At 45.2% G+C, this 72,089-nt stretch overlaps 1 long non-coding RNA gene across 1 annotated transcript; it reads left to right on the top strand.

Moving 5' to 3' along the window:
- Window positions 1–29,122: 29,122 nt before the first annotated feature.
- LOC119089194 lies at window positions 29,123–45,255 on the top strand. The gene is made up of 3 exons (XR_005093057.1): window positions 29,123–29,346; window positions 41,748–41,871; window positions 45,046–45,255. It is a non-coding gene; the product is annotated as an uncharacterized LOC119089194 (long non-coding RNA).
- Window positions 45,256–72,089: the final 26,834 nt, after the last annotated feature.

Below are 72,089 nucleotides of genomic sequence, written 5' to 3'. Positions count from 1 at the left end.
TTAATTTCCAGCCGTGTAGGCCACCTGTTCCACATCTGCCACATGGCCTTCATTTCAGAGGCCTCTGAAGCCCACTGGCTCAGGAAAGGGATTTTGTGTCACAGTGGCTAGATACACAAAGGCAGAGCCAATGCAAATAGGAAATTCCCGGTCCACAGATAAACATTTCTTCAACAACCCAGACAATGAAATGGGTGATAGCCTTTTCCAACAGGACTTCTTCTCTCTTTGTAATTATGTTTTTATTGACTTCTCAAAGGAAATGAAAAAGACTAACGTATAATTGACTAAAAGAAATCGAGGTAATAAAGCCAGCTAGAAAATGTCTGGAGAAAATGCATATCTAAGGTACAACGCCTGTAATAGGAAAATCTATTATAGTGTGTTGAGATTATGTAATTACCTGCACATGCTGCTTTGGCTGTGGGTGAGAGCTCACTGCTGTGACGCCCAGTGTTCTGAGGAGGGCCAGGCACTTTTCCAAATGTGTATATCTTCCTGTATTGTGAAGTCTAAATTTCAAAAACCCTTAGAAATGCTGAATTTTGACTTTTGCATGAAAGACCTCAGGAGCAGGTTAGTGGTGTGTGTGTGTGTGTGTGTGTGTGTGTGTGTGTGTGTGTGTGTGTGTGTCAGGGGCGCACAGGGTGGGGTGGGGGGTTGTCTTAAGGGGTTCCTTGCAAGAATTTAACTTAAGGTCTTAATAGTGTTGTAGCACATATCAGTTACCAGATGAACACTCTCTCTCTCTCTCTCTCTCTCTCTCTCTCTCTCTCTCTCTCTCTCTCTCTCTCTCTCTCTCCAAATGATCAGTAGATAGAAGCCAGACTACAATGAAGTAGCGATACAGCCTTATGTTCAACACAATTATCAATGTGGTTTTATTAGCCCTACTGGGCGGCTAAGTAGAACGATGAGCTGCATTTGGAAAGGAGGTGGTGGGCTTCAATGTGCATATTCTCTGCCACCCGCTCACTGAAGAATCTTTCTGCTCCTCAGGCCCCTCACAACATGGCCTCAGCAATCAGGCATCAGTGTGGGTGGGGGAGAATCATTCCCCTCAGACAGTAGGGTAGGAGAAGGTTCAGAACTCTGACACTGATGAAAATGGACAAGACAAGCTCATCCAATCGGTGAGCGAATTATAGCTACTCTTCTCAAGACAGAATCACACTCTAAACTGATCTTGATAGATGGGAATGAAGAGCTGAATGTAACAAGACGTTTAGTTTAAATACAGGTTTGGCCCAGCCCTTGGGCCTGAAGATCAGTTTCACAATGCAGAGGAAGATGGCCAGCCAAGAGTGGCTTTGTGAAAAGTGTTGGGGAGTGGGGTGGGGGAGCCCAGAACATCTTGGGTACCACAAGATGTGAGTCCTCAGCCGCATACACAGAGCAGCAGACCAGGAAGAGACTGTCTGCTTCCGTTTTCTTGGATTAGAACAAAGCCAAAAGAGAGCCTGGGGGTGGGGATGGGGTGGGGGGGAGGAAATTAGCACATAGATCTATTTCCAGTGTATTATACACACGAACTCAGGCTATAGGACTGACATGCTTCCTGGAGGACTCTAGAGATGCCTGTCTGGACACTGTTATGACAGCACAAGGGAGGGAACCCTCCTCAGCACTGATGTGCCCTTGTAAGCTCCGCAGACAGTCCAAGCCCTCCTCCTTCCTCCCAAGGCATTTCTTCTTTAGAAGCAATGTTACTTTTCCCACACGGCAGATCCAGTAGCTGTTCACAGCCCAGAGCTCTTCGCAGGGATGGCCCTGTAGCTGGAGTGGCCATTACGTAAGTCTTGTTTAGGCAACCATTTGCAATTCCGAGTGGTCAGCCCTGAATACACATACATACAAGCAACACTAAATGGACACAGTAGGTTGTGTGTGTGTGCGCGCGTGCGCGTGTGTCTGTGTGTAACAATAATAATTATCAAGGAAGAGGTCATGAATCCAAGGGAGAATGGACAGGAAGGGAGGGGTTGGAGGGCAGAGAAAGGGGGCCTATGAAATGATGTCAACACACTGTACTCATGTACGAAATGTAAATAAATAAAAAGAAGCATCTCCTTATTCTCTTTAGAGCTCCCTTCTGTTCGCTTGGGTGCCCTTTAATGATGGTGTGGCCTTACACAAGGCACTGGTTGTTACTGATCTCCCAGCACAGGCAGCAACCCAAGGAGGGAACCCCTAAATATGGATAGCCAGAGGGCCATAGGTATCCTTCCAGGGACGTGTTTGTATTTCCTCTGTGGACAGATGGTTTTACGGGCTTCACTGCTCAAGAAGAAAGAGAAGAGCGATCAGGAACTGGAGGGATTATAAAAAGCCACCTCATGGGTGCAGAGCCCAGAAAACCCAGAAACCCTAGCTGTCCCCTGAGAACTCTCTCCCTAGTCCTTAGATTTCAGAGTTACGTAGAAATGTCAGAAGAATGCCATCCATTACTGGGGTACAGGCTGTTGAGATCCTCACAATCCAAGGATGAACAAAGGTTCCCTTTCAGTGACTTTTAAAGATTTTTCATAGTAAACTTCCTTTAAAATTTTTAAATATTTGTTTATTCTATTTTGTGTGTATGAGTGTTTTGCCTGCTTGTATGTACGTGTGTGCACTATGTGCATGCCTGGTGCCCAAGGAGGTCAGAAGAGGGCCTGTGCTATCGTGCTCGTCATTTCAAAAGGCCATTGCCTATATTATTAGTCCTGTGGCGTTTCCCTCCTTGTTTTCTTCTAGTAGTTTTGTAGTCTCCAATTTTGTGCTTAAGTCTTTAATCCTTGGGGGTTGGTTTTTGTACATGGTGAGACATGAGTCCAACTTCATTCTGCATAGGAATATCCTCTTGGCCCAGCTCCATTTATTGAAAAACTCTCCTTTTTCTCATAGTGTGTTGCTCATACCTCGGTCACAATCAAAATGCGTAGTCTTAACTTCGGGCTTTCATGGATTAGTGCAGTGGTTCTCAACCTTTATGATGTTGTGACCCTTTAATACTGCTCCTCGTGTTGTAGTGACCCCCTAACCATAAAATTAGTTCATTTCTACTTCATAACTATAATTTTGCTACTGTTATAAATCATGATGTAAATATCGGATATGCAGGCTATCTGAGATGTGACCCACCCCAAGGGTCGTAGCCCACAGGTTGAGATTAATGTGTCCGTGTTTATGCCAGTGTGATACTGTTTTGATTCCTACAGCTTTGCAACACACCTTGAGATCTAGGTATCTAGATCACTGCAGCTCTGTTCTTTTTGCTCAAGATCACTTTGGCCATTCAGGGTTGGATTTTGCTTTTCTTGGTCTGTTAAAAAAAAAAAAAAAGCCATTGGAATCTTGATGGAAACTGCATTGGACTTATAGATTGCCATGGGACAGTACATGAGCTACTTTTCTCATTTCTATGGGAAAATATCTGATACATGGAACCTAAGGAGGAAAGGGTTTATCTTGGCTCACAGTTTGGAGATAGTCTGTCGTGGAAGCAGAAGCCCGAGGCAGTGAGTCACATGGCAGCCACAGTCAGGAAGCAGAGAGATGAGCTAGCCTTCTACTTTTTATTCAGACCGGGACCCCAGTCCACGGCACAGTGTTGTTCACACCCAGTGTAGGGCTTCTTTCCAACTCCCTCAAAAGACACCCCTAAATGACTCTAGAGCCTGTCAAGGTGAAAATCAACAACACTAGTTCTTCCCATTCATAAACAGGAAGTACCTTTGCATTTGTTTATGTCTTCTTCAGGTTTTTCATGAGTTTTCAGTCTACAGATCTTTTACCTTTTCTTGGTTAAATCTATTTTTTATGGTATTATAAAAGCATTTGTTTATTTATTTTTAGGCGAGCACATAGATCACGCATAGAAATGTTACTAATTTTTCTCTGGGACCTTTAGATTTCCTCCTCTAGTCTCTGCCAGGCGGCCCTTGGCATTTTGAGGGTCACTGACGCCCTATACATGCAGTAATGGGTTAGTGCCAGCCGAAGGAAAAGTTCTGTATTAGCAGAGGAGAGCTTCCAGCCGGGCATCCAGGAGGGAAGAGATCAATTGTTCGGCTCTCACAACCGGAACGTCAACAGCTAAGTTCTAAAGACATCTATTCTCTCTGCACAGACCTACTTAAAAATCCCATTACATGCTTCCTGAATGGCCCAGATGCTTCTTGGGACGCTCACAGGCCTATAGCCCTGTCCCTCCTTAGAGCAGGGGAAAGAGGCTGGTGAGTGAGCCGCCGCTGCTGCTTGGGGTGAGCTGCAGAGATAAACCCAGGGCCCTTTAAATGTTTAAGTAGGAAACAGATTCTCTCTTCTCTCTCTCTCTCTCTCTCTCTCTCTCTCTCTCTCTCTCTCTCTCTCTCTCATCTCTCCTCTCTCACTTCTCTCTCCTCTCCCCCTCCCCCCTCTCTCTCACACACACACATTCTGTCTCTTCATTAGGTAGCAGAGACTAATTGGAGGGAGACTCGCCAGTGTCATTACTCTAAGTCACTAAAGAAAGGAGGCTGACCTCCTCATTCATTGAGGGATGTTGATAAGACAAGAAGCCGCCACTTTCCCCTGACTTCAGCACACACTTGTGGACTCACGTGTATCCTAGAAAGGAGTCACCTGAAGGGAACTTACAATGGAAACATTGGTGAGCCAGTGAGATGGCTCCAAAGGTAGGAATACTCGAAGCCAAGGCTGATGAGCTGAGGTCAACATCCTGGACCCACACGGTAGAAGCAAAGAGCTGGCTCCTCTGGCCTCCACACATGTACCTTGGTATGTGTGCAGTGCACACTCAAATGCACACACACACACACACACACACACACACACACACACACACACTAAATGAATGATGCAAAAAACTAAAGATGAAAAGACTCACTAATGTTTGTTTTTGTTTGCTTATATTTTGAAACAGGGTCTCATCACATAGCCCAGGCTGGCCCAAACTCTCTATGCTTCTACTTCGGCCCCCTGAATTCTGGGATTTCAGGTGCATTCCACCACAGCCAGCATACAGCTGCTGCAAACACAAGATGATGTTTAGAGTATCTAGCACACAGTAGTCACTACAACATTCCTTGACTTCCAGGATGGGAGAGCAGGGGTATAAGATCCTATAGCCAGCATGTCGTCCTATAGGCCTGTAAGAGATCCTATAAGCCTACAGTTATTTTACAGGCTCACAGTTCATCTTATAGTCTCTATCTGAGAAATCATTCTTTTTTGAACCTGGCAAAGGTTTTTCTTCTTCCCTCCCAAGCCCTTCCCAATTTAACCAGAGCACCTTTTGATTCTGCTGAGAAGTGATTCGACCTCTCGATTGTAATACTTACACTCAGCATGTAATAATATAAAGCAGATGGAATAAGAGATGGCCACAGATTTGAGGTCCTGGGATTTTTTTAAATGCAGTTTTAGGTTGATTTTTTCTTGTTTGATTAATAGGAAGTTGAAAGTTGAAAACCCTGAAGTAAGTCTATACCGAAGCCAGAAATGGCTTCAAATTTTCAGCACGTGGTTGGGCATGACTAGTGGTGACATGACCTTGAGGACTTTGCAGATGGATGGTGGATGGCATGTCATCAGAACTTCATGTACCTTCTAGAAGAGGAGGGGATGAGCTAGGGCATTCCAAAGTAGGAATAAGATGGGACATGAAACCATACAGCAACTGGCCCCTATCACAGGAGACAAAACAAAGATCTAGACAGGTAAGAACACCTACTCAGTCCTGCCTGACCCAAGTCCAAGGGCAACCATTTCCTGTCAAATGACCTTGGAAGAGGAGCTAAGAAACACCATGGCAGACAAGGTGCTATCTCTCTATCTCTGCAAGACTACTCTCTTGTCTTTATTCTGTTGTTTTGTTTTGTCGAGGCAGGGTCTTGGACTGCAACCCAAGTTAACATTGAACTCACAGTCACCCTCCTGCCTCTCCCTCCCAAGTTCTCGCCATCCTTACCCATGTGCTTGATTCCTATTATCCTTATCCATTTGGACTTCTGGACAGTGGCCTGATTTCTGTCTCTTCCGGATGTTTACTTCCTGGGGACGCTCTCCTCCAATCTTCCCCTCCCCCACACTTCACGCTGCACTGAGCACACGCATGTCAGGCACTCACCTGTAAGCTCCTAGAGGGAAAGGCCTACTCCTTTGTCATCCGCACCTCTCTTCCTAGAGCAGGCTCCCCAAAGAGTACATCGCAGCAATAATAGCATGCTCCAAACCTGGGGTTAAAGGCAGCCCAGCTTCTTCTAACCTTACCCTCCTTCTAAAAATGCCCATGAAGCAGAACAGGTAAAGTGTGCCATGTGATCACAGAATATCATGCAAATTAATACTGTGCAGCCCCACAAAGCAATAACCACTTACAGTATGTCGGGCTCTTCCATATTACAAAGTCCAAGCCATGGGCCAGCGCCTTGCATGGCTTTGCTGTTGGAAGCAGGCACCTATCTGTTCACCTTTGTGCCGTCTTTGAAATGGGGGGTTTTCTGCTTCTGCAAGCTGATGCTGGAACAGCTTCGAGTAAAACATCCACTGTGCTTCTGCATAGAGGTGCCAAGGTGAGTCAACCAGAGTTCAGTTTGCAAAACAACAACAACAACAACAAAACATTAGGATGGGATTTTTGTAGGGGGAAATGCAGAGGGAAATGTGCTACTTCAATAATTAGACCCAGAGATCAAATTTGGGTTGACAAATCCAAACAACACATTTCTCATGAACAGGAAACCATCTCCTCGAATGCTGACCACAGGGCAAACCAGCTGCACCAGAAGAACATGACAGTTCATTCAAATGGCAAGTAGAAATCAAGAGAACCAACTTTACAATGTCTGCCTGTGGGCTGGGCAGATGACACAGTGGGGTTACCCAGGTAATATTATATCTTCTGGGGCCTTTGATGTAGTTAAAGACTAGATAGTTATAATTATAGATATATATATAAAATATAGTTATAGTTTTTTTAATGATGACAAAAGTAAATTAGATATGAAACTTTAGACTCACAAAAATAGGATAGATGATAGAATACTTTCTTTGATTTTGCTAAATACAAATAGACTAGATATTGCAACTATAATTCTTGCTTGATAACTGTTTTGTTATATATAATTTTACTGTGTTAAAATTAAAACCTTCCTTTTTGATTAGACAGAAAAGGGGAAGTGCTAGGGGATGCCTTTCTATACGTTGTGAGTAAGTGTTGCTCTGATTGGTTGATAAATGAAGCTGTTTGGCCAATGGTGAGGCAGAATAAGGTTTGGTGGTACATTTGAACTGGAGAGAGAGGAGAAGAAAGGAGAGTAGGGGAGATGCCAGCCTGCCGCCAAGGAGCAACAAGATGCCTGCAGACCGATAATGCCACAGCCACGTGGCAACATACAGACTAATAGAAATGGATTGAGTTATGTTATAAGAGCTAGGTAACAAGAAGCCTGACCCATAGGCCATACAGTTTGTGAGTAATATAAGCCTCTGCATGTTTACTTGGGACCAAGCTGCCGTGGGACCAGGTGGGATGCAGGAAAACTTCCAGCTACAGCAGCCCTCTCCCGGTGACTGTCAACCTGTGGCTCCTGCTCTAGCCCTCGGTTGTAGCAGCCACAACCCACTACCCACCAGCTCCCACCAGCTGTAGGATCCTTCACCTCTACATATCGGTCCCCGTCTCTGGCCACCTCTTTGAAAGCACTCCTTTTGTCAAGCTTTCTTCTATTACCTGGCTTGAGTGGGCTATCTCAGAGAAAACTTCTGCTTTTATCTTAAAGATCACATATGGAGTTATTGTTTCTGTCTGTACAGCTGAGATCATCCTTGGTTTCTAAACTAAAACTGAACTCATGTGAAAAGCAGTTACCCATGTGGCAAACTCATCAGACTTGAGGGGATCCCACTTTCTGCATGGTAAAACAATACAAAGCCACCTGGGTAGTGATATATTGTATACCTAGTAAACTTGCCTGGGGATCTGAGGACAGAGCCAGCCACTAGATTAGACATAGAGCCAGGCATTGGAGGCACACAGCTTTAACCCCAGCACTTGGAATCTCATGCCTTTGCTTGAGAAGCACACACACCTTTAATCCCAGGAAGTAATATGGCAAGGCAGAGATATAAGGCGTGAGGAGACAGAAACTCACTCTCTTTGGGCTGAGGATTTCATAGAGGTAAGAACTAGTGGCTGACTGTTTTGATTCTCTGATCCTTCAGCTTTTACTCCAATATCAGGCTCTGGGTTTTTTATTAAAAGACCATCAAAAATTTGAACAACACACCCACCCTTGGGACTTCTGACCTGTGTAGTCTTTGGGACAGTGGCTCTTTTCTTCTCATTCTCTGCTCTACACCATGCTGTGCCACTCTGCTGTATAGACCAGTTTACCTACACTGATCGTGTCTCGGAACCCTGACAGTATCTTCCTCCTCCCCTTCTTCCTCTTCTTTCCACCTCTCCCCCTTCCTTCTTTGCCTTCCCCATTCCTCTTCCTTCTCCTCTTTTTGCTCCAAGTGGTTTGTCAAGGAATTTTCCTCCACAAAAACATTGCACTGCTAAGAGAAAACCTAGTGCTACTTTTTCATACTCTCAGATGTGTGGACGAGTCAACAAGGATGCTTAGTATGTTGATTCACAGGTGACTTGGCCTAGCCCCATAGGCAGGGCTTTGGGTTTCTAGGAGACATAACTCCCAAGCCATAGCAGAAACCTAACCACAGGCTTTGGTTTGAAAACAAAGACCAGGAATAGGTTTGATTCTGGAAAGCATCACTATTGGGAAGAAGGTAGCATGAAACAGTGTGGGAAGTCTGCTGTCAGCCCTAGAGCTTCACCTGACCAGTTGTGTTGAGGTGCCATGGCACTGAGGCCACTTCTCAAGCAACAAGAAGGTTCAGGAATTTGAACCTGTCCACAGATCAACCACTCAATATGGAAACTGCAAAGGGGTCTGATACACAGTACTCCTCTACAAAGTCATGAAACTGAGAGATGAGGGTAGCTCAGTCAGGAAGTGCTTGTTTCCGGAACTTAAGAACCCGAGTCCCCAGAAAACACACAAAAATGCTTTACCCTCTGTTGTTGGATGTTTTTCTATTTTCTGGGCCTGCCACCCAGCTCCCAAATAAATCACACATGGAGGCTTATTCTTAATTATAAATACTTGGCCTTAGCTTGGTTTATTGCTAGTCAGCTTTTCTTAACTTTAAATTATCCCATCCATCTTTGGCCTTGGGGCTTTTATCTTTCTCTATTCCTGTACACCTTTCTTTGGTTCTTACTCCATGGCTTGCTGTGTAGCTGAGTGGCTGGCCCCTGGAGTCGTCCTCCTTCTCTGACTACTTCTTTCTTCTCCTTCTAGATTTCTACTTCTATATCTTCTCTCTGCCTTCCAGCCCTACCTGTCCTTTCTCCTGCCTTGACATTGGTCATTCAGCTCTTTATTAGACCATCAGGCATTTTAGACAGGCAAAGTAACACAGCCTCACAGAGTTCAGCAAATGCAACATAAACAAAAGTAACACACCTTAACATAATATTCCCCAACACTGGGAAGGCAGAGGCAGACAAATCTCTAGGGTTCTCAGTCCAATTGCCCTAGTCGAATCATAAGCCAAGACCCCAAAGCTTGTCCTCTGGCACACACACACACACAACACACACACACACACACACACACAAACAAAACTAGACATGAGATAGGTTGCATTCATATCATCATATTATGTAATCCAAGAATGAAATAAAAATCAACTATCGCCTTGTATTAAATGCAAATCAGTAGGGAGTGTGCAAAAACGAAAAGCTTTGATATTAGTAAACTACTACCTATACCCAGACTTTCCCATTTTAACATTACCATTAAATATAAGAGAGGCAAAAATGATGTGTCATTTAAACAGGTAATTGAAGGGAAACTGTAGATGTTAACAACATTGAAAAATGATAGAAAAAATAAATGCATGTATAGTACTTTTCTTTTCTAAAATACTTCCATAGACAAGCCAGGCTAAACTGAATACTAGCAAGGTTGAATATCTCACTTAAAACACAGATAGAAGAATTGGTGTCGTGAAGACAAACATCTCAGGCTCTGATATCAGGGCTAAGATTTTGCCACCCTGTAATTCATTGACCTGACTAAGGACAGGGGGAAGCCCTGTTGAAACGTGGTGTGGAAGTTAGGAAAGCAACATGTGCAACTGTCCCCATGCCCAGCACCCTCCTCAGTAGAAACACACACTGTTGGAAGGGCCAGTCATTCCAAATTATGAGGAAGTGGGATTAGTAATGACTCATACAAGATCAACTTACTGCTTGATGATGTTCCAATTTACTTATCAACTTTTTCCCAAGTGGCAGAAGAAGATTTGTACAAATGGCATAATCATTACTAGCGAACATCAGCCTTCAGAATTAGCCGAACAAAGTGAATTCATGTAGTCATGCATCTAAATAGTGTCCTACCCCGCTCAATCTCTCTGCTTTTACATTAAACCAATGATAGACTCTTGACAAGCCCGGGATGCAAATGTACTAATTAACTTCTAACTCAATCACAGTTAAATAACAATGTTATGCAATTTATATTCTTTTATATTGGGCATCAGACATCACAGCTGACAAATGTTCCGATGATTAACACATTTAAGTCACCGTGACTTTTATTCCTCTATAATTAATCCGCTCAGTATTAACTAAGAGACATACAAACACACTGTGACACTTTGGGCAACTGAACAGCAAAAAATAAGCATGGATATTTTGATTGTGTTCTAATCAGGAGAAGTGGAGAGCTCAGATTTATCATGGTCACACCTCTTCTGAGCTATATTCCTTTATCACACTATTTCTTGCCTGCACGAGACCTGAATTTTACCTCAGGAGGCAGTTGCAGCTGGTGATTCATAGCTTGGAACCCACAGGGCACTAGTGTAAGACCTCAGGATTTGCAGAGGAGTTTTCAGATGACTCTTGTTAGGAGGAGAGAGGATCACTCACAAGAAATAGCCCATGATTCCAAACACTGTCTATTACTATCGCTAAAACCATCAGACTGTGGGATATCCTTCACCAAGGCAGATATTAAGAAGAGATGGTGTACAGTCATCTAGATGATCTGCTGCTTTTGGGCTTTGCTACTTGCTTCCTGCCACTGGACGAGCAATAGATACCTCCCCTGTTGCTATTGTTGCTAAGCTCAGCCCTGTGAATTGCAATACCAATGCAACATTAGCAGAAGCTGGAATGTGCTTGCCCACATCGATTCCTGCAAGAGAAGACTGTAGCCGAGGTAATTTACTAACTTCAGGAGACAGACAGGTGGTGAATCAGGCCTGAAGTCAACTTGTAGCCAAGCCTAGAACAGCCAATCCACAGTGAGTCCATAGATGTATGAGAGGTAAATAAATGTGTCTGTTTTATGTCGCCAAGATTTTCTGGTCACTGGTTACCCATGAGCAATTTTCTAAAAAGATAAACTTTCACCATGAGGAATTGTCTGAGTAATTGACAGACAGACAAAAGCCATGGTAACCCTGGGAGACTCACTCTTGCAAGCTGCCCCCACCCCACACTTGGCTGAACACTGAGTGGGATGTTACTCATTTGCAGACAGCTCTGAGACTGGCCACTATGGCTATCTTTAGAAAGCAGCAGAATAAACCACACGGCTGGCTGCTAGGTTCAGAGCAGTAGCATCTCCACCAGAAAGTGAGAATAACTAAAATGAATCTTTGGACACAGCCTAACACTTCTAGACTATGGCATTGGAGGACATTCCATGGGTCGGGTAAGGTGAGATGTGAGATTCCTGCTCTTTGCTCTGGGATGCTTTGATGGTGTAATGCTATTTATGGTCCCAGTTGGTGACATGGGGCGTGAGAGTAGTCCTGACCTTATGGATGTGAATGAGTTGAGTGCTGGCGGAAGCCCCACACCATACCACAAACACTAATATCCTCTTCCTCTCCTTCTAGGAGCCCTGCCCTAGAACCCACTCACCGTACCTGCCCCATCACTTACTGCCTGTCTCTCTTAACTGGGAAGGACCACTGGAAATTTCCTGTGTTCAGTGGGTTTCCTTCTGAAAGCCCCTAAACACAAGTACACAGCCCACCAGTAGGTAAGACAGTTTCCTTCAGAATCCGGTGCCTATGCTAGACCTTTGTGTTTCAACTGTTCATCAAAAGCTTTGTTTTGATAAAGGCATTCTAATCAGAATGTCTCTCATCACCATGAGACAAGGGTTCCCTAGAAATCTATCTACCCTGGAATATGATGGCCAGATACTAAGGGGACACATTTGTTGAGAAATAGTAATATTATCTTCACAAAGAAATTGCTGCTTCTAATTTCACTAAAATTCATTTTTTTCCATTTACTTTGGCAAATACCAGTTTGAGAATAATTTGTAATATTACAGACAGTGTGTGAACAGTGCGACCCAACAGAAAGTGAGTTGATGTTCCTTATGTATATCTTCTTCTTGATTGATAGCTGTTATAGGAGTTAGGGTTCTCTACAGGAACAGACTGATAGAATGAATATATATATGTATATATATTAATTTAATTTAATATATATATTAATTTAATTTAATATATATATATATATTAAAGGGGGATATTGGATATTATATTGGCTTACATGATATGGCCTGGGCAGTCAACAATGACTGTCTCCAATAGAGAGATGGAGAATCCAATAGTTGTTCAGCTCATGAGGCTGGATTTCTCAGCAGTTCCAGTCTGATGCCCAAGGCCTGAGGATTTCCTGGAGAGCTGTTGCCCTTGAGTCTATATGGGAAGCCCGAAGAACCTGGTTCAAATATTCATGAAGGAATGCCACAGCAACAAGCCAAAAAAGAAGGAAGTTCCCTTCTTCCATGTCTGAGCTGCCAACAGAAGGTGCCCCCTAGTTTAGGATTTGGGGTGGGTCTTCCTGTTTCTGTAATCTGATCTAGGAAATCCCTCCCAGGAGTGAATGCCCAGCAGCCTGGGTTTAACTGGTTCCAGATCCAGTCAAAGTGATGGTCAAGATTAGCCTTCACATCTGTTTTGGTCATCATTCAGAGAAGTAAAACTATGAGTGTGAAATAGAGTCAGAGAAGGAAAAGACAAAGAGGGAGAAAGAGATTTACTCCAGGGAACTGGTGTAGGGGGCTGGCAAGTTTGGAACCAGCTTGCCTGGCAACCGGGCCGGCTGAAGACCAAGGAAGAGTTGATGTTGTCAGCCAGTTCTTTCCCTCCTCATGAGCTTCAGGTTACTGGATGAGACCCACACAGGCTACAGAAACTGATCAATTATTCTCCAAAGTCTCCTGAGGTTAAAGACAGGTATTTGACCAAAGCCTTGGTGCAAAGTCTAGACAAGATGATGCAAAATTAGCCATCAGCACAACAAATGTTACATTTTTTGGAGATGATAAAGTTGATGGAAGCATCATAACTGATGTCATATGATCGTGTGTGTGTGTGTGTGTGTGTGTGTGTGTGTGTGTGTGTGTGTTTATAGCCAACATATTTCTCAAATCATGCAAACCTTTTTCTGGTCCCTATATTTTTAATTAAGAATTCCATGTGTGTTTAATGTGTTTCAATCAAATTCATCCCCCATTTCCTCCCCTTTAGCTCCACCCCTATTCTCCTTTCCTAACCTCTGTTTTTAAATCTGGCAGATCCACTTAGTGCTGACTGTATGTATGTGCGTATAAATCCATCTACTGGAGCATGGGTATTTCTCAGGAGTGGTATCTCTGAAGATGCCTAAACTGACTAGCCTTTCCCCGCAGCTGTCAATTGCCAAGAGCTCTTGAGCTAGAGGTAGGACTTCGTGAACTCCTCTCCAAGCCAGGCTAGGATTCTAACTGGCTTGCTCATCTGTAGGCCTCATGTATGCAGTCACAGGCACTGTGAGTTCATATGTTCAACAGCCCTGTTATACCCAGGGAACACTGGTTCACTGTAGTTGTTGTGGGAGCCCACAGAGCTTTCCTAGTGAGATCTGAGCTTGCTTTACCAGCAGAGCTGTATAAGAGGATGACTGGACCATGGGCCTGGGTACCAGGTGTTTGGAAGGGTCTGCACTTGGCTGTATCTTGAAGGGGAGGGGTCTTTTGCCTCACCCCATGGCATTGTTATAAAAAGCCTTTTTGAATAAAGTTCTGGGACATTGGGTATTGACCCAGGTCCTCCCAAAGCTATCCTGTGTTTCTGTCTCTCCTCTCAACAACTAGGTCTATCCTTCTACCTAATACTTTTAACCCTCTCTCCTCCTCATAGGAACCCTTTAAAAGGTGGGGGCAGGCTCCCCCCGCAAGTTGTATCACTACCTCTGGTCTTACAATCATTCTGCCCCTCTTCTGAGATCATCCTTGAGCCTTGGAGAGAGGAGTACAATACAGATGTTCCATTTATGGCTGAACACTGCACAGTCTCTTATTCTCTGTATGTTGACCCATTGTAGATCTCTGTATTAATTGCCATCTGCTGCCAAATAGAAGGGCCCCTGATGAAGGGACAAAGTGCACTAATCTATGGGTATAAGGCCTAGGGTTTGGGGTCAGTTTAATATTACATCTGTTTTAACATAAACCTATGAAAAAATTTTCATCAAAATTATTCAGCTTTCTAATACCTCACCCAATCATATGATGCTAAGCTTAGACCACCCTGCTTGTGGTTTTTCCCTTTAAAAGACCCTCACCCTGAGAGCTCAGGGCCGTCCTCCTCCACCTGCTGTGTCAGATGTTGGATGCGGACCAAGCCTGAGCTTGCTTGTTATCAATAAACCCCTTTGTGTTTTGCATCAGATAGCAGCTCTGTGGTGGTCTTGCTAGGGGATCTCTTGATACGGCCACAACACTCCTACAGATCACAGTCCATCTTTGAAGGAAGTCAAGACAAGAACTCAAGTAGGAACTGCTATAGAATAATTCTTCTGCACACTGTGAATATGTATAACTCTCACTGGTTAATAAAACACTGACAGACTAGTAACCAGGCAGGAAGTATAGGCAGAACAGTCAGAAATAGAGGACTCTGGGAAGAAGAAGAAGGAGGAGGAGGAGAAGAAAAAGAAGAAGGAGAAGAAGAAGAAGAAGAAGAAGAAGAAGAAGAAGAAGAAGAAGGTGGAGTCAGAGGATGCCAGCCAGCTGCCAAGGAAGCAGGATGTGTAGAAAATGAGATAACAATCCATGATACCTTGTTAAGGAAAAGGATAGATAGAAATATGGGTTAATTTAAAAGTAAAAGTTAGCTAGTAATAAGCCTGAGCTATCAGCTGAGCATTTGTAAGTAATCATAAGTCTCTGTGTTGGCTATTTGAGATCAGGCGATGGGACAGAAAAATTCTGCCTACAAGGAACTGAAGCAGTAATCATGGAGTGCTGCTCATTGGCAGCTTGCTCTCTCTTTCTCTCTCTCTCTGGTTCACCTCATGCTCAGATAGCTTCTTTATACAGTCTAGGCCCACTTGCCTAGGGATGGGGCTGCCCACAGGGGGCTGAGCCCTCCCACATCAATCACCAATCAAGACACTCTCTTTCAGATACAGCCACAGGTCAATCTAATCAAGGCAATTCTTCAGTTGAGGCTCTCTCTTCTTGGGTGACTCTAGATTATCTCACATTGACCATAAAAACAACCAACCAGCACAATCCATGAAAACATTTCTTATCAGAACACGTGGGGAAGCAGCCTAAATGTTGAATCTCTCAGATGTTCTTGGTTAAGAGATGGATCCAACTGATTCAGTGTATTTTTAAGTTTGGATGAAAAATGATCCCCCTGGCCAATGGTGGGGGATGGCACAGAGTTTATAAAAGACAGATGTCAGATTAAACCTGTCAGGCAAGAGATGCCTTGTGGTACAACCTGAAGGCTTCTTCCTTGCTGGAGTTACACTGCCCATCATCTCTAGCACCCTCCTTACCTGCTCTGTGACCTTGAATGATGGCTTCAAGTCTTCTAAGCTCTGCTTTCCTCTTCTGCAAAATGGAGATGCTAACCCCCATTTCTCAGGGCTGGTAAGGAATTCAGTGACTCACACAGTTCCTGATCTGGATGAGTATTTGATAAATGCTTGCTATCGTTGACTTTATTTTGTTTTCATAAGCTATTAGTTACTTGGACATATAGACAAATGAGGGAAGAAAATAGCTTTCAGTTCACAAACCACGCTGACAGAGCAGATAAAACCACAGTGGTACTGGTCACTGAGATGAGTCACAAAGATCGTACCTGTGAGCAACTGACAGTGTCTTCTCAGGCCCTTTCTCAGCACCTGGGACATGACAATATGTCAGCAACGGTACCTTGCTTTGGTATAGTTAGGAGTAGAAATAGTCACATTCTTCTCATTATCCTTTCCCCAAACAAAACTCAAGACATTTAGACCCAAGATCTCAACAAATGGAAAACTAATAATTCTACTGAGGAATACGCAATAAACACAGTTAGAATTATATTTCATTCAGGTCTTCCCCAGCCATTTACTCAGAGGGTACCAAGAAGGGAGGAGCAGGGGGAAGGTGGAAACGGTAGACAGGAAGAGTACTCTGTGGAAAAAGTACTTCATCAAGTGATTAGAGTGCATTGTGCACATATTTGGAACTATATGTGTGCAAAATTAATATATGCTAATAACTTGTTTTAAGAAAGAGCCTTTTGTAGCATGAATCTTAAAAGATCTTATTAATAAAAGCAAAACTGGGAACCAGGTATTGGGGTAAATTCTGAAAGATCAGAGAGACAGAACCAACCACAGTTAAACTCACCTCGACAGTTTCTCAGCTGATGCTGTTTCTTCAGACTGGAAGGAAGCCTCTGAGTCCTCATCCAAATGGATCTCAGCTGAACTGCTGCTAAAAGCCTAAAAGCTTTAACCATCCAAGTTCCTGGTTTTCATGCCTTGTATACCTTTCTTCTTTCTGCCATCACTTCCTGGGATTAAAGGTGTGTGTCACCATGCCTGGCTGTTTACAGTGTGGCTTTGAACTCACAGAGACCCAGACAGATCTCTGCCTTCTGTCTGAATGCTAGGATTAAAAGTGTGTATGCCACCATTTTCTGGCCTCTATATCTAGTGGCTGTTCTCTTCTCTGACCCCAGATAAAGTTTATTAGTGTTCACAATATATTGGGGAACACAATATCACCACAGCCGTTTCCACTTCTTCTGGCTTAGCTGGCCAGGACTGGAGTGTGATTCAGGGGAGAACACTTCTCCTCTCCTGACACAACATCTACTCAGGAAGTCACAAGCACACCCTGAGAGCTCACCAGTGACAGACAGCAGGAAGTACCACCCATGTCCAGGAGGGTCACAGGTTCCCATGGCTGGAAGGAGGGAGGATGTCACAATGGTCCACAGATTGAGAATGCAGAATCTCCGAGAAAACCACCACTGAATCCAGCAGGTGCCAAAGAATCCACAGGGGCCTCTCTAGGCACAAATGGGGACCTGGGGCCAAGGCTGGAATGCCAGAGGTTTTTCTCTCAGCAGCAACACTCACACTGGTTTCCCACTTGTTTCACTCAAAGCCCTTGATCCTACTTCAGGAGCCCTTGTAGACCAAGAAGACAATGACCAGCAATAATCCAAGGAGGCGAGAGCCACACACTCAGGTGTTTGGGGGAACCATCTCTGGGATATCTGCTTCTCGCTGGCAATGAGAACCTAAGTTGGTTTTAGAATTAAAGCATCATTCTAATGCAGTCCTAGGATTACTCAATTTGAAAGAGGAGCTTGTCAGAAGATCATATTCTTGCAGATGTTGTATACTGTGAAATGTCCTCTGCAAAATCTTCAATGATATTTAAAGGACTTGGTCCCAAAATCTCACACGGATACGAAAATTGCCAGTTGATCATAGGAGCTTTGTGACAACCCATCCAAGGAGAAGGAGCCCATTTGTGGATTCATAAATCATAATGCAAGGTTGGAGAAAGGCAGGGCTTTGTGTGACAAAACATTTGTTTTTCTCTCATTTTCTCACAAGATATATGAGTTCCCATGGAACCCATGTACACAATGGTGGCTCACAACCATATATAAACCCAGTCCCTACGGGACTGATGCCCTCTTCTGGCTCCTCAGGCACTGCATGGACAGGATGTACAGACATACATATAAGGCAAACACCCATATACATTAAAAAATATTCTTTAAAAATTCTCTTTCTGTGCTCCCTCCTGTGGGTCCCCTCATCCCCCACAGTCCATTAGCCACAGGGCCACAGGGGCAAAGGGGGCAGAACAGCAAGCAGGGCCTTATCCAGCCTGTGAGTAAGATGGAGATAGCCCTCTGGGATATGACTTCAGTGAATCAGCTCAGCTTTACTCCAGAGTGTAAGGGATACATAGGACTGGGGACAGTAGATGGGGAATCACCTAATTTGCATTAAACGGCATGCTCCTATCATAAGGCTCCTAGTACACGTCTCAGTTATCATCTGTGGAAGCACAGTGTCTAGTTACCATGGGCAGCAGGGGGAAAAGCTTATGCAGGGACCTGCTTCCAGGGTCACACTAGAGATAAGTCAGGCATCCAGGCTTAGAGACCTACCGGCTCCAAATCGGCTCCAAATAAGGTCAGGTAGAGTACAGAATGCCTTCCACCAAGGGGAGGGAGTCATCCATGTTGCCAAGCTCAGAGAAAACTGCCAGGCCATGGTAGACTGCAACCTCTGACCATCAGGGCCTCCCAGCATCCTCCCTCCTTCGAGGCCATCATGAGGCCAGCGGCTCTCCTATCACCACCATGATATTCTGCCTCTCCACAAGGCCCCAAAACAGTGGAGCCAGTAACCCATGGGCTGAAACCATGAAGAGACAGAAGTCAATCTTCCTTTAAGTCTTTTTGATCAGATATTTCACTGTCATAAAAAGCTGACAAACACAAAGAGCAAAAGAATGCACATAAAGAAGAACGTCCTAGGACACCACCTGGAAGAAAACTTCTGCCTCCTACCAGCCTCTAATGGACCACTGTAGAAAGGGGGTAGGACAGTGAAGGGGTCACCCACTGATGCTGGCCAGGGCAGTCAGAAGGCCATCTTAGGAACCAGAGTCTCTCCCATTGACCTGACAACACATTCAGACATTGGAAAGAACTCAAAGCGCTGTTGGACCTTCTGCATGTTTGACTCCCTGTGTCCCCAGTCACTGAAGGGAGAATCCATATGATACAGCTGCCTATGAATGTGCCATCTCATCTGTAGCCAGCGAAGGATTCTCTGAAGCAAGTCAGAATTGAAGCTTCGTCCTGCCCCATGTTCCTGTCCTTTAGCCCATGGGTGTGTGACATCCATTCCCTCTAAAAAACCTCTGGAACAGTAATGTATTGCCTTCCAGTGTGAGTCAAATTAATTTGCTGCAAAATTAATTTACTAAATGGAAATAACTCACAAAGCATAAAGAGAGGGGGTCCCATAAATTGCAATTCATAAAACCAGGTGACAAAAGGCACAGATAATGGGACGAGCTCAACGTTGGAAGCTAAGAGACACTATGGAGCCCTCTGGGATCCAATCCCTGAGTACTTAAGGCAGAGGGATGAGTAGAGAGAAGAATCAGTTATATTTCTTCTTAAGATAGAATTTCTCTGTGTTTTTTATGAGTCCCATATTAAGGAACTGACTCATAAAACGAAAAACAGAAACAGATTCATGAGGTATACTAAATCACTTCATGCCAACATTATTTCATACAAGTATTTGTAGTAGGATATGATGCCAAATATCATTGGAGAGAGAGAGACAGAGACAGAGAGAGACAGAGAGAGAGAGAGACCTTCTGTACTCCTGGCCATTAAGCTGGCTTTGAAATTCAAAGCAGTGGACCCTGCTACCAAGAGCAACAGGAAAAAAAGTCAAACAAGTGTGAGCTGAGGTCTATGGAGATGCACACAAATTAGCTTCATTTCCCAGGCCGCATTCCATGGGCAACCCTGTGCCCCAAACTCTTTCCTTCTAACTATTCCCAAGGGTCTTTCTTGAAGAAACCTTCTGGTTTGTTTGGAACACCTGGCCCCATATACAGTGTGTCTGAGATATTTATTCCCTCGCATCAGGTGTCACTACCCCAAGTGTAATCAAATGTCACGGTTAGGATTATGGTACCTGCTATAGAAAAGTCCTTTAGCGTACGTGGCTCTCCTAGTTGGTAGACATTGTTCTTCCTTGCAATGATCAAGGACTCCTCCCTTCCAGCATCCAGTTATCAAGTAGGGTAGTGGAACGGAGAAGGTGCACCTGCCTCTTGGATGCTGTGATGGTTAATACTCACTGCAGCTCGAGGGATCCAGACTCATCTGGGGGGTGGCATGGTATGGGGCCAGGGGGAGGGAAGAGCCATTGGGCATGTCTGTGAGGGGCTTTCTAGATCCAGTTAATGGAGGTACAAAGACTTACCCTAAATGTAAATAACACAGATTCAAGGGCTGGAGTCTCAGACTAAGGGAAAAGGTGCTATGGGATGATCTGTATGGCAAATGTGTTGCTCTGATTGGTTAATAAATAAAACACTGATTGGCCAGTGGCCAGGCAGGAAGTATAGGCGGGACTAACAGAAAGGAGAATTGAGAGAACAGGAAGGCGGAGGGAGACACTGCCAGCCGCCGCCATGATAAGCAGCATGTGAAGATGCTGGTAAGCCATGAGCCACGTGGCAAGGTATAGATTTATAGAAATTGGTTAATTTAAGATGTAAGAACTAGATAGCTAGCAGCCTGAGCCATTAGGCCAAACAGTTTAAATAATATAAGCATCTGTGTGTTTATTTTATAAGTGGGCTGTTGGACGGCCGGGGCTTGGTGGGACCCGGAGAGAAAACTCTCCAGCTACAAAAAGGAGAGCATGAGATGAGCAGTCGCGTTCATTACTCTCTGCTTCTTGACTGTGGACACAACGTGATCATCTGCTTCCAGCCCTCACCACCATGGCTCCCCTGTCTTGATGGACTATGTTTCCCTGAACTGTGAGCCAAAGGAACCATTCCTTCCTTCCTTAAGTTGCTATTACCTTGTCACAGTCACAAGAAACTGAATCCAACTTCCAGTTGAATTAAGCTTGCTAATTCCCAGCAATCCTTTGCCGACAGACCCAATGGGGCTCTCTGAGCATCTCCCAAGCAAGGTTTGCAAATCTCTTTTCTCACTGCTCACTGGCACTCAAAGTCTTGCTGATTTCTTAAAAAGCCATGGATCACAGCCAGGACCATGCACATACAGACCGCAGTTGGGCCAGTTGACATTCAACTTCACTGGATCCTGCCTGCTTGCCTGTCTTTTTCCTCCTATTCTGCATTCACAAAGCAGATTCCCTTTCCAAAGAAATGCAGTGAGAGAAATCATTTTGAGTGAAGAATTCCTAACTGTTTGGAAGTTAAGCAATAGCATGCTTATTTTTATTAATGATTCAAAAATGAACCCAGGGCTAAGAGCGGGACATTTCTCTTGCATCATATTAAGGAGGGGGGGGGCAAGGAGTCAGCAATGACAGGATCTCTCTCTCTTGAGCTTCCTCTTCTCTAGGACTATCCTAATAGTTTTGGTGCTTTTTTTCCCCCGTACGGTTCCAAAAATCCTGTAAGCTAGGGTTCTGGGGTTCCCTCCCCTCTTCTGCCATCCGGCATCTGTTGCCGCTGACACTGTGAGGTACTTGTCCTGTCCTGCTCTGCTTGGTATTCTCAATGTCTTCACGCAGTCACTCTTAAACGTGTTCTCTGGAGATTTTCGCAGCTTTCCATAGAAGAGATGGGGCAGCATACGCTTGATCCATCTTTCCCATATGCAAACTAACTGAAGATTTGTAAGTAGAAAAATGTGGCATGCTGCTTCCTAGCCCAGAAAGTGCTCTTGCCCTAGAGCAAGAACAGGTTGAAGGCCATGGTGACAGATGATGTGGTCATAAAGTGGGAAGGAAGGGGTAGAGTGAAGACCTACTGGGAGGCAGGCTCTCCGAGATCTGATGGTGATGAAATGTGGACCTCAAGGCATGTGGAAGCATTCAGAACGGCTTGCTAGGAAGAGAAACAATGTGCCCCATGAACCTTGGGGGTTTGCTGTTGTTGTTCTCATTTTTATTTCTTTAGGCTGCTTGTTTGCTTATTTGGTGTTTTGGTTATTTTTTTTTTTTTCAAGCAAATTTGTACACAGATTCTCCTCTCAGAAACCAGAACGGGAAGATGTGAAATCTTCCACGTTCCTTCTTGCCTCCTTTGCCTCTGTGTCGGCATCCAGACCAAGCTAAAGGAATGCCTCTGAGCCAACTTAAAAGTACGAGAAAGTTTGTTAAAATTGGCCTGTCTGCCCTTGGTGAGGGGAGACACTCTAGGCAGGTTTTCTTGCAAAGCTAGCTGTCCCCTTAAATTGGAAGAAGTCATTGCAGGGAAACAATAGTCCACATGAGCTGCATCATGATGCTTTTATTTTCATATAGTTCCAAAAATCACAAAATTATTTACTATGGCTTGGCAGTCCCCCTTCAAGGTGTTGCAGATATATTTAGCTCATATGTAGTGATGTTATTGGGCTATTAATTAAAATAACAGAAGACCAAAAACGATATGCATCAACTAAGGGGTGTTAAATAAGCTTTGTTTGCCTCCATGTCATTGATAACTTCAGGGAGTCGTGAAGTTGGTCTGGCCTAGCTGCCTTGAGAGGCATGCATCATAGGTTTTTTAGGTTCAAGTCCATGTTTCCTGCGGCACTATGTACCTTCCAGTTTCTGAGAGACTGATACACTCCCTCGGGCAGTGGAGCGTTCGGGCCACTTTGTGCTTCTCTGTATGTTCCCTTAGTAGTCAAGGAAGCATGAACGCCTGAAAGGACAATTGGTCTTAGATATTAATCTTCTGTGCCCTGTAAAGTCATTATATCCTGGCAACTAAAACTATATCGATGCTGGCAATTGCCATTATAATCTATTTCTGAAAAAGATACAAAAAGTCTGATTGCTCTTAATAAAATTTCCACAGCCTCAGTTTTGCTGTGGACCCTCCACCTAGCCTGATTTCATTCCTCACACCGTATCAGGTGACCCCGGCCCAGTAAGTAAGCTCAGGTTCTTACAGATAATCCATTCACAGACTTATTGGCTACTTGGAAAATAGCTGTTCATAGCTTTTGATTGTTTTTTCATTTATTCATCTGTTTATAATTGGTGTTTGGAGTTATTTATATAGTAAGAGCACATATATATTTAATATGACCTTTTCCTCTCACTGTTATATACTTTTTTATCTTTTAAAAAAGTTTTAATTGTAATTTTTGAGAATTTCATACATGAGTGCTATATCTACACAATTCCCATCCTTCCCTCTTCCTCTTCCACTTCCTTCTCTGTCCCGACCACCATCCCTCTTGAATTCATGACCTCTCTTCTATAATTACACACACACACACACACACACACACACACACACACACACACACACATACACACACACACACCCTACTGAGTTCAGTTTGTGGTGCCCACGTGTACATGTGTTTATGGGTGACCATTTAGGACTGAACAACCCACCCGGGGCTCATTTCTAGAGGAAACCAAGTCTCCCTCTCTCAGCAGCCATTGATGCCTGTAGTGCTGCATCTCTGGAGGGAACTTGTAAACCCCCATCCCATGGGCACGTCAACTGCTCTGGTCCTCTGCAGGCAGCCATACTGTTGAGACTTCATGGGAAGAGCACCCCTGTCATCACCAAGGGACGCTGGTTCACGGAGGCTGTGTCATCCGTGTCCCATCTGGGGCTGGCGCCCCACGGTCACTTGTTCTCTGCATTCTGGCCGGCTGCAGATCTCTGTAATAGCCTCATCTACTGAAAAAAAAAAAAAAGATGCTTCTTTGATGAAGGACAAGAGTATGGCTTCCGGAAGGGCCTGAACATGGAAGGGCAGCCTGGTACTTCTTTTTCCAACCCTTTTGGATTAGATTTCAAATGTATAAATGCTTTAAAGGAAATGAGGAAGCGCTAATTTTGCTGGGTTGTCTGTGAAAGAAGATAGTAATTATGATGCTCCTTAGTATAGTAACAGTCGCTGCAATATTTTCTTGGCTTAATTTTGTAGTAGATATCCACTACACACAGGTATGCCACAGACCTACAAATACACATCTAACCAGCCGTCACATCACTGGCTAATACCTCACTTGGTCTTTCAGCAACTTACAACTTCAGTTCTCCTCTATAATTATCTTTTACAAATAAACTAAGGAATGGTTAATCACCCTAATTATGCCTGTTAACTTAGTGCACGTATATTTTCCCCTGCCAAGAGTGACAATAGAGAACTGGGCCCAGAACCCATTTGGCTTGGACAGGAAACCAAGACGGTGGCCTCCTTTACCTCAATGGTAGAGTTTTCCTCATATTTCAAGCCACATGTTTAACTTCGTGTAGAAAAGTAAATAAAAGTAAAATTGAACAGAAAATCTCGAAGTAAATAGTACAAAAGACTGAGAATAAAAGTCCTTTCACCAGAGACAAAATTGGACTGTTCTGGAGGAAGGAATCTGTGGGCAGGAGAAGCAGTTTCCTTTTGTATCTCTTGCTGCAGGTTGACAAGGGGAAATAAAGGACTTGGCGATCTGCTGCTTCCAGAGTCTTTAATTTGAACTGAATTTTTTGATACAGTGGGGGCTTCGGGTGACATTCTTGCACAACAGGAAGTGTCCTTGCCAGGCAGAGCCCTCCTGGTTCCCAAGCATGCTCTTGCTTTTTCCCTCCTAGGTCTGAAACAATGCTGTATCAGGACACTTCAATCTATTACAAATGAAGGGGGAGAGGCTGGAGAGATGGCTCAGTGGTTAAGAGCACACTGGATGCTCTCCCAGAGGACCTGGGTTCAATTCCCAGTTCCCACATGGTGGCTCACAACCCTCTGTAACTCCAGTTCCAGGGAGATCCAGCACCCTCTTCTAGCTTCATCCTCAGGCAATGCATATGGTACACTGACATTTGTGTGGGCAAAACACCCATACACATAAAAATAAATACATCTCTTTTTTTTTTTAAATTAAGAAGTGGAGGATGAGTGGAAGTCTGAGATTTGGGTTATTGTTCATGCTTAGCGTTATAGTCTTTTGTGTCCTAAACATCCCCAAAGAACTGTCATTGAAAGAATAGCTCTGATCTCAAAGGAATCAAATAGTTTATTCTGGAGCAAATATGAGTGACCACAGCCTGGGAACATACATTAGGTTTCCTCAAATATAATGTTCCCAAATGGAAGCAGTTTTGTGGCATTTTATAGTCACAGAACAAAGAAAGTCATAAATCAAGGCAATTTTAAAATATATTAGTGGGCACATCAGAGGGGCAGTTACAAGAAGATGGAGAAATCTCTCCTATGGGCCTCAGACGCTGTCTGGTAACATTCTCAGCTTTGGGGCTGGAGGAAGTTGGGGATTTGCTAACTTAATAGATTCCAAAAGGTTTTTTTATCTATTAGTCATAGGATGTTAGTTCTGGCAAAGACGTGGGTAAGGAATGGCTGTTCAGAGAGCTAAAGCCAGCCAGGGGCAGGAGTTAGGCTCTGGACCGGTAACATCTCAACCTCTGCACATCACTGAAGTTCTAATCAGTCCTTCTGTTTCTGACTCAGCTTCTTTCCAGGAATTCTCGTCCACACCACCATGTATTAAGGCCTTGGTGCCCAGCTTACTGCTCTTTGGAAAGGATGTAAGCTATAATAGGAAAGAGCCGGTGGGTGGGGGGACAACAGGGTTGTGTTCTTGAAGATGACACTGGACCCCTGACCTCTTCTTTCTTTTTCTCTCTTAGCATCTCAACCACAAGGTGAAGAGGCTTCCTCCACACAATTCCTGCCACAACATGATACCTCACCTAAAGTCCAAAAGCAACAAGACCCACCAGCCATGGACTGAACCTCCAAAACTATAAACCTTTCTTCTTTTTAAGTTGATTATCTCCAGTATTTTGATACTGTAATGGGAAGCTGAAGAAGGTGCTTAGGCATTTGGAAGCCAGATGGGCTTTGATAGAAAATTCAAAATATTTAACTAAACATGATATAACACAAGTCTATAATCCCCAAAACTAATGAGGCTGAAGCAGGGGGATAGCCAATTCAAGGTCAGCCCATACTACATAGAGGGTCTGAGGACGGTCTGAGCTAGAACATCAAGATTCTAACCACTTGAGAATTCTGGGTAATGCTCCTGATTGTGCTGCTGTCATCTTCCAGTTAGAATCATTCAAGAGCCTGCTCTTTATTGTCAGCCGCATTTCACTTTCCATGGGATCTCCTAGTCCTGACCTAGGATCTTTCACCGGGCAAAGTTTTGCAAAAGGTGGGGTCAGCATAGCTCAGGCTGCAGATGCTTCTGGCAAAGGGAGTCGGTTGGGTTTTAATGCTTTGCAGAGCACATGCAAGGATTTGCTAACACACCATAGTTGGTCAATTAAAAACATTTCCAAACACCCCTGGCTGCTGGGATAAATGCTAAATATAGGAGGAATAAGTTCCACATGTACAAAAACTCAAAATAGCTTCGAACAAGAGACCAAGCAATGTCTTGGCTAGATCCTGTCTAGAAATCTCACCAAATAAGAAAAAAAATCCCCCAGTGGATCTTGGCCCAGTTTTAGGATTCAGACACCTTGGTCAATTGCTGCGATACGTATGTTCATTGAGAGATGTTTTAGATTTGTTCTGTCTACTTAGGAATGGGCAATGGCTTGTTCATCATTCAAAATGCTACAAGAACATTATCTCATGATAAGATACTAAGCAGCTATGGAAGAGGCTGGTGATGAGGCTCATGAGAAGGGATTCACAATATTTCTGGCAGTATATGTTTGTAATCCCAGTGCTTGGAAGATGGAGACAGAAGGTTGGGAATTCAAGGTTATCTTCAGTGGCACAGTGGTGAGTTCAAGGCCAGTGTGAGTTATATAGGTAGGTATCTGTCTTAAAGAGCAAAAGAGGATGGAGCCGGTTTCTCGAGTCAAATAACTAAAGAAAGGGCCCTAAAATTCAGGAAATCCCTTTGGAGTGGGAAGTGTGCCATTACAGCCAGGAGAAGAGCCAGAGCCAGCCAGTTGGGCCCGACTGAAGGCAAGATTGCTTCAGTGGTAAGAGTTGTGATGACTTGGCAAACGGGGCCCTGACCACTGTGCTGTCCAAAGCCTGGCGGCTGCACAGCAAAATTCTGAGTCAAACACAAGAGTGTGATGTGGAGCCACTTTCTAAGTAGGCATGCCTCCGATAGCCTTGGTTTCCCTGGCAAGGGTGAGGACGTTTGACCAAAGTTATTAGCACTTAGAATTCTGGTACCAAGTGACCCACTGTCAGGACCATTTTGTATGGCTGTCAGATGTGTGGTGTCCAGTTCCAGGGCATGCTGTTCATATTATAATTCAGAAGACTCTCACCCACATTCAAAACTGCATGCTAGACCAACTGCCAGCTGTAACTGTGGCCTTGCTGTTTCAATTCTTCAGCTTTCGCAGGTGAGCCACCTTGGGACCTGGGAAAAGGCAAATGACTTTTCCTAAAGCCACAGAGAGAAGTCAGGTCCCGTGGTCAGGCTCCACTCACAGCTAATAAATCCACAGGCCATGTGCTTAAGAACTTGAGGAGATAGGAACTAAGATAAAAAGCATGCTTTGAAAACATGCAGTGTGCCCCAGAAGGGCTGAGGGGTTGGCGCAGAAGAGGCTCCTCCACTGCCTTGCATTCCCCAAAGCAAATGAAAGGGAAATGGTTTTGAAGGCAGTGACATTCTAGAGGTAATTGATGAGTGCCGGGGAGACCCAGAAAGGCCCGGGTTAGGGAAATGAAATTGGTAAACATCTGGATTTGTGTCTCACAATGGAGCCATAAACCTGACTCTGGTGGTGCCCGGCAAGTTGGCTGCTTGTGAGTCTGTGAGGCAGGGGTCAGCTGTGGGCAGTGAGCATGGCTTCTGGTGATTGTGCCAGAGGGCATCGGCTGTGGGCAGAGGGAACGGCTGTGTGCTCTGTCCCACGGATGAGCATGAAGGCTGCGGAAAGGTTTCTCAGCTGCTTCAGAGTCACTGTGGGGAATGTTTTCTGTTCCCTTTGGGGGTGGATGAGCCAAGGCTCTGCAGGCTGGGCTGTCTCTGCTGTTATTCTGAAAAAGTCACTGACTCTGAGCTCTCAGAGGCATACAAAAAAGGTCTGATAGCTAGCCGCCTTCTCAAGGGAGTCTCAGCTCCCAGACGGCTGCGTGGCTGCTTTTCAGACACAAGGGAAGGACTGGTATGACATGCAAACTCAGTGGTAGCAAGGCAGAAGCAAGGACCGTCATCACAGTGCCGGGTCTGTCACCAGCTCTGAAGATGGCTGTCACCAGTCTTTTCCTCTATCAGGGTCTCATTTTCCCCTTCTGTAAAATGGGGCTAAGTAGCCTTTTCCTACCTTTGAATCCCAGGATCTCACAAGATGGATGGATTTTAGAGGACTACAGAATCACAGCAAAAGTGTCCTCATTATTCATTTCAATGACGAGGGTGCTAGGATAATATCAAGATCTTAACCTTAGGTGAGGTCAATAAATGGACTGCTCACATCCCTCCAAACAACTGGCAAACCAAAACCCAAGTGTGGCAGATGGGCGTCTCTGTGCTAAAGTATAAAGTTTTAGGCCAGTTAGAAATACAGGTTCAGCCTTTCTTATCTGCAGACTAACTGCCAATTTCTTTTTTATTTAAATACTGAACGTTTGGCTTTGATAATTTCACGTGTGTGTATATAACACATTCTCATTATTCTCATACCTCACCCTCTCTTGTCTCTTTTACCTCTGTCAATCACGGCTCCTCCCTAAAATCTCTTCCCCACCTTCACGTGTTTTTGCTTCATTCTGTGGCCTGCTGAGTTTAATCAGGTCCATCTGTGTGACCCTGGCTTTTGGAACGGCCCAGTGGAGCTCGATGGGCTCCCTGTAGATACATAACTAAAAACAACGACGACGACGACGATGACGACAATCCGCTGACAGCAAATAGTTCAGCAGGGAAGGGTAGGGCCCGGTGACCCTCGTCCCCGTCCATGACAAACTGTTGACAGAGTCAGTCTTGGGCAGGCCCCGACAGCCACGGTTGTGACATCATAATGCAATGGCTGCCGTGCTCAGATAGAATTCTCCAGCCCCCTTCTCTATCATCTGGTTCCTACATACTTTCTCCTCCCTCTTCCTCATGCTCCCCACTTAGAAGAGGGAGTGGCATCAATGTCCTGGTAGGGGGTAGGACTTCGACCATCACCTCTTAGAACCTTGAGTAGCCATGAGTCTATGCCTTCACCGCTGTTCACCACAAAAACAGGCTATTTTGATGGAAGCTGAGAGTGGCGTTTGTCTGTGAGTATAAACATGGATATCTAGAAGATGGTTTGATGCCGTGTCGATTTAACTACACAACAGTAGTTAGCTCCCACTGGAGCCGATGACTTCCCCGCCCATGTCAATTCAAATGGCTTGGCAGAACCAAGCCTGGGTTCCCTCCTGTGGAGCATGCCTCAAATCCAATCATAGAGCAGTTAGTTACCCCTGAAATAGTCTTAGCCTCGGAGAAATGCAGATGAAAACTAATTTGAAATTCTATCTCATCCCAGTCAAAATGGCATCATCAAAAATACACGTGACAGAAACGCTGCCATGGATGTGGGCAAAGAGAATCCTTTACGCACTGCTGGATGGGGGCGGGAGCTAGCACGGCCAACCCAGAAAATTCCTCAGGTTTCTCAAAACAAACAAACAAACAAAAACCTCAGAATCACAAATAGACCTACTATCTAACCCAGCCACAGCACTCTCTAGGCAAGTACCCCAAGGACTCTATGTCCCCCACAGAGATGCTCACACATCGTGTTTGTCGCTGTTCTGTTCACAATAGCTAGGATGTGAAATTAGCTTAGATGTCCATCAGCTGAAGAAAGGACACTGGAAATGTGGTACATACACACAATAACCTTTTATTCGTCTGTAAAGAAAATGAAATTATAAAAATTTCAGGCAAATGGATGAAGCTGGAAAAACAACAACAACACACAGTGCGAAGTAAGCCAGGCCCAGGAAGACAAACACCACAGGTCCTCTCTCCTGTGTGGATCCTAACTGTGCCTTTTTAGCTGCCTGTGTTTGACTTGGAGTAACCGTGGAAGCCAGGGAACTAGGAGAGGGGTTTTGTGAGAGGTTTTATCAAGAGAAGGGAGTCTTTGCCCTGGGGGAGATAGGAATGGGGGGGAGGAGGGGAGGGGGCAGGGGCGGGAGGAGGGAGGACAAGGAAATCCGCGGCTGATATGTAAAATTAAATTAAATTATAATATATATATATATATATATATATATATATATATATATATATATATATATATATATAAAAGAGAGTGAGGATAGTAAATGTAGATAAAATTCCTGCAGAGAGGAGAAATGCTGGGGATGGAGATGGGGGGGGGCATGGGGAACAAGGGAGGCAATGGAGCACATAGAGAGATAGCCATAATGAAGAGAGTATGAGATGCCATATGCAAGCCTGCTGGCTTGTAATGTAATTAAAAACATAATTTTTAGAATGAGTTAGAGAGATACCCTGCCCATCTAAACATCCTCATACCAGGTCTGGCAGCGTTTCTCAACCTGTGGGTCATGACCCCTTGTCAAACCTCCTATCTTCGAAAATGTTTACATTACTATTCATAGCAGTAGCAAAATTACAGTTATGGAGTCACAATGAAAATAATTTTATGGTTGGGGGTCAACACAACATGAAGAACTGTATTAAAGGGTTGCAGCACTAGGAAGATTGAGGGCCACTGGGGTGTAGGATACTTCCATGTGAGGTGTTTGTCAGGGAGACCCCAGAGGCCCCCAGAACAACACAGGTTCTTGCTGTTCCTCTTGGTTGCCCATCAGGATCAGAGAGTTAGGCCCCCACGGCTGAGACACCACACACCTTGGTTGTAAGGTTTAGAGAATTCAAGTGGGATGCGCTCTTCCTGATGACTAACTTCCATAGCGCAGAAGATGGTGTGCAGCTGTTGGCAAGGGAACGCATTGATCTCACCCAGCTGTGGAGCCTATGAATGTCACCACTAACCTACCAGGCAAGATGTGTTGGCTCCAAATTTCTGTTTCAGTTTGTGCTGACTCTGGTTATAGGCAGAGCAGTAATGAAGTGCAAGCTGAGACATTGTTCCTCTCTGTCATCCAGTAAATAGGCTGGCCACATCATCTGCCCCGCCACAGCTGTTTCTCAGAATTATCTGCTCTGTGGGCCTTATGGAGGTGATGAGAATGGGGGAACAGAGGCAGAGGAGAACCCCAAAGCAAGCTAGGCCATTCAGACTTCGTGTCTAGATGTTTCCTCGGAACATAACCATCGGTGTGTAGGAATCCTGTCATTCACTAACCAAAAGGACACGCGGAGCCCAGAGACAACAAGTAGAGGAACAAGTCATTGAGAAAGGACAGAAACGGATGAGCAGGCTTGAAAGGCCCCAGAGTTGACGAGAATAAGAAACCTCACTCTCTGGGACTGGGGAGGTGGCTCAGTAGATAAAGTGCTAGCCTGATAAGCACGAGGACCGGAGTTCAGATCCTCGGACCCCACTTAAAATCCAGTAGGCAAACCAACCATCTGTAACTCCGGCACTTGTGGTATAGAGACAGGAACCCCAGACCAAGCTGGTTCGTCAGACTAGCCAACACTGGCAAGCTCAGTGTGCCAATAAATAAAGGGAAGAATGATCAAGGAAGACACCCAGCATCAACTTCAGGCCATGCCCACACACATGTGTACACCACGCATGGATACATGTTAAAATAGTGGGGAGAGACATCATTTTCTATGGGTTTTAAGAACCTGATTCTGTTTCTTTTTGAAACTTCTTCAGTCTTCCTGGCCTGAGACCTTGGCTTTGACCCAATCCCCCTTTCCCTGATGGTCCAATCCCCCCTTTTCCCAGTGACCCAATCCCCCTTTCCCCAATGACCCAATCAACCTTTTCCCAATGACCCAATCCTTCCTTTTCCCAATGACCCAATCCTTCCTTTTCCCAATGACCCAATCCTCCCTTTTCCCAATGACCCAATTCCCCCTTTTCCCAATGACCCAATCAACCCTTTTCCTAATGACCCAATCAACCCTTTTCCCAATGACTCAATACCCCCTTTTCCCAATGACCCAATCCTCCCTTTCCCCAATGACCCAATCAACCCTTTTCCCAATGACCCAGTACCCCCTTTTCCCAATGACCTAGTCCCCCCTTTTCCCTAACCAGTTTCTCTTACTCAAAATCAAGGGGTCTCTGGCTACCCTTACCCCACTGTGGTACTGTGTGACTCTACCTCTTGAACCTTTGCTTCCTCATTTGTAAAATGGAGCTGCCTGCTCATGTACTGTTATGGTTCGAATATGAAAGGTCCCTCCAGGAGTCATGTTTTGAAGGCTTGCACTCCAGGGGGTGACACTATTTTGAGAAGGTGTGGGAACTCTGGAAGGAGGAGCCTGGCTAGAGGAAGTTGGTGAGTATGGATGTGCCTTTAAAACAGATCAGAACTCAGTGTACTGCCCTCTGTCACCACTTCCTGTCCACAGCGGAGTGACGAAATGTTTCCCTTGTGTTCTCCTATCATCATGATACCATACCCAAGCACACGAGGCCAGAAAAACTGTGGGCTGAGCCCTCTGTAACCATGAGCCAAAGAGCCCGCCCTTTCCTAGTTTGTTGGGTGTTTTGGTCACAGCAATATAGAGGGATTAACCTGTGTTCCTACATTTCTTTCCTGGTATTGTGATTGCATGAAAGGCTGCTACAAAATAAAGTGGGATTAAGTCACAGTGAGTCCCTTTCTCTTATCATCCCCCATCCCACCTGACCCCTGCCCAGGTCACCCAACTGAGACCATAACCAAGTCACACCAGTCAATATAAACAGCTTCACTAGCTATTACCTTAGCAGAGACTACTACTGTCCCTTCCAGAAACCAGGGCGCAGCCTGGGAAAGTGAACTTCAGGTTCTTAGGTAGAAATTTATCGGCCAGCACTCAGTACTGTGCAACATGAGGCAGGACACTAGCTCACACCCACCCACGCAGCTCCTGGCTCCCTGCACCGTCACCGTGGCCCAGTAGGTGTTTATAGCTCTAGCAGGCTTGTCAAAACAGGAAGCTGGCCCTTCAACACCACCCTGGCCTCAGAGTGTTTTTTTTAATTCTTTCTTTCGGCTCCTTGATGTGAGCAGAATGTTCATGATCATTACGGTTTCAATTGTAGTTCCATTGCACAGACACCCTCAGACAACCTATGCCTGCTTTTAATGCATGTGGCATTTCACAACTGCCGTTGTGTCTGCCACAGAGGAATGCTGTATGGGTGGCCTGGTGGTGTCTCTTTATAGCCACTGAGCCACAGGGAAGAAATAGAATATACCGCAGCTGGAAGGAACTGGATCAGACCAAATCCAAAGCAAAACAACAACAGACAACCTCCCCTGGGGTGGTAAGACAGCAGTGTAGATTATAGGAGACAACATGGTAACAAAACCTGGATATGTTTAGAAAGAGCAGACACCTTCTTCTTGGGTACTATTGGAAATGCAAGCCTGCTTATAGGCTCAGAAATAGATTGGATGAAATTTCACGGCTCCTCCCATTCCTAGGATGATGATAGGATCTCCATTTGAAGGTCCCTCTGTCTCCATTATACCAACTTCCTACCAATTTCACTCTCCTATAAATGCCTGACAAGGTCCACATTTTAAAATATTATTTTGTTATTTTTATGTTATGGGTATTTTGTTGGCAGGTATATATCTCTTTGTACCAATTTTAAGCTTGGTGCCCATGGAGGCCAGAAGCGGGTGATGGCTCTCCCAGGGCTTGGTCACAGAGAGTTGCGAGCTGCCATGTGGGTGCTGGGAATTGAACCAGGATCCTCTGGAAGAGCAACCAGTGCTCTCAACTGCTGAGCCCCAAGCTCCACATTTTTTTTTAAAGATTTATTTATTTATTATGTATACAGTGTTCTGCCTGCCTGTATGTCTGCAGGCCAGAAGAGGGCACCAGACCTCATTAAGGATGGTTGTGAGCCACCATGTGGTTGCTGAGAATTGAACTCAGGACCTCTAGAAGAGCAACTAGTGCTCTTAACCACTGAGCCATCTTTCCAGCCCCAAGCTCCACATTTTAGGCAACCCCAACTTTTCTCTTTCCCATCCAGCCCTCACTACCAATTCATTTCATCACTAGTCCATATTCTCACTTACGAGGGAACCCATAACATCAAGGCTACATGCAATGAGCGAGAAGATGAATCCCTTCTTCTGTCTGAACTGATGTCTGCCACGTCACCAGGCATGTGCGGCCCCACATTCCCCACCTGAGGCACCTGCGTCACCCAATCTACCTGCAGTGTTTGTGGATCCTAAAACCTGCCCTGATAGATGCCACAGAGAGGCTTCCCAAGCAGCACTCACTCTTCCTTGACCTCTCTCCACCCAAGGGCAGGAGGAAACTACTGAATGGCGTGACCGGCTGACCTGTAGATAAACCACCCAGGTCTCCCGGCCCTATAAAGATGAATACCCACACTAGTTGGTCCTCGATCTACTAAACACACTCATTCTTGTAAGATATCTGAATTTTAAAAAGCTGTTTGTGAGAGGAGAGGACACAGGACAAAGTCATTTAGTAAACTCCACCCTCACTACCACCTTGAAAAGTCCGAGTTTCTTTGCACAAGAATTTGTGCGCCCCTAGACGGTATATTTATTAAATATATTTTTAAACAAGGACTTATAGCATCTATAAGTCTTTCATCTGTTCGCCTTCTTTTTGTTCCCATGGTTATTTCCCTTATCTGAGGAGAGGGAACCAAAGCGCCTGGCACTCTGCTTGGCAACTCCCCAGCCTCCACTCCCCCCCCTCTTTATCCATATATCATACATAGGGCGGAGTATCTTCCTAACCCATGTTCATCACTGGACAATGTGGCTAGCATCTCGTGGGCAGCCCCAGGGTTGGGAGCTCCATGTCAGTAGCTTTGTGGATGAAACTTGTCTCCTCTTCTCCAGCATCTTCTCTAACCTCCGCCTAACATGCACCCAACAAGCTTTGCCACACACCCCTAGCTCAGAATGTGCTTCCATAGCCAATAGATTTTGCCTACCCTGAGCCATGTTTTCAAACTTTCTCCCCATCCTTCTTTGTTCATTGGGTTTGGACTTAAATGACATCCCATCTTTCTGTCTTTCCTAAGAGTTAAGTAGTCTTTAATCTCTCCTTAGATCACTTCATCTAAACTTCACTTGGGATACAACCCACACCGTACTTTACATCTGGGATGTGTCTCACGCAGTCAACTCTTATGATAAACAACTAAAACAAGTGTCCATGACTCAAGACCAAAGATCTATTTCTGGCTCATGGGTGAGCCATTGCTGGGGACTCTCCCCCCAAGTGCTGATCAAGGATGGAGACTGCCTCCACTCCATAGCTCTGTTATGCCTAAAACTCCAGTGTCCATCACCCTCTCACACCAACAGTGAAGTTGAGCATTGAGCAGACAGCACAGGGTTTTAAGGACCCAAGCCTGACCAGATCTCTAGCCCTCACTCTGAGACAAGTATGCCATTGTATTTACTGACTGTTCTTCTCACAGGACTCTCAATTTCCCATAGAACTGATTCACAGCCAAGACAAGTTTTCAAAATGAAAACAGAGCTTATCTGTTTCATATTCAATGGTATCTCTGTAGCCACTGTACTGGAGAGTAGGGCAGTCTAAGGGAGTTCACTAAGGTCTGGAGTATCAGCAAGGACTTTCACATAAAGAACCAACTGGCGTGACACAACTGGCCAGTGTCCATAGTTGCCATTTTTCTGTCTTGATATTCAATTAATCATCATGATGGCAACCTAGGAAGTTAAATTAATAGAGAAATCAAAACAGACCTGTCATATTTACCATTAAATAAATGGAATGAGTCACACTGCCAGAATTTCTTGGGAAATTTAAAATTTATTTCTCTCAGCTCTGCAGTACATGGTTGAAGGGAAATGTTCTCTGGGACACCTAGTGATGATTACAATGCAAACAGGGTGTGGCTCCGTGGGAGAGGGCCAGGGAAGCAAATAGAAGGCCTCAGGTTTGCTCCCTAGTAAACATAGTAAACAACACACACACACACACACACACACACACACGAGAGAGAGAGAGAGAGAGAGAGAGAGAGAGAGAGAGAGAGAGAGAGAGAGAGAACTAGTTGAAGATATCACATCCCCCTGAAACTAGTTACAGGCAGCTAATGAGCTGCCATGCCGGTTCTGGGAATTGAACCCAGGTCCTCTGGAAGAGCAGCCAGTGCTCTTAACTGCTGAGCCATCTCTCCAGCCCCCCCTCCACAATACAGTTCCTAACTGTAAGTAAAAGCATTAAATTCCCAGAAACATAAGTCTTTTGATGTTTCTCTGAAATCGAGAATACAAGAGGAATTTCCAATTTTGGCCAGATACACAGTGACAGCGAAAGTTCCAGTCCCTTATAAAGTGAACCAAAAATAAACCCAACACTTTGAGACACAAGGCAGGGCTATCTCTAACAGGAAAGATTGCTTTAAGATAAAATCTTAGCTTATGGTTCAACTTGAGATTATATAATATCAGGCTGATACCAAAGTGATATCCATTCATTAAAAATTCCACTTTGCATAGTGTGTGTGTGTGTGTGTGTGTGTGTGTGTGTGTGTGTGTGTGTTATGTGGGAGTGGGAGTGTATCAACAAGTATATGAAGACTGCTTATACTGGATTTTAAGCCCAGGGCCTCTTACTATATTCCTAAGCCCCCCCGCAATTGAATTGATCCCCTGAACTAGCAATGTGCTGGGCAATGATAGTGAACCACAAGTCCCAGAAAATGCCAATCACAAAAAGAAATACGCCTCAGCTCTCAGTGTCCTTTGCTGCTAGGCTATGCTAAAAAACGGAAGTAGCTTTAAAAAATTTCCTACCTTCAACATATTTTTAACTAACAGTGGGTTCAGTGGGTTCACATGACCTATCATGAGTGAAGGTATGCTTGGAGCTTGGTGACCCTGAAGAATAATTGAAACTTGGATTTCCAAAGCCTTTACATTTTTCATACACCCTGTCTATTAAGCCACGGAGCTGATGAGGAAAACTGAAGTAGAAAAGGGTGAAGAGATTTGGCGATGGTCACAGGACAAATCACAAGGCATGTTTCATGACCTAAGGCATAGACCAAGACCATGGGCCTCACCTTATATCGCTTGCTTTCTGCCCATTCATCCCATCCGGTGACGAGTTGGGCCAAGCCCATTCAATGATTCTTGTGCCATTAGGTCCAAAGGGTGGTTTCCTGTCTTCACCCTTTGCGACCTCTGATCAGGTCCTGGCTATCCAGGTTTCCTTCTGTCTTTGACTATTCCATCTTCCAGGAAAGACTTTGTCTACAAATCCATCAAGACTTCCCCTGCCAACTCCTTCATGTTTCTTTCTCATCAACTTACCAGAGCAGTAATTGTACATTGACTCATGAGCTTTCCCTGGTTGATAACAGCATTTCCCACCAGACTACAGGCTTACTGAGGATGGGACCATGTTCAGTTTTTCCCATCATGATAGTCACAGTGCTGATCACCGTGCCGGGCACATATTAACACTTAATTAAAAAAAATTCCCAATGAATAATAAAAGTCAACTTATCAATAAAGTAATTAATCAACACAATATATTTTCTTGTGTTTTTTCCTATTTTGAGTTGTTATTATAGAAATTCATCACATTAGATGGCCTGTCAAGTGGAGGAGTTTTCCTTTCTATTGCACAAATTTACTTTGATTCATTTTATGAAAAGAATTCCAGGAAAATGATGAGCAAGTCTACGCTCACAGTCTTTATTCAAGATGACAGAGTGTCTGACTATATGGCAGTGCTGTAGAAATGAGGATGATAGAGAATGCAGCTAAGAAAGAGGATGGAGCTCTGGTCAGGTCTTTCAGTTAGAATCAGAAGGACCAGGCTGGCTTTATCCAGCAGCTTTATCCTGTGGAAGCTGCTTCCATTCCTGGAGCCTTGACTGTTCATCTGGGAGATGTGAGGGATGCTCTAAGTGGCTAGTCTTCTGCTTTGAACAATGGCATGCATCCCGAGCATGGCCACCCAACCACTGTTTCCCTACAAACCCAGGGTTCTCCTAGAAAATTTCTAGAACTAAAAGCTTTTCCTTCTTATGGTTATATTTTTTCTTATTCTTCTTAGACTGTTTCTTTTGATGAAATATATACTAAGAAAAATATCAGTCTTCTTAGGGTGCATCCTTATCAAATCTCTTGACACTCACCTTTCCCTGATCAGGAATGAGAAGACTGGCAGTACTCTATCTCTAGAAATGAGTGAGAATAGCAGCTCTTATAAAATAAAAGCCCCCAAGTCATGGGTCATCTACCAGCTATGAGCTTTGGATATAATCCCTCAACTGCCCTGAGCCTTGTGTCTTTAGTAAATATTTGTTTAGCTGACTTACTTCCATAGAACGGTCACGTGGGTCACATAGGATAGCATTCAAGAAAGTAACTGGAAATACATAAGGCGCGATAAACATGGGTTTTCAAATGCCTGAGAGATGCTCCAAGGAATAATGACAAGCATAGTCATTATGGTGCCAATTATAGACGTTACATCTCCCAGCAGTTTCTTAGTAACAAACCCCATGCAATCAAGATCTCAAATGCTCAATCCCTCTTTCCCCTACACGGTTCCAAAAGTCCCACACCTAAGCGTTTGTATGGCAGTTTAATGATTACTTAGTAAAAAAGTTACTCCTTACCCTGCGTGCGAGGCAAGAAAGGATTTGAACCCATGTAATAAGCACCGCAGTAAGTAGACATCAACAGCAAATGGACAGGTGCGTGTTAGAGAGCTCTTAATCCAGAGTGTTGGGTAGAATGAAAAAGGCAATGTTTGCCCAAGAAAACGAGCTGCCTCCTCCGCTTCAGCAGCACTGTTTGCACACCATCAGAGACCCATTTCTGCAAGAAAATTGAAGCTCACAATTAGAGTTGAAATCCTTACATATATGGTGAAGTGATGGTTTTTATAAAGGTGCTGAAACCATTCAACAGGAGAAAGGACAGTGTCTTCAATAAATGATGCTGGGGAAACTTGATACCTACATCAAAAAGATAAGACTCGCCTTTTCTTTGTGACTATAGGCAAAACTTAACCCCAAAAATGGACCATAGAACTGAAAATATAAACCTGAAAGAAAGCATAGTCCTCTAATGGCATCACTGGAAAGGCTAAGGCTGTAGTTCAAGACCAGCCTGCACTATCTGGTGAGGCTCTTTCTCAACCCCTACCCCGCAAAAAAAAAAAAAAAATCCTCAAACACAGGATACAACTTCATAACATTGCATTTACCAATAATCTCTTGTTTTGACCCAAAAAGCATGGCAACAAAAGAAGAAGTAGTCAATTAAATGTTATCAAAATTAACAATTCCTGTGCACCAAAGGGCATTATCTAGACAATGAAAAGAGTCAGTCTGGAGAATGGGAAACTATGCAGACATCCCATAAGCGATAAGGGATTAATATCCAGGCTGTACGAAGGTCTCATAACTCAAAAAGCCAGACACTTCAATTCAAAAGCAAGCATGAGATGTGAATGGACATTTCTCCAAAGAGAGAATATGAATGGCCTGAGAGCCAAGAAAAGATATTTCCTATCACAGGCCATTAGAAGACTACAAATCAAAACCACATAGAGAGATACTTCATGCACATTAGACCAGAATTATGAAAAAATAAAATGGGAATACAAATGGGGACAATGTGTTGGCAAGGATGCGAAGAAGCTGGGACTTTTGTACCTCACTCACAGAGAGCTAAAATGGTGCTGCTACTGTGGAAAACACTTTGGCAATGCCCCAGAAACTTAAACACAGAATCGCTCTATGATCTAACAATTCTACTTGATGGTTCCCATACCAACAAATGAAGAAAGAAACTCAAGAGACGCCAGGATCCATAGTTGAACTGTTCACAATATCCAAGAGGTCAAAACAACTCAATGTCCAGTAGAGGACCAGATAAACAAAACAGCGCCTACATATATTTTAGAATGCTATATGACATTCTCTAGCGTGGATAAACCTTGAAAATAACCTAAGGGAAATAAGCCCAAAGGACACCAAAAGAGTAAGTGTTAGATAGTCTACTTCTATGGAATAATTATATGAAAAATATATAGAAATATAAAGTAGAACCAGTTATGGGGAGCTGGAGGGAGGAAGAAAAGTGGAGTTAATATTTAACAGGTGCAGAGTTTGTGTTGAGGATGATAATAAGTTCTGCTGATGGATGATAACAATGAGTGTGCAAAATTGTGAACATACTTAATGCCTCTGAGTTTCATACGCAAAATACTTACGATGATGAATTTAATGTAGGAGAGAGGCCTTGGTGTGATAGAAATTGGTGTCTGTCATCTGTTACAGATAATGGGTGTGCTCTCTTTTCTTATAGATCTTCAAACTCAGAGAGGGAAGGTGAAATGGATGGGAAGTGGCTAGCACCTGCTTTTCCCACTGTCCCTTGCAGCCCTTGCTCACGCTCATCAGCCTGAGGCTCTCAGCAATCATTATTTCCCTTCCCTCCCCCTTTCAAATATTTCTTGCAGTGGCAAATAAGGATTGCAAGCTCCAGCACCCTCGCATCTCTGGATAAATGAGATGCCACCTCAGCCGCAGTCACTGTCCGGATCTGCTAGCAAAGAGCAGAGTGTAAACTTCATTAGCATTCCGAGGAAGCTGGGGGTGGGGCGTGGGAAGACACCAATCCTCAGGGGTTGGAGGCGGAAGGCAGCACAGGCAGAGGGATGAAAATGAAGCAAGAAGTCGTCTAAAAACAGCCCAGTCCCTCTGCCCAGCATGGGAAGGATCTACAAAAGACACAGGCTTCCACCATGACAGTTGCAAAAACCCCCAGGGAGGGGTTCACAATGACAGTCACAGTCATACTGGCCTTCCACTCAGGGGGACAGCTTCCATTTTCCACGGCAGAACAATCGACAGAGCCGTTGTTAGGGAGCCACATTCCAGATGTCCACTGACAATAGGATAATTCTCAACATCTGGAAATGTGACCACAATAGAACCAAGAGACCCGCCGGCTTCACCAGAAAGGCTTCTAGAGGAAGCCCTGTCTGGGGGACAGAATGGTACAGACTGCAAAGAAGCAAGGGCCACATCCTTCACTTGCCTGGCTATTCCCAGTGATGTGTCGTAACAAGCTAGAGCAGTCTTTGTTTAGGCTTCTTCTCCTCCTCCCTGGATTGTGTGTGCGGGGGAAACTGGCAGTGAATAGAAAGAGACAAAGGATGGATGTCTGGCTCATTAGAGAAGGGACAGGGCCTGCTAGCTAATAATTCAGCACAAAGAAGGAAGACTGGAGAGCAAAATAACTACTCCTTCTAGATTCCTCCATTTGCTTAGCTTCCGTTGCCATATATGTTTTTAAAAATATTAGGACACAGGTCTACAATCCTCCCAGCAGGCTGCTCATCTTTAGTTAGTGGGTGTGAGGGTATGTGTGTGTGTGACTATATGAGTGTGTGTATAAGCGTGTGTGAGCATATGAGTGTGTGTGTACAGGTGTGTGTGGTATATGCACTTGTATGTATGTGTGTCCATGTGTGAATATGCATAGGTCAGATGCTGACTTTGGATGCTTTGTTCTAGGACTCTCTGCCTAATTCCCTTGAGATACCATCTCCCACTAGACCTGGACCTAGGCTGAGAGCCAGCAAACCTCAGCGCCCATCTCCATCCCTCACAGTAGAGGTTTCCATGAAGCCATGACCAGGTTTGTTTCTCTGCTGTTGTTTTAACTTGGGTGCTGGGGTCTAATCCTCAAGCTTGCACTGAAAATGTTCTTACCCACTGAACTATCTCTCTGTGTAGCAGGAATCTTAAAGAGTCTTTATTAATAAAATCAAACCTGAGCCAGGTATTGGGGTGAACTGTAAGATCAGAGAACCAGAACAAGCCACAGCTACCTCACCTTGCCAGATCCTCAGCTGGTCCTGTTTCCTCAGACTGGAGGCCTCTGAGTCCTCATCCAGAATGGATCTCAGCTGAACTGCTGCTTAGAAGCCTGAAAGCTTAACCAGCCAAATGCTTAACAGGCCAAATGCTTCTAGTTTCTGGTCCTCACGTCTTATATACCTTTCTGCTTTCTACCATCACTCCCTGGGATTAAAGGCTTGCTTTCTGGGATTAAAGGCATGAGTCACCATGCTTGGCTGTCTCCTTGAACACATGGATTTCTGCCTCTGGAATGCTAGGATTAAAGGCGTGTGCTACCACTGCCTATCCTCATGTTTAATATTGTGGCTGTTCTGTCTCTGACCCCAGGTAAGTTTATTAGGGTGCACAATATTTTGGGGAACACAATACCACCTCATCTCTGTCCTTCTTCCTTACGTTTTGAGACAGGTTCACTGACCCTGGAGCTCATTGAGTTGGCTAGACTGGCTGGCCCGTCCTAGGGATCTTCCTGTTTCCACTCTTCCCAATGTAGTCAGAGGCATGTACTGTTAGAATTCTTAGCCACCCCCAGCTACACGACTGAGTGTATGCTGGCAAGATGCTTAGTCATCCCAGGGCCTCATATCTTACATGTGCTGTGTGATGACGTAATTTGAGCACAGCATGATCACCTAATCTATGCGTATGTGTGGCGTAGCTACGTAAGCCCATATGCTCATGTGGGGGGGGACCTATAAAAGGGGGTTCCATTCATCCATCCCCCCTCTTCCTGCACGGTCATTCCCATAGGCCTAGGCACACCCCTTCTGTTTCCTTCCCTTAATAAACTCTTATAGTGGGTTTCGTTGCACCTCGTGGCTTTCCCCACATGGTAAACAGCGCCGCTTAATGATAACATGCACCACTATGCCTGGCTTTTATATGTGGGTGTCAGGAATTCAAACCCAGGTTCTCAGACTTGCACAGTCAGCACTCGGCCCTAGACTGTTCATCTTCAATACACCAGTGAGTGCCTGTACAAGATGAAACTGGCCATTCTTTTTTTTTTTTCCTTTTATTTTATTTTACAATACCATTCAATTCTACATATCAGCCATGGGTTCCCCTGTTCTCCTCCCTCCCACCCCCTCCCTTACCTCCAGCCCACCACCCATTCCCACCTCCTCCAGGGCAAGTCCTCCCCCGAGGACTGCGATCAACCTGGTAGACTCAGTCCAGGCAGGTCCAGTCCCCTCCCAGACTGAGCCAAGTGTCCCTGCATAAGCTCCAGGTTTCGAACAGCCAACTCATGCAATGAGCACAGGACTCAGTCCCACTGCCTAGTTGCCTCCCAAACTGATCAAGCCAATCAACTGTCTCACCTATTCAGAGGGCCTGATCCAGCTGGGGGCCCCTCAGCCTTTGGTTCATAGTTCATGTGTTTCCATTCATTTGGCTATTTTTTTTCAATAATTGAGTAAAACCGAAATTTATTATAAGCCACAGTCGTCCTAGAGACCTTCATGCTATATATATATAGCCTTCATGGTTCTATGGGTTGTGGTCTGATTGTTCTTTATTTTATATCTAGAATCCACCTATGAGTGAGTACATACCATGACTGTCTTTCTGGGTTTGGGTTACCTCACTCAGGATGATTTTTTCTAGTTCCATCCATTTGCTTGCAAATTTCATGCTTTCATTGTTTTTCTCTGCTGAGTAGTACTCCATTGTGTATATGTACCACATTTTTTTCATCCATTCTTCCGTTGACGGGCATCTAGGTTGTTTCCAGGTTCTGGCTATTACAAATAGTGCTGCTAGGAACATGGCTGAGCATGTATCTTTATGGTCTGAATCAGCATTCCTTGGGTATATGCCCAAGAGTGGGATCTGGCCATTCTTTCTCAACCACAGTTAAATTGTCAAGGGATCTATTTTTGTGACTGAAGTTTATCAAAGAAGTTCTCCCTTTTTTCAAACATTTGTTTATTTATTTATTGTGGGGGGAGTGGGGTGGGTGGGTATGTGCATGTCATGGAGTGAGTGAGGATGGAGGTCAGAAGACGACTTATAGGATTCAGGTCTCTTCTTCTACCACACAGATTTAGAAACTGAACTCGCTTGCTCGGATTTGGTGGCAAGCTCCAATACCCACTGAGCCATATTGCCAGCCCTCATGGCAGTTCTAATGCTCCCCTGGGAAAATAACTTTAAAAACTTATTGGTTTTTTTTTTCTTTGTCAAAATAAAATTAATGAGAAGATAGTAGTCTTGGGGGGACTAAAACGCAATGTAAAGTTCTATTAAGAAAAAAGTGTGGCACTTGTTGAAGCATTGTGGAAAGCTTTATTCATGGTTCTGGGAATGAGTGAAGACTATGTAATGGGGAGAGAGGTTTTAACTACATATACCACAAAGAGGACTGGTGAAGTATGCCCAGTGAGCTGAGAGCTGAGAGGGAGCTGAAAAATTGCCAAGAGGACATCAAGGACCAGCAGGACTCCTCACGAGCAGACTTGAGGGCAGGCTAGAGTGACCAGACAGCAAGGATGAGAGAGAAAGAATTTCACCATGTCCAGGATGATCAGAGTTCAAGGGAGGGCATCTTCTCACTAAACCAACTTAGTAGGATTCTTGCTAAGATTTCCCAAGAACCATATGTTCATATAGACTTTGCATCTGGTCAATCTTGGTATGTGATGTTTTTATTTATTTTTACAAGGTTTTTATCATAACATTTGTAATTTTTTTTTAAGAAGGATCATATGATTGGATAATTCCTGGCGGTGATGCAGGTAGTAGGGCCAATTCCATGCCCCTTGCTGGGCAAAGTTTCAAGCCAGATGGCCAGCTCTGCTGCCCAGCTAATCCCTGGGGTGGGTTAGCAAGCTTTGGCATTCCAAGCTGGGGGAGTATCAGCTCTTCTGGGTCTCATCGCTCCACCTTTGTGTTGTGGGCACTATGGGTAGGTCACTAAGAACCACTCACAATTCCTACCCATCTGCAGGAAGAGACACAGGAAGAGGATTCCGCGAACATCATGGAAAGCTACACAATGAACTGGCATATCTCCGTTAGCTGACTGCTTGTCCGGCATTCAAATGGCCCAAAACAAAGACCCAGTGACTTAAGCAGCCAACTTACAATGCTGAGTATGAAAGCCAGAAGCCATGGGCTGCAAATATACTCAAATAAAGAAAACAGGCTGGAATGCTGATGGTGTTGTGAGCTCCATACTTATGTCTCCAAACAAATCTCTTTTATCTACTTATGTCCCTCACAGTTGGAATTTTTTAAATTATTTATATCCAAACACAGTGCCAAACTAGTATACTTTCCTTTTCCCACTAAAGGTAGAAGGGACAGATCAGTACCCAAGCTGGATACAGAGACCTCTAATTTTTTAAGGTGCCCTTTCAAGTGGGAAGTACTTCATACTAGGTGAAAAGTCACAATCACAATGGCTCATCTTCAAATGTTGTTTGTTTGTTTGTCTGTTTGTTTTGAAAGTTCGAGGTACTAAAAAAAAAAGTATAGACTGGTTGCATTTCAGTGTGGTGGCCTGAGGCTGTTCACTGCTGAACTTAGAAATCTGTGGCATGTCACATTGGTTCCTTACCTCATCCGTGCCCGATTTGGTCAAGCAACAGGTGTTAGATCAGTGGTTCTCAGCCTGTGGGTCGCGACCCATCAGGGGGATCACACATTGGCTAGCCTGCATGTCAGATGTTTACCTTACAATGCATAACAGTAGCAAAATCACAGTTATGAAGTAGCAACAAAAATAGTTTTATGGTTGGGGGTTGCCATGACATAAGGAACAGTATTAAAGGGTCACAGCGTTAGGAAGGTTGAAGGCCACTGCTCTAGATGGTGAGATGGGTGAGGGCCTCAGGCATGCTTGCTGGCCTGGCTTTAGCTTCTTTCTCTGTGGTTGGCCCTAGGAGTGTGCCCTGGCCACCGTCATGAAGGGAAGAAGCAACAAAGCAGACAGGAACCCAATCTTCAGCTCCTAGGAGAATGCCCACAGTAGATGGACACGGTCCTAAGTGAGGAAGGGAGCTTATCCTCACAACCATTGAAATGCGGAGATTATTTTAATGCAGCATTAGACTGTCGGGGCTAACAAGCTTCCCAGTGGCTTTCCATGGACGTCTGTGTATCAAAGACAAAACCCCAGAGCGATCTAAAAGGAACCTCACTTTCCGGCTCCTTTCACCGCTCTGACATCATGTTCAGCTGCTCCTGGTTCTTCATCTGCCCTGAGTGTGCCAGCCTTGGGGGCCGCTACGGACATGGCAGCTGTGTTTCTACCTCACGGCTTGGCACACACTGCTCACCCGACCTGGGACACTTCCTCCATGGGCCTGGGTGGCTCATTTGCTAATTTCCCTTAGATCTTCCAGAAAGTCCTCAGAGTAAAGACATCTTCAGCCATCTGGTTTTACATGGCTGCCCCAGTGGCCCCTAGCCCCTTCCTAGATTTCCATTTCTGCTTAGCACCCACCATCATTACATATTCATCCCTCTTCTCCTCACCACTCCACCTGAGGGTGGGGACTTTATTTCCTTCACTACATTATTCCCAGCTAGCGGCAACAGTGACTGGTGGGTGGCCGTACTCACTAGTTATCCATAAGTAAACAAATGGATGTAAATTACTTCAAATCTCTAAATTAAAACCTGTATAAGTCATCACTTTATTTTAATTTAAAAATTGTATTTTAGTAAATGCGTAAACGATGCAAATCACATTTTGTTTAAAAAAAATACAGACAGCTAAAAGAAAGTAATATAAATGTCCTTCATTGAAATCAAAGTATTAGTCATTAATATCGCAGGAACTTACTCTTTCTCCTTTCAAATTAACAAATATCTTAAAGAATACCAATGTTGTCAAGGGTTCTCTTACAAACACATATATTCCTACTGCTGCTACAAGTGTGTAGAGATTCAATTCATCCCTTTGGGGAAGCAATCAAGGATCTTTAAACTTCATGTCTTTGGTCTGGCAAGTTCCCTTTTAGAAATCACTTCCCAAGAAGATGTCGATGTTCGAGGCAAAACACATGTGCCTGAGAGTTCCTTATAGCTTTATTTATAACGGTACGAACTTAAAAACAATCTGAGCAGTCACTAACAGGACAGTTAAGTGAATCACGGTGCTTTCGTAGTTTAGAACATGACATTTGTAAATACTACTGCAATGATATGAGAAAACACTGGCGGCGTAATCATGCGTGGAGAAGGCAGAACCCGAGCCTGCAGACATAGCAGAATCCCAATTATGCAAAGCTGAGAATATGCATGAGAGAAACGCCTGGGAGGATGCCCTGCATCAAAACGCTAGCAGGCGACTGTCTCCAGTGATGTGAACTTATGGATGATTCTTTTTAAAAATACTTCCTGCATTTTTGGGACTTTCCATCCACATGCCACGGTTATACTTCTCTTAAGATAAAAAGAGATGAGATGAAAATTCGAAGGCAGCCTCTAAGATGATGCAAAATTCATCCCCGGTGCCAGGAAACGGCACTGCAGAGCACCAGTCTTTCTGGCTCATGTTTGGGTGGGGAAGGATATTTGAATCCTGAGGCTGTACACATGAGAGAGAAGAAGAAATGAAGTCTCGGGCTGTTCCAATTCCTCGTGTGGTTTTATGCTGCATCTTTTCTCCCTAGCCAGGTGTCTGTGCACAGTTTCTTCAAGTGAGAGGCCACACTTTTCTCATTTGGTGTCTCTGTTTCTTTAAAGTTGCTATAACAACGTGCCTGAGACGGGCTACTTATGAATGAAGTGGTTACTGAGCTCACCGCTTTGGAGGCTCACATTCAGTATTAGTCAGCTTCATAATAATGACGATGGCATTCAGTGGTGATGGTGGGGAGCAGAACGGAGATGCAGGGAAGGATGGGAGATGAAACCAAAGAGAAATGGAAATAGAAAGTGAGAAAGGTAATGAGGCATGGCAGCAAGAGAAGAGAAGGAATAATAATGTCACGATCTGATGATCCACGCTTCCCATTCTCTGAACATCTTGGACTAAACCCAATCTAGAGTTGGCTCAAAAAGGGACTTTCTCACCTTATCTTCCCTAGGCACATCCAGAGAAGCCCAAAGTAGGCTGCCGCAGGAACTCCTGACCCTGCACTCAGGTCTGCTCAGTCGCCGAATCATAATCAGCCCTGAGACTAGCCAGCCACTGGGGAACCGGGAAAATGGCAGAGATGTTAAAAGGCCATGTGCACCACAGGTTACACCAAATGGCAACTTCAGTTCTCGATTTCAGAGAAGGCATGTTTTTACCTCAGTGAGGAATGCTATGGTTTGAATGCTCCTCTGAAAGCCATGTTGAAATTTAAATCTTGTTACACTTTGTTTATTATGTGTGTGCATACGCGCATGCCCATGTGTGCTTGTATGCCACAGCTCACAGATGGAGATCAGAAGACGACTCGTGGGAGTTGGTTCTCTCCTCCCCTCGTGTGGGCTCTGAGAATTGAACTCAGATCGTCAGGTTTGGGGGTAAGTGCACTTTACCCTTGGAACCATCTCGCCTGGCCTCGTGTTGAAATTTAATTGCCAATGTAATGATTTTGAGAGATTCAGGCTTTCAGGGATGGGGGCTCTGCCTTCAGGAACAAGTCATGATCGAGAGAGTGACAACAGGGCCAGACAAAGTTCCTGATAGAGGAAGCATGACCTAGCACTTCCTCCCTACCTTGTGAGTACTCAGCATGCCCTTGGACCGTGATACAGCATGAAGTCCCTCAGCAGATAATGGGCTTCCAAAACCATAAGGTAAATAAACTCTTAATGTTTATAAGCTATCCAGCCTATGATTTCCTGTCATACTTATGGCAGAAAACAGACTAAGACCAAAGAGATGATGTGGAACAAAGGAACAGACATAAATTCCATCCTCCTTCAACAGCGGCATAATCTGTTGCTTGTGGTGGTATTGTGTTCCCCCAAAATATTGTGTACCCTAATAAACTTATCTGGAGTCTGAGAACAGAACAGCCACTAGACCTAGAGGCCAGAAAATGGTGGCACACACGCCTTTAATCCCAGGAAGTGATGGCAGGAAGCAGAAAGGTATATAAGGCATGAGGACCAGGAACTAGGTTGGTTAAGCTTTCAGGCTTTTGAGCAACAGTTCAGCTGAGATTCATTCTGGATGAGGACTGAGGGGCTTCCAGTCTGAGGAATCAGGATCAGTTGAGGAACTGGCGAGGTGAGGAAGCTGTGGCTTGTTCTGCTTCTCTGATCTTTCAGGGTTCACCCCAGTACCTGGCTCCAGGTTTGTTTTTATTAATAGGACCTTTTAAGATTCATGCTACAGTCGCTAGGTCTAAAGCTCTCTCAGGGGAGTGGGTGAGAAGACCCGGTGTCAATGACAGACACTGGGAGTCAGGTCGTGAGCGACAAGCTCCATTTATTCTGGAAGGGGCAAGCCTTATACACCCTCCACCCAGCCCAGGGAGTGGTCTGTTGTGTAGGCATCTGTTGATGTGATGTGGCTCCCCTTCACTGGCCCAGGGCATCTCACGCCACCACTCAGATGCTGTTGTCAAGGCAGACCCAGGCTGGCTCTCAGGAAGTATGTTATGCCATGCTCTCATTGCCAGTTTGGGCCAGCTGGCCCTCAGGCCTGTTAGATCTGAGTCATCCCACAAGTCCCTAGGCTTTCTCTGGCTGCTAGGTGACCCACCTATGTTGCTGGAGGGCTTCTCTCCAGGTTCCACCAAAACCCACAGTCTCACAATCCACATATAAAATAATCACTCAGACGCTTATATTACTTATAAACTGTATGGCCGTGGCAGGCTTCTTGCTAACTGTTCTTTTATCTTAAATTAACCCATTTTTATAAATCTATAACTTGCCACGTGGCTGGTGGCTTACCGGCATCTTTACATGCTGCTTGTCCTGGTGGTGGCTTACAGTGTCTCTCCTCCTTCTTCCTGTTTCCCCAATTCTCCTCTCTCTTTGTCCCGCCTATACCTCCTGCCTGGTCACTGGCCATCAGTGTTTTATTTATATAGAGTGATATCCACAGCACACCTAACCTGTTGTCTCATGCGTTCCTGTCTCTGGCTCTCATGCATACATTGGCCTTGGTGGAGACAGTCTTGAGCAAGTATCCCTGAAATGAGTCCAGAACTTTCTCCTCTGACTTCCTGCTGGCTTTTGGAGAGTTGTGACTAGGAGATGATGGATCAGGATCCATCTTTCAGGGCAGAAGGTAAAGAAGCCATTCTAGAAGTGAAGGTGCTCCAGGAAGAGGCCTCTGAGTTCCAGTCAGAAATTGCTAGAAGCTTCATCATGTGGTGAAGAACTAATCCCAAAGACCAATGACAGAGAAGAACTCAAAATAACAAAGGACGCTGTAATCGGTAAGCTAGTTTTGACTCCAAGGTGACAGGACACTGAAAGCTGTCACCAACATGGGAGACTTGATAAAAACCTCACGGGTTACAGGTTGCCACCGAGGATCAGTCCTTGTGCCAAGCCAGAGGTGCAGACGTACCTGCCATGATTCTCCCTGGCCACCTTGGCCCCCATTCTCAAAGGCACAGTGAGACATCAGAATAGCAACCCGCATTCACCAAGTGTCGTATGGTTGTGTCCAGCCAAGTGCACGGCACAATCCAACGTGAGCCTCCTGGCTGTGGATATAGAGAAGTCTCCTCATTTCTATGGAAGTCCACTTCCTCTTCTGGCCTAATACGAAAACTACAGTTTAACGTGTCTAGCACGTGCTTAGATCAAAGAGGGAACACAGAAGGGTGGTGGTAAGCAGTGGTGGTATTGGTGTTGAGACGTTTAAGAACAAAATGATCCAAAGATAGGCAAGACATTTCCTTTTTTAAATTCCCTAATCCATGGACTAGAAAGAGATGGCTCAGCAGTTAAAATCACCTGGTGTGGTTGTAAAGAACCCAACTTTAGTTCCTAGCACACACATATGACAACGCACAAACTTCCTATATCTCCATGTCCAGGACATCTGATTCTCCTTATCTGGACCCTATGAGTACATGTGTTGACATACAGACACATAAATAAAATAATATAAACCCCTAAAGCCTATAATCCAGAGAGGTAAAGAAGTGGGTGACTATATGACTTTCATACAAGATAAGACTATGAAAAGGTGTGAGTTTCCATGCAACTCTAAAAGAATTCTCACTGAATACAGCCCTGGTAATTGGGAATAAGTCCTGCATCTGGTGGAAAAGGAGCCCTCCAGTAAGGCTTCCTGGTAGGGGGTAGTTCAGCAGGTGTAGACGTATGCCATGGGCCCAGATGTTCAAGCAGAAGGAGGCAGAAACAAAGCTCCTAAGGCAGGAAAACCAGAAGCTAATGAGAAGCAGCCATTCCTGGACTGGGGGTGAGAAGAGGTAAAGAAAATAAGAAGTGTGGTCTGGGCTCTTTGTGGATGGTCTTGACACCAAGCTAAAGAGTGTAGACTTAATTCAGTGGTCAATGGGGAGCCATTGGTGGCTGTCTGTACAGATGTGCCAGACTAAATTAGGCATAAACAGTACTTTATAGCTGGAATGGGAAGGCCCAGGAATAGCTCTTGACTCCGAAGTAGGCCGAGCCAAAGGTAATGAGAAAGAAGGACTGATCAGAACAGAGATGTTAATTAAATTTCTAATTATTGTCAAAGGGCATTAGAAACCTAGTTCACCAGAGATAACTGCCACAAGAGGGGCCAGAAGGCAAAACACTCATCTGAACCTCAGGTAGGATCGATTGAGGTGGGTGCGAGCTTCTTTCAGTGGAGAGAGAAAAAGTGTAAGGTATTTAACATGCTCGACATGCAGAAAGTCATCTGGAAAGTCACAGCCCAGACTCCAAATGTCCACACATCTGTGCCGGGTGCTCATGGATGTCACCCAGTGACTCTCCAAAGAGTATTTCCACAGCTGATACTGGGTCTCTAATTCTGTTCCCTCAGCAATAGGACAGGTGCTGAGATAACTCAGCTCTCTCTATGCTGCTAAGGTTTCCAATGGTTAAAAAGTATTCCTACTAGAAAGTGTTCCATTCATTTGAATAATTAGTAACCCACCACCAGGTCATTTGGCCAGTGACTAGTGGAAATAGGAGGGCAGCTATTGGTGGATTGTGGATATCATTGGTGGAACTGGTCACCTTTGTTACAGTATACAAAGTGTGGTAGTGGATGTTGAAGCTGAACAGTATTGTGTTAGCAGTATACATTACTCTGTAGTTGACAAAACATTCACATATCTCCTGTCTCATTAGAGATACAATTTCATCCCCCTCGAGCAGGTCGGGAAACTGAGTCTCAGAAAGCTTCGAGGGTGCTTTCCAGGTAGCTCATCAATCTCAAGAAACACTAGAACCCAGGTTGTCTAACTTGTAGCTCACTCTTTTTTTCAGCTGTGCAAGAGTATATTATTGGGATTTTAAAATTATACCCTATGGTACAGTATACTATCCCCATTACCCTGAACATAACACCTTGCTGGTAAGAGAACTTGAATAAGAATGTAACCAAGGGAAAACAAATCAACACACATCAGACTTTCATGGCCATGATGAAACCTGAAGGAGGAAAGACCCAAAGTGTCTTCTTGCAGATGCATAAATCCACCACCACAACAGAAGCAGTTTTCCAAAGCTTAGGCAAGCCCGCAAGTGATTTCTCTAATGTCTATAGATGAACTTCTAGGGCTGATGGTACAGCCCCATGCTGGTGGCAAACACAACTTCCCTCTCTGCGGTCTGCCATGGCATACAGTTGCACCTCCACACAGCTCAGAAAGTGCACACCCTGTCCACATCCCAACTGCAGAAAAGGGCAAGGAATGAGCAACAGAGATGCGTGATCTTTGTTCTGGAAGCCACATTTCCAGCTAAACTCCATCACCGTGGAGAAGGGGATGATGAAACCTGGAAAACAATTAGGGTGAGGTTCATCGGAGTCTGGAGGGTTGAGTAGGAATGAGGTGATGGCTCCGGGCCAGCAATATATTGGCAAAGGGGAGAAGAGACGGTCATGATAAGCAGGTTGGTGTCCATGACTATGAGTTGGGAGGTACATCCAGAGCCCATTTTCACATTCTAAGGAAACAAGGCTGTTGGGAATGGCAGCTGGAATAAGAGAATAAAATCAGGCATTTTCATGGGAGCCTACATATGATTTTACAGGCTTTGAAAGTCAAGCTGAGTAGCTTAGGGTCTAAGCTACCGTAGGTTCTTGGGAAACCAGTCTCTAAGAACAATGCGTTGATGAGAATTTCAAGGATAGATGAGCTGAATTAATGATGGGAGCCAGTCATGTATTAGGAGGGCTGTTCCAACAGTCAGTGGCTAGCTGGCGAAGGTCCTGCCTGAGAAAGAGTCTTGTCTTCAAACAAAGGTGGTGTGAGAGATGTTTCCCTGGAGAACCAAGGGTCTGAGCCCTATTGATCTGCCTGGGTAAAGGTGGATTGAGAGGGGGTCCCCCTGGGAACTCATTCATGCTGCCTATGCTGGAAGCACATGATACCAAAATTGCATCCAACAACAACCAATCGTCAGACATGAGCTCTATGTGGGCACTAGCCTGGCACAGAGTAGACCACTATTTGTTGAATGAATGTCTAAATGCATAAGTAAGCAAGATGTGGGTACAGAGCACAGGTAATGCTGAAGCAGACAGAGGTGATTAAAGTCTGGTAAAGTAGGACTGAAGAGAGAGCTCAGTGGGTAGGGGCAGTTGTTGCTCCTGCAGAGGACCAGGGTTCGAGTCCCAGGACTCACATCTGGCAGCCCACAATGGCCATTAACTCCAGTTCCAGGGGATCTGACCAGCACCAGCACACACGTGGTCCACATATCTAAATGAAGGCATTCACACATATACATCAAGTAAAAATAAATAAACCTTACATTTTAGAGATCTAGTGAGAAGTCGGCTGACATATTCACAGAGGAGAAACTTACACCAGTCTTTTTTTTTTTTTTTTCATGCAAACTGTCATAGCAAAGCTGTGATTCGTGGCATTAAAAAGCGAGGTGACACACTGAAATATTCCCTACACCAAACTGATGCAAATGCGTGTGTATGAAATGGGGTGTGAGGCTGGGGTGGGGGGAGGGTATATGCAGAAAATGCAGACACCAGGTAAGCCTGATTGTACACATTTAAATCTCTGTTTTCTTTGTTTTAGCGGCCCACATTTCCTGGGAGGGATATGTGTGGGCTGTTCTCGTGCAGCCATTATTTCTGGCTCTTTCTTAAATATTCCAACTCCCATTCTATGAATGAATCAAAAGGAGGTTGCCTTGACAACGGCTCACCTTCCTCTAATCAAGCCTCCCGAACAGCCTCAAGTGGCTTTCAGAGATAAAAGCCCTCAGCGCATGCAGAGTCGGGACCCCTCACACTGCACAGATCCTGAGAGGCTCACAGAGAGGGGCCGCTGAGACTAGAATCAGGGAACCGCCACCTCCCCACCTCCCCACCACCACCCGCCAGCTGCTGGTGCTGCAAATGAACACGAAATGTATTTCTGCATTTCTGCAAAGGAAAAAGCGCATTAAGGGGCTCTTTGACAATGAGCTCACGAGCCTTTTCTTTCCCAGATAACCATGGCATTGCTCAAGCCAAGCACGGGTTCATCAGTCCTTCCTATGCCAGTGACCCTGGGAAACTCATGGAGGAGGCAGAAAGCTGTTATTTCACAAGTTCTTGGTTGTTCTGTTCAAACCCAAATCCTTGAATGATTTACTTTGGATGTTCTGTTATGGGCTCTAGCAGAAGGGCACGGAGTCTTATTAGAGGCATGTGTGCATGCACACACACACACACACACACACACACACACACACACACCCGCGTGCGCGCGCGTGCACGTGCATGAACACTCACATATACTCACACACACTCACACACATGTGCACACACATGCACACTCACACACGCTCACAATTCACTCACACACTCACACACACTCTCACACACTCACTCATACACACACTCTCACACACACTCACATCAAGCAGGCTCTTAGGGGAATGGACAATGAAAGCTGCAGCAGGAAGGAGGGAGGGGGGGAACTTAGGGGCAGAGGGAAAGCCCAGTTAGAAGCCAGTTTTAAATCTGAGTGGCTTGTCTCCGTGGGGGGAGAAAGGACCTGGCTAACTGAAAACAAGAAGGACGTTCCTGGGGCCTGGACGGATGAGGGCTCAGCCGTTAAGAGCACTGGTCATGCTGGCAGAGAACACTCACGTGGTGGCTCACAACCATCTGTAACTCCAGTTCCAGCGGGACCCAACACCGTTTCACATGCAGGCAAAACACCCCTCCATATACAATACACACACACACACACACATACACACATACATACATACACACACACATACATACACACATACATACACATACATACATACACATACATACATACATACACACATACATACACACACACATACATACATACACATACATACATACATACATACATACACACATACATACACACATACATACATACATATACACATACATATATACATACACACATACATCTTCTTTAAAAAGACTTTCGAAGAAGAAGGGGAGTCATGTTCCTGGCTTCCTATAGACATGGGTGGTTCAGAATGAGAAAAAAAAAATAGACCTTCATAGCAAAGACCTCGCAGGTGTGGACTTCCTGTATATTTTTTTTTCTTGTCTGTGACTTGGGTTTCTGTCTTTAGGATCCTGTTCAGTTTCTGCAGCACACTGCTTCCTGGAGTTCTGATCCTGGCTTGGAGAGGGTTCTGACGCAGGCACCAAACGCTCTGGTTCTGAAAGTGCTCCTGTACGCTGTAGACAGAACACAGGGGTTAAGGCGGAGGCACAGCCATTTATTTCACTTTCGGAACCAATGCCTGTGCAGCATGACAGTCTTCAACAATGGCAGCTGTGGAGTACAAAATGGGTTAAGTTTCGGGTTAGCTCTGACTTAAAGAATGAAAAGATGAAGTGGGTGTGGGAGAGAGAAGTGACAGGTACATCTGCTTTTGTACTTGTATGAAACTTATCCCCCCCCACAAGTATTTTTGCAGATAAGTCTTACCCCAGAACGTTTTAGGAGCTGTTAGAGGCTTGTAGGAGCTTGTAGAGAAAAAATAATAATTTCAACATTAAATAGAATAATATATGAATTTAGATCAACTCCCAGTCAGATCTAGAAAGCTTAAAAACTGGATTTGGCCTCATGGAACCTTTGGGGGTAGAGCAAAAATATTTTTTTCCCTATCTTACAAAAATAAAAACATGAGAGGAGAGTTAACTTCTTTAAAAGAAGAGATTAGTGAACTATCCAATGTGTTTGAAAGTCTGGGGTTGACTTAGTGATATGTCATAGAGTGTTGCATGCCAAGACATACACACATGTGAAACTCAAGGCAATTATTTACTCCAGGAAAAAGGAAAAATGATACAGTTAAGGACAGTGCTGCTATACCTTGGTGACCTCAGGGGATCGATTCCAGGGTGGCCCTTGGATCTGCAGATACTCAAATTCTCTATAAAAATGGTGTAGCATATGCCTGCAGCCTACTAGAATCTTCAGAATCATTTCTAGACCATGGGTACAGTTGATGCAATGTGAATAGCTAGTGTACTATTGTATGGTTTAGAGAACAAAGACAGAGAGGCACACACAGTCTGCACATATTCAAATACAGGTGTAACTCCTAAAGGGGAGTGGGAAATGATATTTTTCCTGACAAGCCTCAGAAGATAACCTGATTCTGTGTGTGTGTGTGTGTGTGTGTGTGTGTTGCACACACATTGAAGATAGGACACTAATGTGGTGAATGTTCATGAGGCTAATTCACAAGTGAAAGCCATAAGGAGAACACTGATTGTTCATCGTATTGCCTTGAATACAGGAGTCTCTCACTACACTGGAAGCACATCTCATGAGGGAGGCTGCTGAGCCAGCAAACTGCTCCATCCACCCTCAGTGTTCAAGGAGACAGGCACAAAACATAGCCATGGTCGTGCTTTTTACATAAGTGTTGGAATTTAAAAACTAAGGTCCTAGTATTTGTAGAGTAAGACACTCTTACACACTGAGTCTTCTTCCTGCTTCCAATGTGACTTCGTAAATTCGGTGTATACACTTTAAGAGAAAGGAAAACTGAGTTCAAAAGGTCATCCATGGAGATGTGCGCTCTTGAGCTTAGAGCTAATGAACACTCCACACCAGGTCCTGAGGTAACAGCAAGAGAGAGTCCAGACCCCTGATCCTCTGCCACAGGATTGTGACAACAGAGGCACCATGCTTTGGAACAGAGTGATGAGGAAAGAGTGGTGTATCCTGGGAAAGGAGGTGCTGTGGGGAGACAGTCTAGATAGGCTTGGTCCAGAGCCTGCATCCTGCAGAAAGATGTCACTTTGAAGTTACACACACTTAGGCCACATGCCAGCTTCTAAGCCAGACACTGGGAAGGACAAGAGTACATTCCACTCTCACATGATGTCTTTTTGGTTATGGAATTTATTGAGTCTTCCAAGATCAAGAGGCCCATCCCTAGGGGCTCCATCAGTCTAAGGAAATTAGAGATGGACAAATTCTCAAAGAAACACTAGAACCACAGCTTCTGACAGAGGCACCTCACAAGCAGCAGGCCAGCCACGGGACCTCTGAGTTCTCTGCAGCTTCCTTTCCAGAGCATCCCTGTTTGGCGTTCCCTCCATGGTACACTCCTCAACAACAGCGATAGAGGGATGAGCGCAGTGGCCAATTCGGAAAATGCTTACTCATAAGATCATTTCATACCGTAATTACAAGGTATTGACGCCCTACGTATACCTGATGCCAGCCCTGTCCCTATCACTGTACATAAATCCGCGCTACTGAACAGATCTCAGCGCATGGGGTCACGACTCTGAATGGTCCATCTTGGCATTTCTGAGACAACAAACTACAGGTCTTTCCAGAGAAAGTCTCTGAGAAGCACCTGGACCATGTACACCAGATCACGTTTGTTTCCTATTGTGTGTTCATCTAAAACTCTTCAAAAGATATGTGTGATAGCATACTCATAGATCTGTGTTTAAGACACCTTTAAGAACAGAAGACATCTGGACTTACCATAACATAGCTGTAGAGATTAGAACACAACACACCATTCATATCAGCCTGATTCCACTTCCTGTAATTTTTTTTTTCTTGTCTTGTACTTGGGTTTACCTAACCTTCACTGCAACACACTGCCTACCTAGCGTGTGACCTGCTTGCAAGGTTTAGACGAGGCACCAAAGGCAATCGGTATCTAAAATGCCCGGACCTGACACAGAACACAGCTACACGGAGGCAGCATCTTATTTCACATCAGAACACACATGCAAGAAGACAGGAGCTGTTTTGGCATGAAATTTTGTGCACCCTGATGTGTTCATGCAAGATAACACTGATATACTTGAATACTGATGAACAAGTGTGGAATGTGTCCCATGGCATGTAACAAAAAAAAAAAAAAAAAAAAAAGTGTGTGTGTGTGTTGCACACACTTGAATAGACAAGTGTGAATGCCCATGCATGTACAAATGAAAGCCAAAGGAGAACACTGATGTCTTACTGTATTGCCTTGATACAGGATCTCTCACTAACCTGGAAGCACATCTCAGGTAGGCTGACTGGCCAGCCAACGCTCCCAATCCACCCCTCAGTGTTCAGGATACAGGCACACATAGCCATGGTCGTCTTTTTACATGAGTGTTGGGAATTTAAACTAAGGTCCTAGTATTTGTAGAGTAAGCACTCTTACACACTGAGTCTTCTTCCTGCTCCCAATGTGACTTCGTAAATTCGGTGTATAACTTTAAGAGAAGAAAAACTGAGTTCAAAGGTCATCCATGGATGATGGCGCTCTTGAGTTTAGAGCTATGACACTCCACACCAGGTCCTGAGGTACAGCAGAGAGAGTCAGACCCCGATCCTCTGCCACAGGATTGTGGCACAAGGCACCTGCTTGGAACAAGGTGATGAGGAAAGAGTGGGTATCCTGGGAAAAGGTCTGTGGGAGACAGTCTAGATAGGCCTTGGTCCAGAGCTGCATCCTGCAGAAAAGATGTCACTTTGAAGTTACACCCACCTTAGGCCACATGCCAGCTTCTAAGCCAGACACTGGGACAGGACAGAAGTACATCTCCACTCTCACATGATGTCTCTTTTGGTTATGGAATTTATTGGGTTCCAAGATCAAGAGGCCCATCCTGGGGCTCCATAGTCAAAGGAAATTAGAGATTGGACAAATTCTCAAAGAAACCCTAGACACCACAGCTTCCTGACAGAGGCACCTCACAAGAAGCCCAGCCACGGGCCTCTGAGTCTCTGCAGCTTCCTTTCCCGAGCATCCCTGTTTGCTCCCTCAGTCATCACAGAGGAAGAGGAGGAGGCAGTGGCTAATTCGAAAGATGCTTCTCATAGATCATTTCTCCTAGATAACAAAGTTATGAACCCATAACCTGTGGGCCAGCCTGTCCCATCACCTGACAAATCCCACTGACAGACTAGTCGTGGCTAAGGTCATCTGAGCTTTGGACAAAAGAAGTCCTCCAAAAAGTCCTGGCCATTACACATCAGTCATGTGGTCATCTAAACTCTTCAAAGATAGTGGGTGTTACTAGCAGAGCCGAAGAGATTGTGTGATGCTCCTGGGTACAGACCCAACAGACTCTACACCATAATACAGTAGAGATAGCTCAACACCCACATTCACTGTCCACTGTTCCTAATACCTAACTTATGAAAGTAGCCTAGGTGTCCATCAACAGAACGGGAAAGGAAAACATCACACACACACACACACACACACACACACACACACACACACACACACACACACACGAGTATATTCAGCCATAAAGAAAAACAAAACCATGTTATTTGCAGGACAATGAGTAAAACCAGAAGTGATTGTGTTAGATAAAATAAGCCAGACTCAGAAACACACTCCATTTTTCCCTGTGCAGAATCTACGTTTCAAAAGAATGGCAGACATGAAAACAAAAGGCTGGCTATTTAGGAAAAGAAGACACACCCACAGGAACACAAGAAACAGGGAGACTATGACCAAGTACCCTGTATGCACATCCAAAGACCTGGCAAGGAAACCCACTCCTGTACAATATTGCCTGCAGATAAGATGCAGGGAAGAGGTGGAGGAGATATGGAATTTGTGACCCAGCCACTGAGCAGTGAACTGTGGCAGATCCACGGTCATTTGAATAATGGACATCACCAGCATTTTCCCAATGGGTTGTAGAAGAATCATTTGACTAAATGGGACTAAAAAAAAAAAAAAATCCTTCTTCTGGTTCAGTCCTAAACAGAGTCTCATGCTAAATGTCAAGAGCTTTTTTTTTTCTTTCTCTATCTATTTTCCTGCTTGCTTGTCTGTTTCTAACTGGAGACCAAAACTGTTGGGAATATCTGTTTGATTCAGTCCAGAGGATATTTTGGTGTTCGAGTTCGCTTTCAAAAATACACGGAACCAAATCTGGTTCTCACTAGTTCAAAAAAGCGGCTTGTTTTATTTTTAAAGTGCACACATTTGGTTCTTCACGTCTAAGTTTGGTTTTCTTTTTGTTTTTAATGTAATTTGGGAGTTGAGTGCCTGGTTCAGCTTATTGAGGATTTTGGCACTTAATCCTGGCTGAGTCCTGGCTCTGGACTCCTGTTGGCTGGCGCTGATGCTGCAGCTTGGCTTGGCTTGGCAGGCACTGGCAGTGGGAAGTGGGACAGGTGCTGTGTTCTTACACCGGGCATGCCCAGCCAAGGAGAAGCCCGATAATGGCACACAAAATGCTGGCACTCGGAAGACCCTCCAAGGCCAGGTACCCCAGTGCTCCTCTTTAGAGAGACTGAAGACATAGAACAGGGGGCCATTTGAGCCAAGATGGTGCCATCAGACAGCTGAAAGTGCTGATGTCCTGACTCCCTTACACCTCACTGGGCTGTTCCAAAGCAACCCTTCAAAGTCACATTTTTCTAGCGATACTCTAAAACTGACAGTCCGGGGATCAAAGCGCAATGTTGAAAGGCTGTTCCCCTGAGCTCCTCTGTATTCCCTGAGCCTTGCCAAGGTTCCGAGTGGGAGGGAGAGACGCCCAGAGCCCTGCACAGTGATTCAGAGCAGTGGGTGTGCAGAAAAAAAAAAGCCAGCAGGTATTTAAAAAGACCCAAGGCGCTCACGTAGGAATGAGCCTATAAATTCTACCCCATCACCGTTGCCAAGGCAATGCAGGTGGGCCTGGAGCTGTCTCTCTGGCAGGAAACTCCCACCTCCTCACACACACATTGTTCGTGCTGCACACGGCTTCTTATGACATCCCTCCTTCCCGGCTGGATGACCGGAGATCCACTCCTTTTCCTGGATAGGGTGGTCCATTTATCCCAGCGTCAGCTGGACCAACGTGCTCTGAGGGCTGCCGACAGCCCAAAATGCTACTTTCCCTGAGCCCAGTGGTGCTTAACAGGGAGTAGCCCCGTGTAGATAGAAACTCAGAGATGTCCACAATTCAGTACAGGAACCGCACCTCACAGCCTGATTCCAGGCGTATCACCAAGTCAGCCCTTCCTGGCTCATCGAACAAATACAGACCTGAGAATGTTCTCACAACAGCCCACTTTCCAGTCAGTTAAACGGCCGTGCAAAGCGTGAGAGCCGAGTCTATGTCTTTAATTGCCTGACAGATTCACAAAGGAGGGAAGAAAACATCTGGGTTTGGACTGCAAGGACCCACCTTCCGGTCTCGGCCGGGGAGCGTGGGGAGGAAAGGGTTAAGCCACATTTTGACTGCTTCTTTCTCCATCCCCACAAAGGAGGCCAGAATGTGTTTCAGATCCCCTCCCCTACTTCAAGGCACACAGAGACACCTTTTCATTCCAAACGCAGCTGCTGTTATTAATGATGGCAGCTTGGCCATATGGCACCCGTCACTCGGTCCCATCAAGTACCATCAGACCCATCATCCGTAGACTATTGGCCCACCCTTCACTGACAGTCGAACTTGGCTGCTCTCGGAGTTATCCTTCTATTCCTGTGGCCCTTTTGTGGTGCTTCAAGAATGAGAAAGACGGATCCAGAGGTGCCAGTTGAAAGTCGAGGGTTAGTCCCTCTAAATTAGCCCAGTTAAAACAGAGGTGATCTGTCCTGAATGTTATTCACTGCACTGTTGGTGCCTCATTAGTTATGGCTTGTTCCAGCTAATGGGGGCTGAGAGTCAAGTATGTGGCTTGCTCTAGATACAATCTATATGTGTGCTGTAGTGTGATAAGCAGAGGGAGAGTGAAGACAAGAGAATCTACCTTTAGTCTTCCCCGTACTCACGAGAATGCTATGTCTCTGGGTGTCTGGGTCTCATCCCCTCTTCCTCGCCCACATAGAAAGCCCGGCAGCAAGATTTTGTTCTTCCACCTGAGCTCTGATCAGAGCTACAGGCCTGCATGCTCTGAACATGCTGGGCCCAGAGGAACTCCATTTCTGCATAGCTGTCCGAACTCTCTACCACATGAAGAAATGGAATGAGGCCCAGTAGGAGGGAGAATGCTTTCTTACCACATGCAAGGTGCTCAGTTCGATCCCCAGCATTAGGAGAGAAAACAACAACAAAAAAAAGGAATAAGGTAGATTCACAGACAGATCTAAGGAGCCTTGAACAAACCTTCAAAGCTTGCCTGAGTGTTGCATAGTTTGGTTTGTTGTTGTTATTTTCAGATTTGCAGGCCATAACTTGTGAACTTTCCCAGGAAAATGCCTCTTGATGGGATAGCAACTTACATACCAGACTAGTATTTGCAAATGAAAAAAAAAATCACATTCACATTAAATCGAAAGCTTTCCTTCTTAGACCACCCAAGGTTCTGGGTATCACTTGGGGTTTGAGTTCATGCAGACCCAGCTCCGTCCCTGATGGGAGCTGTTTCCACTGCTGGAAAGTGGGGACAATCTCATCACATCCCCAAGTGTGGAAAGGTTAAGAAAGATGACATTTGTGCTTCCTGCTCATCACAGGTGTTGAGTGAATGCCTTCCCCACTTTTTCCTTCCTTCCCCCCAAGCTGTGGACTGTTGCTATCCATCCAGCCCCAATACTACTGGGGAAAAAATGACACATTACAGCAAGAGCCGGTTAAGAGATATTCTTCCTGACTGGCATGGGTAGAGGCCCACCAGGAAAGCTGACATGGAGTGACTGTAAAGAAATTAAGGTCAAACACACACTGGCACCCATCTGGCAGAGAGTGGCCTGTTTGCAAATGTCCCTACAAAGCGTCAATTGTGTAAGATGAATGGTTGTCCTTTCTATTCATTCTTGTTTAAAAAAAAAAAAGGAAGACAAAAAGAAAGAAGAAAGGAAGGAGGGAAGAAGAGAGAGAAAGAAGAGGAGGAGGGGAGGAAGAAGGGTATAACAATTCTAGACAGAAACCATGAAAACTCTTTACATCCTGTCTTTATGATTTCACGCACTGCTCAATGTCCAGCGAGAGCTACTTTACGCTTATGTGGACATCTAGTTCCAACTGTCTAAACAAGGCCCTGCCCCTCGGGAGTTAAAGCATGCATGCTTTGCGCTCATTGAAGAAGGATGCTTCCAGAATTACGAGGTGGTTCCATCAGGCAAGGCCCTTGAGGTCTGTGAGCAGGGGGGCAACAGGGCGGGTTCTCAGCCACAGCTTCCTTGCAAGAGCCCTTCTAGACAGGAAACTCAGCGACTACATGGGAAGACCAGCAGGCAGGGATTTCTACTCTGCCTTCCAGTCCTCTCTGAGGTCCAGGCATGTGGCATCTGAACCCCATGCATGCAACTGTGGGAATCCTCTAGAACAGATCTTGATGAGAGGTTGTTCTCAAAGGATCTGGATCTCTGTGCTGGGGTTGTGTGTCCGGATGGCTTCCTTGCTAGGCAAAAATAACTACCAGCCTCAAATGAGAGCCAATCTCTGCAAAGGCCAGGGAGGGCTCTACCCTGTCCACTCCCTCACCACCCCACCATCTCTAATTTTCTCACTCAGCTGTTTCCTTTGCAACCACCCTCAGCCACCCAAACATCCAGTGGATTGGACCACAAAAATCTCCTTTATAAACAACCAAATCTCAGCGGGGTATGCTGGGTTATGCCTACAATTCCAGGACTCAGGAGGCTAAGGCAAGGGGATCATGAATCTAAGGTAGGCTTGAAATACACAGCCAGTTCCAGGCTAGCCTGGGACACATAGGAGACTCCCATCTTGAAGAAAGAGAAAGGTGAAATGTAATCTAGATTTGGTGGTGGTCACCTGAAATCCCAGCACTTGGGAGGTAGAGGCAAGAGGCAAAGAGCTCAAAACCACAGAACTACTTAATACCTTCTTGACCAGGCTGAGCTAAATAGTAAATTCCAAGCCAACCTTGTCTCCATATCAAAACCTTGCCTAAAAGGTGAGCTGAGCTGGGGTGAAGTACTTACCTTGTAAGTAGGAGGACCTGAGTTTGATCCCCAAAACTCATATAAAAAAAACAGGCATGGGAATACCTACTTACAATGCTAGAAATGGGTAGGAAGAGACAGGCAGATCCCTGGGACTCTCTCCCGGCTAGCCTAGCCTACTTGGTGAGTGCCAGGCTAATGAGAGACTCCATCTCAAACAAGCAAACTAACAAAAAACGATGTGTTCGGGCTCTGTGGGAAAGGGTACTTGCCGTCAAGCATGGCAAACTGGGTTCGATTCCTGGGACAGACATGATAGAAGGAGAGAACCAACTCCTGCAAGTTGTCCTCTGGCCTCCACATATACACATGTGCACACACGCACACACACACATACACACACACACACACACACAAGTACAAAAATGTAATGACACCTGAAGAGCAATAGCCAAGGTTGTTCTCTTCTGGCCTCCACATGCACATGCACACATGCATTCTGTGGAAAACACACACACACACACACACACACACGTGCACATATACACATATACATCACACACACATATATATCACACATACATACATTACACACACACACACACACACACACACACACACACGCACGCACGCACACATGCACCCACGCATGCATGCATGCATGCATGCACATACACCTAGAAGGGTCGGCTCCCTGTTTTGCTTTCCTTTTCCCTGTTCACTTGCAGAATTCCAACAGTACAGTGTCTGCAGCTCTGAGCCACCAGCATTGGCAGGGCATTCGCCATATTTGGACGATCAATTTAGAAAGCATATGGGGTGACAATGTTCTTTAATGAGGCACAATCCTGCAGGGACCAGTTCAGTATCACAGTGAAATTAATATGCAGATTAGAACGTGTGAAAGCGCTTTGCATGTAGCAGTGAGAAACCATAAGGCATCAGACTTAACATGCGTGTGAAGACTGGAGCAACAGAAAAAGCCCACGACTTGGAGGAAATACTAAATTCCCCAAGAAATGGGCAAACCACAAGGCTGTAAAGTGGTCCGCGATGGTAGCGGAGCTCCTGAAACATTAGACAAGATCTCACTGTAAGTCTGTAGCAAGAAAGGCCGCTCTGTCCAACTAAGCAGGAAACAAACAGACTAAGAATCATAGCATCCGTGCGTGTGGCGCCAGGTGACAGGGTTTATGAGGAAGAACTCAGTGCCTGGGGAATGGCAGGTGGAAATGACCAGTTTTAGACCACGGAAACTAGCAGTGAGGGAGAGATAAATCAAAGTGGGAAAACTCAAGGAAACTTGTCCCTAAATAGAATTCCAGCAGTGGGCAGTTCTTTAACAGGGTGAGTTATTTAACCAAGCTGAGAATTTGTTATAGTCATTCAGGAAAGAGTACAGCAAACAGTCTTTGACTGAAGATATACGGCCCAGGGAAGTAACGGAATCTGCCACCAGAAGGTCACCATTTTATTTGTTATGGTTTGTACCAACAGGTAGGTATGGCTACACCTAGTGCTGCACCTCAGACTCCAAGCTCCAAATGGAGGATAATAAAGGGATGAAGACAATAAAATTTTATAAGCGCAGACCTAAGAATATCTTTTTAATGGCTGCTGTGAAGTGTACTGGAATGAGACCAGAATAATAAAGCAGAATTCTAGCCAGTACATCAGGCATTTGGCTACTTGAGGCCGAGGGACAACAGAGACACACACCACCCCAGTTCAAGCCACATGCACCATCGTGAACGGATTTCAAACACGGTGAAATCAGCACCAGGCAATCCCTTCAGATAAGAAGATGGGATGTTCAAGGCCAGCAAGATGGCTCAGTGGACAAAAGGCCTTACTGTTCAGGTCTGATGATCTAAGTTCAGAGAGAACCGACTCCCGAATGTCATCCTCTGACCTCTATAACGGCAGAGGTCATATAACCTCTATGCTCGCACCCACAGACTCTCTCACACACACATACAAATCATAATAATAACAAATGGAATTTAAACAGCTAAAAAAAAGGCGAGAAGCTTCAGTTGCTCACAGCTCGCCACTAAAAAGTCTAAATAAACAGAGTAGCAAGATCAATGTGGGACAGGCAGAAATGACTTCATGTGAATTCAATGGTAGAGAAGGCTGTGAAGCCAAGCTGGAATTCTAAGACATAAACAGACCCTGGTTCTGTTTTCTTTTAGGAGATCTAGCCTGAAAAACTTCTTCAAAAATTCTATCATTCTCTCTCTCTCTCTCTCTCTCTCTCTCTCTCTCTCTCTCTCTCTCTCTCTCTCTCTCTCTCTCTGTGTGTGTGTGTGTGTGTGTGTGTGTGTTATGCATATGTGCATGTATGTATTTGTGTATATACATATGCGTGTGTGCTATAAAGGAATAGGCCCGATGACTAGGACCCTCTCTGCGTCTCCCCTCCCCCCACGTGCACCCATCAGCAGTAGCTACAGCAGCTGCCCTGGAACTATGAGGAAAGCGCCAGGAATTATGGAGATAACTGACATCACCTAACTGCTAACCCGACCCCAGACCCTGCTGCCGTACTCTGATGTCTCACTGATAACAAGTGTGCCTCGTGTGCTCAGAGCGCTGTGGGTGGCACGGCCCGATGCCTTCCAACCGGTACGTTTTCCAAGGAGTCCCACAACTCCCCCATCACCGGTGACATTGAAACTCTCTTGCATTGGTTAACCCCTTGTTCCTTTCACGGTCTCACAAGCCCCTGCTCCTGGTAACACGCTACTCTCCCCTCTGAGGACATTTTGGCAATAGCGGGAGTTTGGGGGCTCCACAGGGATAGACTTCCCTGTTTGCCGTCTTCTCCCCAGTTCTGAGAGCTTTCTGGGGGCACCGGGGAGAGCACGATGCTTACTTCTCAGTGTCTCCATGAGAACCAGCCTGCAGCAGGGCGCATCCAGAATCTCTGCGGCCAGAAGACCTGCCCCAGAGCCGCCCCATCCCTGCCATATGATTGGACGATGGAGAAGGACAAAGGACCCAGCCGGATCACCTACTGAAATAGGATGAGAACCAGAGCAAGGGAACAGGCTGCCGGCTCCTCAGTGAGCAGATTTTCTGCTCTACCTCATTGTCTAAAAGAAAAGTGCCAATTACAGGCACAAAAGTCACCGAGCTGGTGATGACAGCCATGGATGATTGCGTCTTTTCAGAGGGTGAAAGGGAGCCGAGGAGAGGCTCGTGCGAAGGCACGTCTTCAGTATATAATTAACTGCTGGCTTCTTTGGGTCGCGCCGATAATGAACTTGGCAACGAGTTGCAGAGAAAGATAGCCAGAGGCAGGGGCAAGAGAAGCAGCGGAGGTCACCCAGAAAGCTGCTGGGGTGGGGGTCCTGGGCGGGTTCTGTGTCTCTGTCACCGGGAGAATCCCCGCTCTACCGCGTTCCAAAGATGGGGCAGTACAAGGCTTCTCGCTGCAGGCACAGGTCAAGGCAGCAGAGACCTGCCCTGGCTGCTCCTGGGTTCACCATATCCCTGCCCTTGAGAGCCCAGGAAGGGTGCCCAGAGCCTTGCTCAGACTTGGTGCCTCCTCTTCCAAGGGGCTGAGGAACAGGTTGTAAGCTCCCCTGCGAAATGAGCCGTGGGGACCTGGGCAAGCCTCTGTCCCCAGAACCAGAGGCCACTGAAGAAAAGGCGGATGGATGGTGGCTTTGTTACAAAATCTTACAGTTTTTAGCTAAAAGGAATCCTTAGAGATGAGCTAATCTACTCTGTTCTTAAAATAAGAAACAGGAGACCAGAGAGGGGAGGTGACAGGTCTGAGATGACACAGAGAACAGACGATAGAACTGTCATGTTCTCTCCCTGAGGCCTCTGGGAAACACATTTGGCCAGTGATACCTCCTGGGCCTTGAGTCACCATTAAAGAGGACAGGATCCTTTCAGAGCTCCATGAAGACTCGGGCTGCTTCCTGGGCAGGTATGTGAATTCCTAACAAGAGGTGAGTCATGCCTATCGTTACCTTTCTCTACTAATCAAAGTGTGGGTGCCAATAATTAATCAACTTTCAAGGCACAGGGGCATCATTTTCCTGATACATAATCTAAACAGCAGGTTCAGGGCTGGGTGGGGGTGCACCTCAGTGGTAAGGGGTTTGCCTAGCATGCACGAAGCCTTGGGTTCCTTCGCCAGCACACACACACACAAATAAACACAGCTTTAACTCAATCGAATGTAAAAGGCAGTTCCATACCCAGTGACTGGGGTACTTACAACACTGGTGGCCCCTTGTCAAGACACAGGACATGCAGACCACGGCAGGGGTGGGTGCCTCGGCAAGTCCCTTCCACCCCTGGAGAACTGTTGGTCAACAGAACTAAAGAATTGTGAGAGCGAAAGAAGAGGAGACTAGATGGAGATGGCTTGCCAGAGCACAGCCAGGCACGCGGGGCACACAGAGTACCCAGCAGGAACCCCTATACCGGTTGAATTAAAAGAGCGTATTGCTGAGTCTCAGCAAGTAACAGCACCTGCTACCAAGCCTGATGACCTGAGTTCGATCCCCGCCCTTCCACGAAGGACAGAAGTGACTCCTACAGGGTGTACACACACACACACACACACACACACACACACACACACACATACACACACACCAATCAATAAAGTAAGTAAGCAATTTTACTGTGTAATGCAATGACGTAATCAACTACTGTAGCCTATCTGGACTTCCAGCCCTATAGTTTTGCTCTTCCTGTGCTCCATAGTGCCTGGAGCTGCCGTACCAAAAGTCCAGTGGGACTGAGGAGCCTTTCCTGGATCCCTTGCAGCCTCTGCCACCACAGGACTCCACCTCTGCCATCTCTACCACTCCCTGCCACCAATCAGCTTCCTGGCTGCCTCTCAGCCTGGCATGTCTGCTCAACTCCTCCTCCGCCACCGCCCACTCTGCCATCCACACTGCCCTCTGTCTGCAGTGGTCATGGGATACTGAGGCCAGTTAGAGGTGGGAGGGAGTCAAGAGGAGTCTGCATACATACAAAAACAGCGAAAAATGAAGGGCAGGACATGATACAGTCGTTCCGTACTGTGCTGGCGACACCGGAACTGTTGGATAGACATCTCAGCATCTACCCTGATCTAGTTCCTGAACACCAGCATGGACGCTGCAGTTCCTTTGGAGTGACTGTCTTCCATGAGCCATGGCTGGATACCATGGTTGTTATTATTTGCATATAGTTTTCCCCCCAAAGACACGTTAGAGGGAGACTTGATCCCAAGTGTGGTGATGTTAAGATACTAAAACTGTACACGTAGGCCCCATCCAGGGCCCATGGGCCACAGTCACCCCAGGATAGTTGTGAACGGAGCAAAACACAAAATCACAAACTCACTTAAAGTGTGAGGGGCTTTGGGGTGATTTTGCTTTCAAACTTGATTGTGTGTTTCTTGAGCACGAACTTTTTAGATAACATCATGCAGTAATGTCTAAAGGTTGGACACACCCTGTGCCTTCCATGTGGTGATTAGGTCACTGTAGGCCTCATGCTCAGCAAACACTAACACAGGGTTTGAAAGTGAGTTGGATGTCACTTCTCTGGCTTTCTCTCTCACTCACACACTTCTGCTCTATTGTCATCTACTGTGCTGTTACACAGTCAAGGGTGACCTCACCAGAGCTGAGGAGACGAGACTGTAAATGGACATTTCCTGTCCCAACTGCCTGTTCCCAAATACCCAGCAGCCACTTCCCAAATTACCACACAGAGGTTTATATTAATTATAAATTCTCAGCCAATAGCTCAGACTTATTACTAACTAACTCTTACATTTAAATTAACCCATATTCCTATTTATGCTTTGCCATGTGGTGATACCTTTCTTAGCATGACACATTCATCTCCTGCTCCCTCTGCATCTGTCTGGCAACTCCTGACTCTGCTCTTCTCCTACTCATCATCCTTAGTTTGGTCACCCCACTGTATTTCCTGCCTAGTTACTGGCCAATCAGTGTTTTATTAAACCAATTTGAGTGACAAATCTTAACAGTGTACAAGAGGATTCCACAGCATGAGATTGCCCATCTTAGACTTTCAATATCCAAAACTGTAATCTAAATAAAAGTCTTCTCTTTATAAAGTACCCAGCCTCAGGGATCTTGTTACAGCAGCAGCAGCAGAAAAGACTGATACAACCCTGACCAGGCACACCATATTGGTCTAGTGGCTGATAGAGGATGTTCTAGAAGTTGGTAGGCCATACCTACCAAGTGACAACCTAGGTCCCAAGCTGGTTGTCACAAACATCTCATGCCTGAGGGGGTACAACATTAAATAAAAGACTAAAAGTCATCATTATAGGTAGAAAATGGAGCTAGGGAAAAGATAATGTTTTCTATTACAGAATCTTCTAGTTCTTAAATGAGGAGTTTATAGTCTCCTTTTGTACTATTCCTGTGGATTATACATTGGGACCTATCTCATATGTACAGTGGGCTCTGGAGCCTATCATATCCATAAAGGAGTTCAAAGACATCTGCTGACTTTCTATGGCTATGCCAAATGCCTAAGATAATCAGCTTAAAAAGGGATGTAGTTGACTTTTTATGATGGCCGAGGTAGCATATTGTGGTGGGGGTGCATGACAGAGCAAAACCACTCACCTCATAGCCAGGTACAAAACAGTGGGGGCAAGGGAGGCAAGGTCTCATCATCTACTTCAAGAACAGGTCCCTAAAGACCTTAAGACCTCCCCTTACACCACATATTCCGAAGGATACCAGACTCCACAAGAGCACTTGTTGGTAGATTCCAGTACAGGCATTTGGAGGACATTTAAGACCCAAACTACAGCAAAACCACAAGATTCCATAATGCACTGTGAGTGGTCCTTGAGTGAGTTCACAATATGGCTCTTGATTCTGACTGCTCTGCACTACAGGGCTATGGATCCAGTGTCAACTGCTTTGCCTCATTTCCCATCTGTAGTCTCACTCCAGAATCCCATCCCTAAGATCCGTCACCAGATCTCCCTAAAGACACCCACTTGTCACAACCTCCACACTTTCCTCCTTCAGGAACCTTTGGGTCTTGTGTCCTCACCAGTGAGCTTGTCCAGGAGGGATGAGAGAGCCAACATCTGTAGAGTGCTGCTCTGTGCCATAGATCTGCCTCAGTTCCTCAGTTCTGCCTACTTGAGGCCACTCTAGTCCCAGATCTGACATCGAAAGATGAGAAAGGGGTGGGGGAGACCAAGACATATAAATAAAAATAAATCTTTGTAAAAAAAAAAAAAAAAAAAAAAAAGATAGCGTGGTCCATTGTATACAGTAGTTGCTTTTGTGTTGGCCTCTCTGTGTTGATTTTTGGTTGATCAGAAGAAGAAATGAGCCAAACATGGTGCCCGAGGAAGGACGAGCATGGGTCCAAGGCTAGCCTGGGCTACAGAGTGAGTACCAAGTTTGTGTTGTCTTTTCAGGCTGAAAATTGGTTTACTTTTGCCTGAACTTTTGTGATGAATAGACGAGAACTTGTCACCATCCGTAGGTAGCTGACCACACACTGTCAGCTTTTGGACTTATCCTGAAACAATGCCAGGTTGATGTGTTTGTTCATCATGCACACAGGACTGCTTGCTACTCCTTC

This window comes from Peromyscus leucopus, chromosome 17 (genome assembly GCF_004664715.2).
Source record: "Peromyscus leucopus breed LL Stock chromosome 17, UCI_PerLeu_2.1, whole genome shotgun sequence".
Taxonomy (NCBI): domain Eukaryota; kingdom Metazoa; phylum Chordata; class Mammalia; order Rodentia; family Cricetidae; genus Peromyscus; species Peromyscus leucopus.
This window is presented reverse-complemented; position numbering and strand designations above follow the sequence as displayed.